Consider the following 72089-nt stretch of genomic DNA (forward strand, 5'->3'; position numbering starts at 1 on the left):
CACATTGATTCTTCAGTCAATCAATGGTCAGTTTCGGTAAAAACAAATTGTCTACGTACGTGCATGAATCGATGGGTAGAATTTTCATGTAGTGTGAGCCTGAGGGTTGCTATTACTACTCCGTGATATTATTCAACTATTGGAAAATTGAAGACGACAATGGGGCCAGCGTTATTTTCGTAATTTCATGACATGAAATGAAATAAGTATATCCATGGATATGAATAGTTGAAGGCTGTGAAGCAGTTAGCCTAGGTTTCTCCGGGGAAACCTAGAAAGCTAGGCTAAACCTAGTGTCACGTACCGCTAGACCAGTCTTATATCAACATCTAATTTCTCTCCCATGGGTCGGACGCCCCACCAGGCGGGGGGGGAGGGAGTAATTAGAAAATGATGTTGCCCTCATCCCACCATCGCCGATACAGTAAAAAATAGCCATTTGCCTTCATCGACTCAATTTAGATTAATTGCAGACACTCGAATAAAAATGACTGTTATCAAAGTACCGTTTTTATTTTATGTCCCTTATTTATATATATTTTTAGAACTTGGTTTTACTATTATGACAGAGCAAGTGTCAAAATCTTTGCGGCGTTGAGGTGGGGCATAGTCCAAAAAAGTTGGGAAACAGAGCATTGAAACAGATTAATATCCCTGAGAGTTTTAATTCTTACAGTCAGTCTGTTAGACATATTCGAGTTAAAGGTGGGTATTGGAATGTGTCCCTCACTTCACTACCATTGTCTTCAATTTTTAGTCCCATGATAAAGGAGTAAATGATTTTCCTTCTCTTATAATAGCCTCACGTTTTCGGCCTTTAGTTACGATCCTCATTAGTAGTTGTAGAATCTGATCTCAGGTGCCAAAGCGATTATGGTTCCGTCGCTTCGTCGTTAGTTCTACATCTACATCTACTTAATACCCCGCAAGCCGCCGCAAGGGCGTGTGGCGGGGGGTGTTAGGACACCACCCGTAATTTAGAAAAGAAAAAAAAATCGCACGCAATAACCACAAAATCATACATCCACAAAAAAAACATGGCATACATTCATGCATGAACACTTACACCCCACACACATGCAAACACTCAAACTACATCTTACATACACATGCACCTGAAATTATACCTAACAGCTTTGCAGTGCTTAACTTTGCTCCGACTTGTGTATTCAATGTTTTCAATATTTCTAAAGTGACTTCGGTTTCTGTTTCTAGTTATCCTTGAGCACACAGCATACGTTCCAAACTTTGAGATTTAAGTGTTTCAGTTGTCTTTCCAGCACGTCATCATCCTGTCTACAATGCTCGGCCTCGTATTTGTGTCCCAGATGACCTTTCTCGAGTTATTTCCCTTTGCACTCCTATTCTGTACTTGTGGTGGAGTCGGATGGTTCAATCTATCCAAAATCTCACAACCTTCGAGCAGCGATATAGTTTGAGATACCTTAGAATCTTAAATCTATTCAGACGCATTACCCTAGTTGCACGCAAATTACATAAGCATAAATAACTGCAGCTCTGATAGTTTATTGGCGAGTGAAATCGTAAGATCGTCCCACACAGCCATTCAAAAAACTGTTTCATTTTAGCTATGAGGCTACTAGTGGCTAAGAAAATACTACAGTTTGCTCATTTATTTTATGAAGTTTAATCTAAAATTATGAGAGAATCAATGAGTCAAGCAAGCACTCTGATTGGTCGATTGAAGTCCATCATCAAGGAAAAACATATGAATATATGGACCACTCATGTTATGGATTTACATCTCATACTTTTCCCCGATTTTTCCAACCAACATGCCGTCCCCTTTCTCCCATCATTTTTTACCCAGTGTTTGGAATCTCATAAGGAATTTTTCTGATCCCTCTCGTCGCGTGCCACTGGTAGCAGAGAAGTAGGGCCGAACCTTTCGGTCATTACCAGGGCCTGCATGCGTGATGCCCAATGGCAAACACGAACTGTTCTCAAAACTAAAAGGAATATCATTCTTATCGGTGATGGCCAATTTTCATTTCCATATCACCGACTTTTCCGAAAATGTTGACCCTTTTCCACGAATTCTTCAGGAAAGAGTGTCATTCCCGATATCCCCGACTAAGTGGCCATCTTGATGGAATATGTAGGTATCATTAACTACCTCAAATTAAACATGTTACGCAAATAAAAAAGACGTAAAACCATAAACACGGATTTACAGTGGTAGAAATAACTATGGCTCCCAGGGCGAACATATGATTAAAAAAATCGACACCAAGATTGCCCGAAATGTGCAAAGATTACGATGATCACGGATTTTTCCATTCATTCCTAAAAAACTGGCCTTCAAGAAGACGCTAGAGTGGACAATCGCTCCTAAGAATTGAGCTGCGTCGAGGCTGAACCTATCTACAAATTAACGCGTAAAAATAACCAAATTCGGACACTTTGGGTACTTGTATAATTCTTGGGCAGTTTTAGTTCATGCGGGCATCTTCGAGGGTTGGCACGTTCGGCTTTAACGTCAATAAAGCGCCGTCGGGATGTATTCGTTACTCGTCCGCGTTCCGGACACCTCATTCCTGCCCGGATGACGTAAGCTCAAATAAAATCCGTGCCGCACATCCCCCCCCCAATACGGTATAAAAACTTACTGTTTGCAGTCATTCATCAACGCAAATTCCCATCCCATAGATTACACAAAACAGCATGTGACTGTAGAGCGTGAAATTGCTCGCTTCAGCGGCCCGGAAAACCTTACTTAAAAGTTTGACTACTGCATAACGGAATAAAATAATTTAGCTGTTTTTCGAGTCCCGGGGCCTCCTCTTCTCTCTCCCCACCGAGTACCATCCGGACGTACCGTCGTAAAACTCCCGTCAGTCTCCGCCCGAAGTGGGAGCTCCGAAGTCGGGTAAGGAGGGAAGCTCTCGGGCGGGAGGAGAGGAAGGAGGGTGGAAAAGATGGCAAATATGCGCACCCCCCACCCTCACTCCGGAGCGAAAATGAATAGCCCCCCCCCCAATCCAGTCCCTATTGCCGCCGTCTCTATCTGTGGATTGGTGTTATGGCCGCCGGGCTGGGAAAGGGCTGTGCATCGGGTGGGTGAGATAGAGTTTGGGGGCGGAAGGGCTTCAAGAGCCTTTGTTGACGAATTTGCCACCGTCGTCGGAGCAAGACCCCTTTTCCCCACCATTACAACCTCCCACACCCCCGTCTCCCCTCCTCCACACCACCACGCACAAACTCCACCCGGACTCCGTCCACCCCCCCCCTTCCTCTACCCTCCTCCCAACCACCCCCCCAACCCCTCCCGGCGCATAAAACCAACCCCCCCACTCCGACGGACCCGGTCCTAAAAGTCTCACTCTACGATTCCGCATCCAGGCACAATTGGGGTCACTGGGCATTGGTGCCGGCGGTCTTTACGGACTGGGGCGCTGTGTTGAGGGAAGTTGGGATGGGAGGAGGAGGTGAGGCTGAGAGTGGGATGAGGGGTGAAGAAGTGGTGCAGGGGGTTGGAGCATTCTCCCGAAATACCCAGCGGTAGCAGCATTTTAGCAGGATGGCGCATTTTGTGCGTGGGTCGGCTTTGGGAGTGGGCGGTGGTGATGTCGGTGGGAGGACTATATTCAGTTATCCCGGAGGCGACGCGGCCCATGGGATGGGGATGTGAGGGGGATGTGAGTGCGAGTGTGGCGGGAGGGAGAGGGGGGAAGGGAGGGAGGGAAGATGTAGACCTGCTTTGTGCGGGACGAGAGGTCTGACTTGCGGTGGGGCACATGTGTGCGCGGATGTGTCGTATACGCCTCTGCTTCGCCCCGGGGGCCGGTTTAAATTTGAATTGGTGTGTGGGTGCACGTGTGTGTGTATGTGTGTGTGTTGCCGAGGGTGGCAAGTCAAGTTTTCCCACACTAGCACCCATGTTGCATACCATAAATTTGCAAAAAGGAAAAAAAAAGGAGGCGGAACCTACGCTTCACTTGAACGAATCGAGACAGTGGTTCCGGACACAAGAGTTTTCAAACCGGGTGCCGCAAAACTCGGGCATGTCAATCGCATTGTGTCGGCGTCGGCTGATTCGACACCCTCGCATTTGAAGCACTAGCAGGCAGTAGGGCAATTCTTCTGCCCACGTCATTTTTTTTTCTACCGTGCTTCTAAATCAGAGTTTTTCGGAAAGAAAATCATTCTTGCACGTATTCATTACCTTATAAATCGTATTTTGAGGGCGCTCTCCTGCTATTTTTCTCAGTGAATATAGCCGTCCGATTGTCACCCATAGCACTTCCCTAGCGTTTCATTAAAATCGTTCTTATTGTTAAAACGTATGCCTCCCCATCAAATAATATCATGCAAGAAGCTTGAAACCTATTGAATGACTCATTCGGTGGATTGAAATTTGCCACTTTAAGATGCATCAACTCAGATAAACAGTTGCAAGGAATGGAGAAGCTGTTTTCAACCAATTTTAATTTTTCAAGGCGACAGAGGAGAAACACTCTCTCAAGAAAGCACCCAAATATTGTAAAAATGACATGGATTTAAAAAAAACACAGAACAATCTTTTTTGCAACAAAAGATAACGTCGTCCCGCAACAATAGCACACGCGTTTATGAAAAGATCTATCAGTTTTTATCACCTTAAAAATGTGTTTATGCGATGTTGCTTTTTACCATTCTTCCAAGCAATTCTCTTGCCCACCAATCGCCTCATTCCTTTAAAATCTTTAAAAATAACCGCTTATAAAAAATGAATACTAAGATTGGACAAAATTGTATACGTACAAAGAAAAGGCTTTCTCCTAATGACTCTACTCCTAATTACAGAATTATAATCTTATCTATTTTTTTGCAAATTCCTTTATCCCTGCATAGGCATTCAGTGGTAAAGGAACTATCATGTCCCAAGTAACATAAAAATATCCATCCATCTACGTACATTCATTGACATTGTTTTTCTAACTATCTATGCAATCTTCTAAATTTTCTCAAGTATTTCCTATACTCTCGTTGCCGCCGTCATTATAATGTCCCAAGGTAAAGATTTTTACGCAAGGTTTTTGGAAATATTTCATAAACTTAATTCCCACAGTCCCATGACTTCGCGGAAAATATTTTTGAATAGAGAATGTTCGTAAATTCTTGACAAAACACATTCGTTGATCAGTTCTACCGTTTGCAACTGTGTCAGCCGTTCCTTTGCAGCGGGATATCGTGGTTAAACATGGGATGAGACTGAACTCGCAGTCCCGCATTCAGTGAGAAGAAAGTAATGCATCGTATTGGTATTAATTAGTAGTTTACCGATCAAGTTGGGTTTTTGATTGGCAGATACTGAATCCAATTTTTCCCACAGCCAAGCTTCTGAGCCCCATCTAACATTTGAATTAGTAAGTAATGTCTTAAAACTACGGGGAAAATACTACGTATACTTTTTTCCTCGATTCATTAAGTTTAAAATATTTGATCTTTTCCGGTCTTCATCTCACTTCCTTAGCATTTCCACATCTATGAGACTATTCAAAGCACACTTCCCAATCAACACCTCCCGCTTCCACTCTTCCCACCTTATTCAAATTTCTTCCAACAAGCTTCTCTCTTCCTCTGCCGGCCTTAGCACTTCCTTGTTTGTTATTTTCTGTCGTTTTTTTAATTCGTAATAAATGAACAAAGAAAAAACTATTTCCCTCACTAATATTTTCTCAATCCAATATTGCAGACCCATTTTCAAGAGTGAAAAGAACATTAATTCATGCGACAAATCTAACCTCTAAAATTTTATTTTTAATGTTATAACAACGATATATGCAATAAGAGTTCGTGGATATTTGGACTACTGCAAAATATTTTCTTTCTGTGACGTGAGCTAAATACCATCAAGTTATGCTTGACGGAATGGGTTTCAATAGCAAGGTTACAACTACACAGGCAAAAACTAACGATATAGTTTTATCATCGAGTTGGAGAAGTGTTGGTTACGCTTGTCTCTGGAGTTGATTTCGTAGATTTTCATTAAAAATTGACGAATTCAAAATGTCCTTGCACTGCTATTTTTTTCTTCTGTGACTCATTGCACCTCACATGAATCAGCATAATCAGCATTTCTTTCAAGCCATCGACCATGTTCATGAATTTTTTTCTGCTCGTGTGACAACGAGGCATTCAGTTTCATGAAACTCGTTGCAATAAACTGAATTGCGTGTGGAAATTCACGAAAAAAAAACACCGTGGAACTCTGTTCGTGGGTTTCCCTTGATTTTTCTTTCCATTATACTCCTTGAGTATTCATTATGTCTCATTGTTTTTGCAATTCATGTCTCATGCGGCGAACCCTCGTTAGCACAAATTGAAAGAGCTTGGTATCCTCTCGCTCGCGATGAAAATATAATTGAGTACACAGCAGAGCTGGCTTTGGAATACCAAATTCTATGCTTAGAATTCGTTGCTTTCTGACGGGAAATTGAAGGTGAGAACAAGTTCATCTTAATTTTTGGTACATATTTAATTCATTGGCACCATGGAAAAAAACGAGGTCAAATATAAAAAGGAGTTTTCAGCACGAATAAAGAAAGAGCTCCTATTATTAGTGGAAAAAAAGGAATTTTGGATAAACTGATATGACCTAATTCCAGCAATTATTGCGCGTCATCTAACTTGGATCACTTCATGTCCTGAAATTATGATTCTTGTCAATTTCCTGGAAAAATAAAAGGCACTTTAACAGTAAATAAATTGTAATAGTTTTGCCTCATAGGTGTTTGCATACATTTTTAGGAATTCTCGGTTTCTGTGTTTCGATTTGATGAGATCAGTTCACCAAATGAGTGCAAAAGCAATACCGTTCTCCATTTTTATCGCATGACAAATTACAATTGTATGGCGGAAGGCACGCTAAAAGATTTGGCCGTCATTTAAGTCTATTCGAGACAAACCTGATTATTTTATCTATGATTCCAATTTCGCTTTCACGACTAGGCATGAAGTGTCTCGAAAAAGGGATTCTTTCCTAACATTCAAGCCCCAGTTTATATTTCTCGGGCCATTTTCGGTACGAAATTAAGTGTTGCCGTGATGAAATTCCAAGGCCCTTTCGCTCAATTCATCATAATTAAACCCAACGGAAAGTACGCAACCCAGTGTTAGACGTTTGAGAACTCCTGTCCTATATTTCCAATTGAGGTTATTTCAACCCCTCCGCACACCACATGCAAGCTAGGTTAGTGTCACAAATCGTGTCCATCCTCACGTGCTTGGCGGCAGTAGCTTACCGGAGCGGACACTTGTATTTTGAACATCAGAAGCTGAAAAACTTGAATGTTAAAGCGTTCTGAAGAACTTAAAACTGCATCACGTTATTTAATTCACGCATTAACGCAGAAATCGCCTCTTCATGTATTTTTAAATATGGACGAGAAGAAGTAAAATTCAAAGATTTATTTTTCCACCATATCTCTGATTAATAACTCATACTAAATACTTTCCATTTAGCCCAAATAGTTTCTAATTATAATGAAATACAAAGGAAGCATGTGATAATTACTTGGATTATTTCATTATGAAAATCACACTTATCGCCAATTCTCGAATAATGTTAACAAGTTGACTCGCCAATAAATGCATAGATTCGCGGAGTTCAACTAATAGAAGATTTATTGAACGATTGTAAACCCTCAATAAAAAAATTGCCTATAAAGTAGAGATTCAACAAATAGAACTTAATCATATATTTCATCGATTTCAGCAAGAAGAAAATAATAGCATTTAATGAACAAACAGATATTTGTTGCTATGGAACAACCGACGAAACATAATTGAGAAATTAAATGCAAGAAGTATATGAAAGGAAGACATGTGCAGAGATACAAAAATATTTACTATTAAGTACAATATTTTCGGACCACATGATGCACCAATCGTAAATCATACTTGATTGCACTTAGAAGTGTGCCGGTAATGCGTACACTATAACAGTACGTTCTCAAAATTCAGAGCCTGAGGTAATGCATACTGCCAAAAGTTCAACATTTGATTCCGCCGTTCTCTTGGTATCGACAGCTGCCAACACGTTGCAACGATTCATTCAATTCAACAAGCCATTCAAATATCCAAAAAGAAGCACTAAACCGCAAGATTGCCACCGGCATACCCCGAGGCGGAGGAGTGCGTCCGCCAGACTCCTAAGCCATGAAATAGAACGTGGGAGAAAATGAATAAAAGGCTCAGATGTCCTATCGAATAAGCTTCCACGGTGAAAGTTAGAAGAACATGATGAGAACTATATCTTTCTTTTCACAGATTCTCAAGTACCTTTGGTCTACCAATGTTTGGAAAACAAAGACTGAAAACTTAGGAATGTGATAAAACCATGATCAGCGGAGCAATAAAAGATTATATTAAGGGAACTAGTGCTTTAATAATTATTAATTGATGATATCAGAAACTTCATAACGCCTTTCATTAGGAATTTTATCATTTCTGCATGGGTCCCTTGTTATATTCTAAAGTTGCGTATTTATTTTGATTAATCGTAAAATTTCCACTGACCACGCATAAATTTGTAACTTGAAGGTTGCCCAACCTGAGGTTTGACTTCAACCCCTACTTCAGGCTTCCATTTTTTGTATTTTTTTCATTTTTAAGTTTCAATTTTGTTTTAAGTAAATATATCAAGGTATGAATCTATATAATATATTTGTTGCATATTTTTATTATTACACGATATTTTTCCGGTGAACTCCATGAGAAGGATTCAAAAGTGCCACCAAATTATGTATGCGTACATAATGAGGAGCGTAATACACCACGTTACTTTTTAGGATGATGAATAATAATCCTTCTATCTGGAACAACGACGGAAAATCAAGAAGGAACGTTGTCGGTACAGATCGGTCGGGAAGGTAGCATTCAAACAATTGATTGAATGTACGACTTACTCCATAGTCTAGCCGGTTCACGGCGATATATTTTATGATCATTAGCGTACCTTGCTGCTCACAATAGAGGGAAATAATTAAAAGTAGATAGGAGATTGGTTATATGGATAAACAGAATGAAATAAATAATATTGGGAAAAGGCGGGATCGACGCATAGACGACGACGCCAAGATTTAGATTCAGATTGATGTATTAAACAAGAGGGCCAAAGAAACCGTCATAACTAGTGCGTGAAAGCCGGGGAACGCACAGGGTGCTACTGCATTCAACGATGCAGACCTCCGGGTATTCAATAATGTCTCCCCGCATTAGACGTAAATTTAGTCCGGTTTCAATTTATTTTTAACATATTTCCGTAAAATCCTAATATAATATTTTCCCCCTACCTGAATATCCGCACACGAAATACTTCCGTCCATTATTTTAACCCCTGAAAATACAAGCAATTTACACATTGAGGGCAAGCTCGACTCGTGCCGCGATAACGATTCCATGGCAATCTGCGTTCCTAAGTTGTAAAGATAAACAACCGCCGACATAAATGACCACTTCCTACCTAGTGAACCGCAACGTTTTTTTTATACCAAATACGTAGATTTAAGTCCAAACAAAAGCCCTCAGCCAACTCAAGGGCGTGCGGAAGGGGATGTTAGGGCAACACCCATTCATGCATAAGTATGAACTCAAACGACTTGTGTATAAATGAGGACATATCCGTTTTTGCTCATATTTGCCCGCACACACACACGTGCACATACACGCATGACTATGTCTATCCACACCATTCGGTAAAGGAAATGTTTGGCTTATGCTTCGAATTTTGCTTTATAAAATGAAAAACATAGGGGTGTTTGGATTCGATTTTGCTATGGCTGTGCATCGTGCGAGGGAAGACCGAGAGACGAAAATCCATCAGTGGCAGTGATTATCTCTCCCATTTCACCCCTGTGGTAGGATCAACCAGCATAATTTGGCCCATTATAATTCCCTTAATGCCCCCTCCTTAGATATACGAAGGTTAAAACGACACGACACGGAAAAAAACAACTTTGGCAGATTTTGGCTGTGGATTCTCCAAAAGCTCGAAGGATATAGTGAGCATCACAGACTACGTAAATAATAAAAGGAAAATCAAAACAGCCTTATCGAAGGCTGGATTCGATTCCTCGACCTTTGGAGTTCTATGCCCCGGACGTTACCCGTGACCGACATTAAGAAAAGCGTATCGGTTCATATGACTGATGCGAGGCTGAGACTGATCCGATACGGACGGTGAAAGTCCCTGAATGAGCACGAAACTGCAATATAAATGCAATTCACAACGCACGTGGCAACAGAGGAAATAGATGGTTGATAAAGACGCCAGTGAAACTACAACATGACTGAAGCAACAGAAGTGTACTAGTGAGATCGAATAGGAAAGAGAATTGACGTACTTACTTTGAAACTTGAACGATGTAGAACATGGAGGGAACCTGTCAAGCAAAAAGGTGACCTATTTTCTGAGTTTCCACGAGCTATAGAATAAGAATATTTTGAGAATACTCATCCACCCATAGAATTAATAAATTCCCATTTAGTATTCTATTTTGACAAAAAATCAATAATTTTTGTCTCAATCGAGTCATAAGCGATATAACACTTCATCACTAACGTTTGTACATCAATGATGGCATAAATGTAAAAATTTTATTTAATATTTTAAACAGCCTATGATAATATTTAATATTGAATGCTGTATGCCCATGTCAATAAAAGGTTAATTGGTACACAAATATACAGTAAATTCTTTCACGTCCCAGATACCAGAGAATCAAAGGAATATTAATTTATAATTAAATTAAAGTTCATCGGACTCGGAATTAAACCGTCTGTTGATCATATATTTGAAGAGATTTGCAGTTTTTACGATTCGTTACACCGTCCGGGAACCAGTTTTACAGTTTACCCGAGGTCACACAATTATATTTATCGTAGATATAAAGTTACGCATAATATTTTATTGATGTGGAATATGCTCTGAAGATAAAATCCTACCAGAATTGTGAGGGAAAACTCAGTGGCACGATCACATTAGCTATGACCAAGTATCGTACGACGGAAGAACAAGTACATGAATCTGACAGTGGCAATATCTCTCTAATTCTATCCCTGTGGATCATCATAATAATTCCACTTTTGCTCCCTCCATTTACCTACTTTTTTTCGATAACAACTGTTCTTGCCTACCAGACTGCCTTAAAGTCCTGAATTCTAGATATAGTTGTGACATAATAATAGAATAAGAAGAACAAATGCTTGTTTAGAAGATCACAGATATGGGGTCCATCCTTGTTGTAAAATCCCTAGACACATGAATGAAAGGATACAACAAGATAACACGGAAAAAGCAGTTTTACTAGACTAATTACATGATATGCATAGTAGAATACATAGCTTACAGCAAAGATGGCTCTCGTGGTAAGTGTGATACACGGGATGTGGATCAGTAAACTTTTCGCTTTTCATTGAGTTTACATGGATCGCGCCACTTTTTTACGTAAGATCCCTACTCGAGGGATGATTAACGGCAGTGTCTTTAACTTCCCAAGAATTAATTAATGTACCTACAGCATAGGGATACATTCTTGAAACGACAGTTAGGTGATGCGATAATCAACTCGCTCATAGTTTATGAGAGGAAATAGAACTGTGGATGTTTTAGCGACTCATCATCATTGTAAATTATGGAACAAATGATCATACGACAACCTTCGTTGAACTAAAAACTACATTGGAAAATATCACAAAGCCAAAACGAAAACTTTACCTTTTCCAAAAATGTAACGTCGAATTTCTGAAATTTTTAGACACTAAACTTTTTGGAAACGCTGAAATAATATGGGAGTCCTATTTAGATGTAGTCGACCAAGAAATTGATACGTTACTAATATTCATGCAAAGTAAAACATGAAAGTAAAGACCGGCTTTGGGATAGTATTGAAGAAGGACCAGCGCTGAAGTGACAGAGGAAATTAAATACCATACTATAAAGCGCCACCAAATCACTTAAGGGGAGACTCGAAACTCCAATTCTTGAGGTACTAGCAAGCTGGTGCGATAAGGCACTGAACCTATTCGACCGGAACATATAAGAGAAAGGGAAGCGTTTCTGTAAACCACCTCAGGGAAGGCGACAAAATATGGAAGTTCAAAAAAAAACATTCCAATCGTATTCGGCAGTTCAGAAAAAGATTCGTTGCAATGTTGCATGTTGGCGCGCAATTCCAGATTCACTTCGCGGTAAGATGTGGTGACAGCTGAGAAGAGAAACAACGGGGATTGGAAAAGAGAGAAAAAAAAACAAACTCAATGAAATAAACAGCTGAGGGAAACGGGGAGAGGATGGAACAGCATTAGCATGGCATAAATCGGAGAAGGGGAGGAAGAGGCCGAAGTTCTAGCGAAAGTAAGGAAGAGGAGCGTGGCAATTAATAGAGTGTGCTGAAATGTTTATGGCAGGATGCGAGGAACGGGAATCCGAAGCCGTAAGTGGGAGAGGATGTGGTTGGAGGAGGGTGGTGAAGGAGTACTACATATCTCGGAATGGGGCGTTGAGATGAGGGTTAAGAAAAGAAAATAAAGGAGGAGAATGAGGTGAGAGGAGGGGAAGGCGGGAGAGAACGCAGAAAAAGTGATTTCCTTGGGTCTTGCAATATCGCTTTCGCCAAAATTTACCAAAACCCGTAACCGGCGAAGAAGCATTTTTTAAGATCATTTTAAGATATCAGAAAGTTTCTAGGGATATGAAATATTGATAATCATGTAGACAAACTGAGAATTCAAGAATGAATGCATAAAAGTACTTCACCAAGAAATTATTATAATTAATTAAAAATCAAAAAAATTATTTTTTAATACTCGCGTTCCTTTATTTGTTGATGATTTAATACAACTGGGAGGGATAGCGTATCCAAAATATTGGAGCAACTAAGCTGGGAATTACTCGCGGAGTGAATGTTAAATTACAGATAAAGCCCTTGCATAAATCGTAAGGAGATCTCTTTAGCAGTGATATTGAAAACGTATTACTACCCCCATCGTACTACGATAGGAGAGCTCATGTTAATTAAATTAGGGAAATGGAGTGTAAAATAGATATATTTAAGATGTAATTTTTCCACGAACAATTGAGGATTATAATAACATTGTTCGACAGCGGCAGTGCCATGTTCGGGTAAAATTGTACTGGTGTGTATTCATCCCCTGCCACACATCCTAGCGGTGACTGGCAGGGGAAAATAAATAAACGAAATAAACGTGTTTAACCAGTGTTGAGCCTGATGATGGTGTGATTCATAGGCATATTACTTGATCCGCCAAGATTATTTTAACCCCTTCATGAGTCTGTGTCCTTCTAAAGTCGGCGTAAAGATGTAATTTTCTATTCTTATGTAATTAATTCTTCGTACAAAGAAGAGAATAAAGCATTTTAAATCAAGTCTTTTTTTATAATTTCAAAAATCAATAGGACACAGCTGAGCCTCAAAAATCTGAATTTAAGGAATGCATTCTTTTCAATTAATGCAAACCTCAAACGAATGCAAGCCCTTAATTGATCAATTCCTGTGTCGTCATAGGGGGATCTATCTTTTGGCCAGCCGGTAACACGTCTGCTACTGAGACACGTCTGGCCACATGTCTGCCACTGAGATCCCGAAAAGCCTTCATATGCCATCAGGCGATTCGGAAACCAAGCCAACAGAGCTGACTCAACACCCATGGCAGAGGTGGAATTCGATTCCGCTACCTTTTGGGTTAGCAGGTGGGTGTGAATTTCACGCACTAACCCAGCAGGTCTCATATGATTGTTTTTGGGAAAGGGTAGTGGTGGACATGCCAACAGAGGGTTTATAATTTTTCGAGTGTTCGATTATTCAACATTACATATGGCTAGTCTAGCGAAGCTAATTAACTCATTAAAACTGAGGAATGGGTATAATAGGAGGCTCGAGAAAAATAGAGGGAGGAGAGAAATAATCAGGCCATCGATAAGTTGTTGTAAGACGCATTTAAAATTAATCTTCAGTTAAATATTACCAAATGCTTGTGATGTGTCGAAAGCCGAAGGTGGAATAGTCAAGTGGAAAAGTGCTACAATCAGTTATAACATTTATTTTTATCATATTTTTACCAATTAAACTTTGCAGCAAATTTAGAAGAATGTATACGTTTTATCAATCCATTTCTCAGCACAGAATTAATTAACTTTGAAATAAATTGAATTATTTTTTAAATATTTACTTAGATACTTTAGGAGATTCGTCTCATACATATTCGTCGCGCACTGTGCTTCGCCATGGTAGTGGTTTTGAGGTTAAAAAAAAGGTTTTTACTCAATTGTTACAAGGGTAGATCAATAGCTATGCATCTTTTAAAAATCAACAAACAGTTTATATAATTTAAATAATTTATCTAATATTATTTACTAAGAAAAAAATTCTCCCCGGCGGGGAATCGAACCCCGGTCTCCCGCGTGACAGGCGGGGATACTGACCACTATACTACCGAGGACTGGTGACGTTGCGACAAATTCCTGGAAACTAATTTTTGTGGCTTTTTCATGCATGGATGTATTTCGCAAATGCAGTATAAATATAATTTTTTGGGTAGCAATAACAGATGATGTTTTACCAACGTTAAATGAGAAAAGTAGCGCCAGTATCTGTAAACACTATCTTAGATGGTCGTTGCCTAAATTTCTGTCCCACGAAGTGGATAAGCCACCGTTACCTCGCGTACTAATGAACCTCTACGAGAAAACTGGCAATGAAGTACGGCCGCATTCAATATACAATTACTATCAATACAATAAATAAAATACAATAAAATCAATATATACCATACTAAAAAATTCTCCACGGCGGGGAGGATTTAGGAGGGGAGTAAAAGGATTTAGAAAGCAGCGGATAGGACTGACATTATACATTACATCAGGGGTAATGTGATGGGGGAATATGTGTTTTAACATGATTTGCTGTAAGAAATCGAGGGTGAATGCTCACAATCTCCGTTACTTGATGTTTTCGTACAACACAATTCCTTGGATAGGATATATCTTCCGTAATCTGCTACTGAATTTGCGAACCAAATCTATGCATGAAAAAGCACAAAAAATTAGGTTCCAGGAATTTGGCAAGGCGTCACCAGTCCTCGGTAGTATAGTGGTCAGTATCCCCGCCTGTCACGCGGGAGACCGGGGTTCGATTCCCCGCCGGGGAGAAATTTTTTCTTAATATATAATATTATATAAATTCTATGCATTTTATATTGATTTTGAAAAGATATAAACTATTAATACATCGCTGTTATGAAGCTTAAAAACTTTTTTAGCCCATTTTGTTGAAAACTCTTACGATAAAGCGATAAACATCACTGAAATGCTTGTGGAGTTGGAGTGGGAATCATTATAAGAAAGGCGATTCAATGGTAGGTTGAACTTACTAAATAAATTCAAATCCGCATGCTTCAGCATCGAGGTCTTGCAAATTATTCGATCTCAAACATACATTTGGTCGCTTGGATTATGTACATAAAATTCGGGAAATAGATGCCAGAACTAGCAGACTCAAGGGCTCCTCCTCCCCACGTACAAAACGGGATAGCAGCTGTAGGGCTCTCGATAGAAAAAATTCCACTTGCCACCCTCAGCGTCTAGGGAATAATTAAGTCTACTGAATAGCATGCACTTTCACTACCCTCTTGTTTTTTATTGTCAAAACCTTTCTTTCCGCAGACCGCATTAGAATGTAATTAAATAATGTAGAGAGCTCTAGACAGTATTGTTTGCTCTATCTGTTCTGTTTTTATAATACCACATCTATCCCTCGTCTCTCTTTGTGGGGGGGAAACTCCCGCTACCTACAGCGTTGGGTCACATCCCCTATCCCTGTGTCCTTTGTATGTTGAATGTCCATGTCGAAGTGGTATTTCGCCTTCTTACGCATCAAATCCTAGCTAGCACATTATTGGATAAATTTTTACTGCATCCTAAGGTTCAATTATTTGTTAGATGATGGTGTACGAGGTCTGTTAAAAAAGTATCGCGAATTTCGAATTTCCGCGGATTACGTATATTTGATTTTCGATTTTTTCATGGCGTTATGTTCGTACTTATGCCTCTCACTTTTGCCGGGATCCCGGTCGGGGCGAATGATTTTTACAATCTGAAATTCTTACATTGAAATGCATATTGGCGGATGACTCCGTCAAAAGTCACCGTTGCGGCATCTTCGGCAGCTGGTCTTTGAAATTTGAATTTTTTTCTCCACTCTAATTTCCCTCATGATATTCTTTGCTCCCCTCCCCGGACTACAACCTTAACGTGGCGGAAGGGCTTGTGCGTTCCGATGACCCCTAGAGCTGTGCTGGCGGGAGTAATAATTATTGCTCCTGGTAGGGTCACCCATGCCAAATAGGTCGAAGGTTAGGAGCCAGACGAAAGGTAGTCCACGCAGCGTCTGTTCCTCAGTGAGGCGGCTGCAATGGCGTCTGACCCCAGTGGGGCGGCCAGTAAGTGATGGTGTCACGTTAAAAACACTATTGAGGAAAGCAACGGGAAACCACCTCAATTATCATTCCCAAGAAATATATGATGGACAATAGAGATATTTTGAGTCCTGGCAACCACGGGGCTCGGCCCAATCGGTCGTGTGTCGTGCCCGGCAGCGGGGGAGGCAAGGTTTCCGCGGTCGTCATCCCACGAAACCCTTGCAAGGGAAAACCAGCAGCAACAGGACAGAAGACGCAGGAGAAGAAGACCAAATTAGTTAGAATAGGAACGTGGAATGTTAGGACAATGATGAGGACAGGGAAATTGGAGAATGTTAAGCGAGAGATGGAAAGGGGAAATATAGATATTTTAGGTCTATGCGAGGTGAGATGGAAAGATAGCGGGGATTACTGGAGTGATAAGTATAGAATAATATACAGCGGTGGGGACGAGAGCCAACGAGGGGTTGCCATAGTATTAAATGAAGAGGTAGGAAGAAGCGTAGTCAACATAGAGAAGGTCACGGATAGAATACTACTAGTAGAGATAAAAGCAGAACCGACGAACTTGGTTATTATTCAGGTATACATGCCATCGAGCAACCATAAGGAAGAAGAGGTCGATAGGATATACGATCAGTTAGAGGACATAATCGCGTGTGTTCCTGCAGGGAAACATTTGATAGTGATGGGGGATTGGAATGCTACGGTAGGCGAAGGAAGAGATGGTGACGAGTTCGGGGACTACGGTTTAGGCACGAGGAATGACCGCGGGGAGAAAGCAGTTGAGTTCTGCAGGAGACAGGTTTTAGTCATCACCAACACTTGGTTTAGACACCACAAAAGAGGCAGGTATACATGGAAAATGCCAGGTGACTCAAGAAGATATCAGCTAGATTATATCCTGGTTAGACACAGGTTTAGGAACAGTGTGATAAATTCCCACAGCTTCCCGGGAGCGGATGCGGACTCAGACCACAATTTAGTTGTTATGAAATGTAGCGTACGTTTCAAAAAGATAAGGCAGGGGCGGCGAGTTAGAAAATGGAATGTAGAAGCATTAAATGGGTTGAAAAGGAAAGAATACAAACAGGCGGTAGAGAAAGTCATGGAAGATGGTAAAAGGCTTAGTACTATCGAAGAAAAATGGGAAATGATCAAGAAAGGGTTGTCTAAAGCCGCAAAAGACACTATTAGAACCGTTAACGCCAAAAGGACAAGGAAACCATGGATCACGGATGAGATGATTACAAAGATGGATGAGCGGTGAAAATGGAAGAATATAAATACAGAATTAGGCAAAATGAAGTACAAATAATTGAACAATAAATTGAGGCGGGCAACAAATAAAGCAAAAGAAGCATGGTGGAAGACGCAGTGCGAGGATATAGAAAGTCTGCAGAGGAAGGGTGAAATCGGTGCGCTGTACGGCAAAGTTAAATCGTTATCGGGAAGTAAGAAAGGAAGAGCTATGCTTACAGTTAGAGATAAGGCGGGTAAGGTAATAGTTGACGCAGGAAAGATCCAAGAGAGATGGAAGGAGTATATAGAAGAACTGTATAGTAAAGAACTCAGACCAACAAAGTTAGACATTGAAAAAGAAAATGACGTAGAGGAAGACAGCTTAGGTCCAGGCATACTAGACAATGAGATGGAAAGGGCATTAAGGGAGATGAAACTAAATAAAGCCGTGGGGGTAGATAACATTCCCGTGGAACTTTTAAAATGCTTAGGAAAATGTGGGAGGAAGAGGCTATATGGCTGATCCGTAGTATTTATGAGGAGGGAATCTGGCCGGAAGACTTTGTGAGATCAGTTATAGTTCCTATTCCGAAAAAGGTAAAGGCCACGTCATGTGAGGACTATAGGACAATTAGTTTGATATCCCACGCAGCTAAAGTTGTTCTCAGGATCATAAACAAAAGGATAGAGAGTAGGGCAAATGGTTACTTAGGGGATGATCAGTTTGGGTTTAGGAAGGGGAGAGGTACGCGTGATGCCATTGCAGTAATGAGATTATTAATCGAGAGGAATATAGAACACAACCAGGAGGTATTTGCCTGTTTCGTAGATTTCGAAAAGGCGTTTGATAGAGTGAATTGGGAAAAACTAATGAGTATATTGCAGAAAATAGGAATAGATTGGAAGGAAAGGAGGCTAATCCGCAACCTATACATGTCTCAGACTGCTCAGGTGCGGGTGGGAAACGGGAATCAGGATGGGCAGTGTTAGGAAGGGGTGTAAGGCAGGATTGCCCATTATCACCGTTGCTGTTCAACCTGTATGCAGAGGAAATGATCAAAGAGGCATGGGAAGAACTCGAGGTAGGAATGAAAGTGGGCGGGGAATTCGTAAAATCAGTTAGGTTTGCTGATGACCAAGCTTTAGTTTGTCAGTCAGCCAAGGGGCTGCAAGCATTGCTCAGTGAATTGGAAATTCAGTGCGACAGGTATGGGATGAGAATCAATATTAATAAAACAAAGGTTATGCGATTTTCTACAAAGAAAAAGGCCAAGCTTAACATTAAAATAGGAGGGCAAAAACTAGAGCAGGTAGAACAGTTTACGTATCTCGGTAGTGTTTTGGACCAACTCGGTCAAAGTAGTACGGACGTAAGGAGAAGAATTGCGCTAGGCAAAGAGGCTTTCACAAGGAGGAGGGAGTTGATGACAGGGACTTTGAGTAAGGATGTTAAGAAAAGACTCGTAAAAACTTTGATATGGAGCGTAGCTATATACGGTGCGGAAACGTGGTCATTGAAGCAGGAGGATAGACGTAGACTGGAGGCTTTTTAAATGTGGGTGTGGAGAAGAATGGAGAAGGTGAAATGGACAGAGAAGAAAACAAATGAGGAAGTACTTGACATGGTGGGCGAAGAGAGGGGTTTGTTGGGAGCAATCCTATGGAGGCAGGAAAAGTGGATGAAGGGGGTGTTGACCGGCAGTGGGATGTTGAAGACTGTGATAGAGGGTAGAATGTTGGGCAAAAGAGGAAAGGGAAGGAACAGGATAGTGATGTTGGACGGGATGAAGGGAGGAAGAAAGTACTCAGAGATGAAGAGGGACCTGATATAGAGTAGGATGATGGATTTTGTGTTTTGTTAGGGGTAATAAAATATTTGTTTGGTAGTTGTGTCCATCCAAAAACCTACCTTAACCGGTAGATTACCCAAAAAAAAAATTCTTTGCTCATTTGTAAGAGTACGGCTGGGGTAATTTCTTCCGATAGTGTATGTATTTACATCCGCGTAAAATGAAAGGGTTTTTGCATGAATGTTTTCGCCTCTGAGGGTATATATTTGCATGTGTTGATTTTGCATGTGGTTTTGTTCCCATTCATGGGTGGTGATTAAAGTGATTGACTTAAATTAGATACATCATTGAACGTCCTTATCGCTTACAACCACAAGAAAATCACAGATATCTCTTATTCAGAAGTAACAGAGCCAGAAGTTCTCGATATGATAGGTGGGGGAGGGGAATATTTTAATGTTGACCAAAAAAGGATGACTTTGCCAAGAGCAATGGCTTACCTATCAACCTCAAGCAGCAAAGCAGGAAAATAACCTTATTAACTTCAATGATTATAGCGGAAATTTTACTTGTAAGAGATGAATAATATCTTGAGAAGCGGCATAGGCACACCTATATACTGTCATTTACGCCTCCACAAAGGCATGAGGTCGGAGGTGTTGAGGCTTACGGGGAGTCAGCCATGTCCAGAAACATGATCTTTCGGTGGCACAAGATGTTCGTGGAGGGCAGAGAAGAGGTCGACGACGAACCACGGCCTGGACGCCCATCAACGACACTCACCGACGAAAATGTGCGAAAAGTTCGCGATTTACTGAACTCTGATGGTCGTCCTAGTGTTCGGATGATAGCAGAGCAGTGTAATGTGCCAAAAACAATAGTGCACGAGATTATTAGGGAGCAATTACAGATGCGAAAAATTTGTGCAAAGTTGGTGCCGAAAGTGCTCAGTGATGATCAAAGACTCAATCGTTTGGAAATCGCAACACAACATGCGGATCACTGCAAAAATGATCCACATTTTTTAGAGAACGTTGTTTCGGGTGACGAGACGTGGATCTTCGAGTACGACCCGGAGTCGAAGAGACAAAGTGCGGGGTGGCACACCCCATCATCACCCCGTCAAAAGAAAGCTCGCATGAGCAAATCTCGGATCAAGGCGATGCTTATTGTCTTTTTTGACAAAAGGGGAGTCGTCCACTACGAATTTGTACCTGAACGACAAACTTTAAATGCTGCATTTTACGTCCAAGTGCTCGACAGGCTTCGAAAACGAGTCGCCCGCGTCCGGCCAGCGATCAAAAACATCTGGCGGCTGCATCACGACAATGCGCCGTCTCACACCGCGGTTGTCGTGTTGGACTTCTTGGCCAAGCACGGCGTGGCAACGCTGCCGCACCCACCCTACAGCCCGGACTTCTTTCTGTTCCCGAAGATAAAGAGGAGTTTGAAAGGAACGCGATACGGGACTTTGGACGCCGTCAAAGAGGCCGTGACGACGTGTCCTCGAGAGGTTCCCTATGATGCCTTCGCGGGAGCGTTCCAGGAATGAGAACGCCGCTGGAACAAGTGTATCGACTCACAAGGGTCCTATTTTGAGGAATATTAGCTTAAGATATGTAAAAGTGTAATAAATTTTTTTTCCTGAGCTCAGTACACTTATTTTCCGGACGAACCCTGTAGATGGTACAAAGGGGAAATCAGATCGGCATTAAGAAGGCAAAGAGGGCTACAGTGAGATTTTAATAAGAGATTATTTATTTATTAAGTATAAGTCCGAAAACAGCACATTTTGGCCTTAACATCGAACTATTAACAACGATAACAATGGTCACATTCACAAACACCCAAGCCCTAGGTGGAGGAAAACTCACCCAGGCGGGAATCGAACCCGCGACCCTTGCAATAGCAGACGAGGACGTTACCCCGCCGCCACCGGGGTCGGCAAGGTGACGATATAGTTTATATGAATGCATCCAAACAGAAACTAAAATAATGTCGTAGTAAGACGAAAAGTACCATGAGCACAGCTCCACACTCTTTTAAATCTAAAATGCTCAGCGAATATCTTGAGGAAAATCCAGTCATACTGGTCCTATGTTAGGGAAATTCAGGGTAAACGTCCAACTGTACATTCTTTGAAAACGGAGGAATAATTACAAACAGTGTGAAAAAGGCAAATATTTTAAACAAGTTTCTAAAGAGCGTCTACAATAAAGACATAAACGTAACAAACGATCCTCCACACCCACCCGGGGAACACATGAGGGATATAACACTGACCAAGAAGAAAATAGAACATCTGCTCCGTAGTATCAAAACAAACCAATCACCAGGTCCGGAAGAAATACCTACAAGAATATTAAATAAATTAGCTGAAGACATTCAATAGAAGATATTAATTATTACTAAAATCGATAGAAGAAGGCTCAGTACCTTGCGATTGGATGGTAGCCCTTATAACTCCCATCTATGAAGGCGGCGATAGGGATAAACTAACCAATTACCAACTAACTTCCTTAGCATCGATCTCTTGTAAATTACTAGAACAATCATTGTCAGTAACATTATGAGATTTCTAGATAATTGGAAAATACTAAGCCACAACCAGCACGGATTTAGGAAGAGCAGATCTTGCGAAACACAAATAGGTCTTTTCATTCACGGTATACTTAGATCGAGGGAAAACAACACTCAAGTCGATGCAGTATTCCTAGATTTCAAAAAAAGCCTTCGATAAAGTCCCACGCAACAAATTGCTACACAAACTTAAATGCTATGTTATCAATCAGAAAATAATAAATTGGAGTAAGGACTCCTTGCCGAATCGCAAACAAACAGAAGTCATCGATGGCTTGTGCTCAACGGATAGAGAAGTAACTTCAGGCGTCCCCCAGGGAAGTTTAATAGGGCCACTTCTATTCTTAATATACATTAAAGAGCTAAACGTACACGTTAGTAGCAATCTGTGGTTATTTGCTGACAACACGGTGGTATACAGGGAAATAAGGAGACAACTAGTTCGAGAGCTATTCTCTAGAGACTTAGAAACAATCTCGGATTGGTGCAAGGAATGGGGATTAATGCTTAATATAGACAAATACGTAGTTTTGAAACTTTAGAACAAATAAAATGGCGAACAGGACATAAAATATGATATACAGGTAGAAGTTTCAGTGCTAACTACGGCCAATCAAGATAAATATTTGGGGGTAGTTCTAAAACCACGCCTTTCATGGGGAGCACATATCAGGACAACATGCGGATCCACTTAAAAAAACGCGGCTTCATTAAAAGGGTGGAGGGGTAATGTAATGATAAAGTCAAGGAGAGGTGTTATTTTACTCTAGTTAGACCTCATTTTGAATATTCCACTAGTATTTGGGATCCTTGGGAGAAAATTTGGTAAAAAGAATTAGATAAGGTCCAGAAAAAATCCGCCAGATTCGTTAAAAGTTGTTACAATGAGAACGCAAGTGTGAAAGATCTCTTAGGGGATTTGGACTGGGAGCCACTTAAAATACGAAGAGAACAAGTAAGACATACTTTTAGATAGGTCCAGGACAAACGTGTTAAACAATGGCACTGAAGGAATTATTATGGCCCCACACTACTTATGGAATCAGACCACAAAGATAAAATATGGGTGATAGATTCAAGTACAGATGTATACAAATACTCATTCTTTCACCGAACAATCAGTAATCATAATAGTAAGAAACCGAAGTCATTTTAGAAACATTAAAAACATGTAATTTACAAGTCGTAAACTAATTAAATATTGCAAATACATCAGGTATATTTGTAGGTGTACGTGTATGTTAGTTGGTAGTTTGAGTGTTAGCATGTGTGTAAGTTGTAAAGGTTTTTGCATGAATGCATGCCATGTTTTGTTTGTGGATGGTACAAATTTGTGGTTTTTGCATGCGGTTTTTTTCTTAATTACGGTTGGTGCCCTAATACCCCTGCCACACGCCCTTGTGGCGGCTTGCAGGGTATTAAGTAGATGTAGATGTGGAATCATTGAATAAAGATGAAAATTGGCATTTATAATTATTCATTTTGCGGGAAAAATCACAAGTGTTCCAATGAATTGCCTTGTGCTACTAGGTGTTAATTAATATCTCCATTGAAATTGGAATTGCTCTGACAAAAGTGTTTCTTAAAATGTTTGATTTCCGCGGATCGGCAAGCCTGGCAAGTCTTTCCTCGATAATGGCAAAGCTTCAACAAAATTTCCCATGTGGGTCATTAGAATTTAAGTTGAAAAGTTAAATATTTAATCGCAAATATTTAAATTGAAATATTGCACCCCGTTATGAAAAGGAGCGTAGGTCGAAGGCTTTTGAAATCATCAAGTGCTGTGCTTAGCGGCTCCTGCGTAGAAGCCCGCCTCGAGGAGTGGAGGCTAATGAACATACGCACCAACACTCTGAAAACGAGCAATCCCGTAGCAGAAATGTTTAACTTTTTAAACTTTTAATTGCCTCTAAGTCTTCTAAACAATTGCCTTTCGTTTAGGCGAGGGGTAAATATGGACGTTGGAACCGCTTCGTTTACTTAACGTTGTAGATTATTTCCTGAAAACTGTAATATCTGCGCCTTTTCTCTCTGGAAGGATCGCAAATCACAAAAGGAGGATGACTCTCAAATATTTTTTTTCATGCTACATGTCAGGGCGAATCCATACCGGTCCGAACCGGTTCCCTTAATGAGCACTGGAGGGGAAGAAAAGCCTCCGGTCCTTTGCTTTGTTTTGCTAAAACCGCAGCAAACACGATGGCCAGTTTCGTGCTGGCAGGTTAAACTGCATGCTTCACGACCATCGTACCGTCACTGGTGTTGGGCAGGTGCACAGAAACATTTTGGTACGAGGGTCTCATGAGCTCTTGTCGCGTACCTTCAGCGCAAGGTGTAATGAGAATATCGCATACTGTGAATGGCTTTGCGATGTATTTTTACCTAGGTCGATTCTATCTTGAACGGAGTCCAAAGTTGGAATTACTTCTGAAAAGTGTGAATGTTATTTTTTTCAATCATGAACCGAGTAGCAGTAGTATTTAGGGGAGGCGACCGACAGCTGAGGTCATTTGCGCCATAGGGGCTGGACAGGAAAGGATGAAGGGTGGAGAGAAACCCGGCGTCGGCATTAGCCTACTCTTTACGAATGGCACCAAAGGGTCTATGGCTTAACGTCCCTTCCGACGGACGGCGTACTTACTCAAAGTGCCCTCCGCAAAGCACCTCAAGTAGGGATCGACATACCTCTGAAAATATTCAACACCGCTGGGATTTGAACCCGGGCCCTCTGGGTGGGAAACCAGTACGATAGCCCCCGCACCATCTCGATCCTCTCATGATAGGTAACCTACCTCAAATTTACGTAGTAAATGCAACCTGTATTTAAGCCTACGGTCAACTGGTGGCTTCCATCCTAATTCTTCCAACAGTCTCGTGACACTGCTCTATCTTGTTCATAACAACTTTTCAAAAACCTAGCTGCTCTACGTTGCACTTGATCTAGTTCTACATCTACATAATACCCCGCAAGCCGCCGCAAGGGCATGTGGCGTGGGGTGTTAGGTCACCACCCGTAAAAAGGAGCAAAATAACATTCAAAAGTTACAAAATTAAGCATACTTCATGAGGATCCCTTACACTCGCGGCATACTCAAGGGGCCTAATTAAAATGAAAATGCAAAGTTCCTTGTCCTTGTCATTACAATTCCTAATTATTCTTTTTATGAATCCTAACTTTTTATCTAACTTTTCGGGTGCCATAAATGTGAATAAAAATTCCGTTATTGAATAGTAACACGTCAATATTCTGGGCGAAGTGTTCACGTGTCTTACACTGGGTCACGTTCTTGACTTGACGCGCATTGCAACGCTGGCGAAACTGGAGAATCCTGACTGCGGGGAGGACCTCCCGAGGGCTTCACCCAAAAAAGACGGCGGGTAAGCACCAGCTCTTACGCATCACTGTCCATTATCATATGTTTTAAATGAAGGACCGAGAACCATTATGAGCCCACTGCTGAAAACTGAGGTAACTTTATAAAAATCAGTGCGAAGAAAACGATTCTATCATAATTATTCGTCAAAAGTGGACTATTTAAGGCAAAGATAAAATAAAGGTAACATTATAAATAAATATGTCACATTCAATAAGGATTAAGTTGAGAGTAATATCAAATAAAAATCATTGAAAACTCTTAAAAAAAGCACGAGACGATTAGCAGTGTTTCACTTTAATGCCAGCCAAAGAACTCGCCGGCGTGACGTCAATACGTCCACTGAGGTTTTCACCCTATGACGATATCGCCTTTGGCTCTGTTTTACTTATAAATTCTACGTCGGGCAACGGAACACAGTATGTTTGTTTTTCCCGGAAACAGAACTAAATCGTGGCATATTCTCTGCCTGCTCTTCAATGCGAATAACAGAGATGAAAAAGGTAATATCCGAAACAAAACGGAACAACGACAACGTTTATCGGCAGACGCATTAATGTTAATCCGTGGATAGATGCATTTAACGTGTTTCGACCTTTTGAGAACATAAAAAATTGGGAGGCAGTCACGAAAAGTGGCCAAATATTCAAAGATAGGATCTTGCCAAATGGTCCTTAAACTTCCATGATCAAGTCAATCCAATAATTTATGACGAATTCCGCCTACTTCCATCCAGTACAACCTTGTATGCATAATATAGCAATAGCAATCCATTTACGACTTTCTTAGCGAACAGTTTCAAGCAACTTCGGGATTCATTAATTTCATTGGCCCCAAAAGTGGGTCGTTAAATACTACTTCCGATTTATGTTTATTTTTAGGCCGTCCTTGATTTGAGGCTGTTTAGTTTAAAAGATATTGACATTATAAGAAACTACGGGAGGTACCGTAATGGTAACTTTTAACGGATTCATCAAGTGAAATTGTCGCATGAAAATAATAGTTGTATGAAACAGTTGCAATTTGTAAGCCCTGCATGTTGGGGAAGAAAGGATCAGTGGAGGTACCTTCACTTGTGAATCACACGCGCCTTTTCCTTCTCGTTTGGCGAAAAACGCCCCGAATACTACAAAATGGCCAACTGCTACAGTAAAACCCGAGGTTCTAATGCTCAATTCATTTGTACAACTGAATATCCACACCTTTGGTTATGCCATGAAACATTAAAATGGGAGCAAACCATTGGAATTGAGTGTAACGGGGAAAAATGAAAGGGTTTTCGGGATTTCTGTATGACAATCGCAATTTCCACTTACTTTCTTGGGTATTACCTTCTGAATGACTATATTCGCGGCGCCAATCCTATTATTATTACACCATATCAAGTACAACTCTGCAATTAATGAAGGAAATAGATTAAGTAGCGAAAAAGAAAGTTCATGTTAGAGTATTTTGCAGGCGGGAAGATATAGCACATTGTGTATTGCATTTGGTGCCCTTTTACCGAATTTTGTCATTGCTTCGATCAGCAAACATAATACCCATTTGTGGATTGTATATTCATAAATAATTATATATATAAATTTGTTGCTTTTACAAGCGGTTTTTTCTTCATTGCGGGTGGTGCCCTAACACCCCCCACCACACGCCCTTGCGGCGACTTGCGGGGTACTAACTAGATGTTGAATACCAGGTATAAACAAATGATTGAACTTAGAGGAATGTATCGCCTGTTCTAAATTTATTCATCGCGTCAGTACGGATAAAACTTGGACCCAGGAATAAAAAACGAGGTCTCAAAGTCATTGTAGTGACACTTCATTTAATATCAGCAAACTTTTAACCCATCGATCCCCGCATGCGCTACACCCTGCCCATGTCACAAATGACATTTTTTTCGGCCGGATCCCCTATACAGAGTGAGCACTGCAAAATGGGGTCTGGAATTAACAAGATAGCAGCGTCCTTCGACCTTTGAAATCGCAAATCGCATTTCGGGGAGAGGATCGAGAACGTTACGTGGTCATGCGGGTAGAAACGATGCTCGTAGATCCTAGTCAACGAAAAAATTCTAGACATCTTCCAAGGGACGCACCACGAATATAAATTTGAAAACAAGATCAAGCGGCTGTGTATTCTCGTGCCGCCGAAATATCTAACCTCAATCTTGTGGAGGACCGATATTCTCGCAAGGCGGCCGTTCGTGGCCCTCTTTTAATAACTTCATTTCGGGTCGGATTCAGGCCTCGCAAAACCGCACTATAGAGAGACCCCCCAACCCCCCCCCCTTGACTGACTTGCTTAGCAGCACCCGGAAACCGACTGTAGACCCCACGTCGTTCGGGAACTCCCGAATGTTAATTCCGTAGTCTATTCTCGGACTGATTCTCAGTGAGCCGCCGAGCCATTGTTTGGGAAGCGGCAAACCGAGAGAAAGAACGCATTTCCTAGTTAGGAGAGCCGTCCGTAGCCGGCTGTATTGAAAAAAAAAACATAAAAATCAAAACAGGACATCGGCTTCGTCAATGCGTTCAATCCCTCAACGACACTTCGAAACGAATGGAGATTAACAAAACGAGACGGAAATAAAAACAAGGGGGACTGCCAAAAAAACGCAAGAGCCCTCCGGGGATCGCTGTACGAGTGGGTGGGCCGAAATCGCGGGAGGGAAGCGCGGGAGAGCCTCGAAGGGTTGGCAGCACTGATGGAGGGCAGTGGAGAGTAGAGCCCAGGTACCGTTACCCGCCTTCCGCCTTCGTGTATGGTGGAATGGGGAGAGGTTAGGATGGGTCGGGGTGGAGGGGAGGGCGGGAGGGGAAGGTGCAGGGGAGGGGGAGCGGGTAAAGGGGTGGGTGGGGGAGTCTCGCGAGAGGCGGGGCCTCGAAGGACGTTCGAAGCTCCAGCAATGGTGCGTGGGAGATTGTGAGGGGTGGTTGAGGGAGAGAGGAGGGATGGTTCGCCACGAGGGAAGGGGGAAGGCTGCATGACTTGTCCAGACATCTCCCCCCGTTGTACCCATGACGCGTTTGAATTACTTACCCCGACACCATATTATTTTTCCCGAGTGCGGTTGGCGCTCCTGGTTTGTTTCCCTAAATGCGCGATCGAGGAATTCTCCCGTTATTGCTGAATATGCAGCTCAAAAGACCGCTACCGATTCGAGTTTGCCTCGAAGAGAAAGTTAAAAAAAAAAAAATTAAATAAAACGTTCGTGCAAGGATGTGATTTTCGGGAACGGAATAATTACCTGCGAATTCGGGTGCTCGTATTTTCACTGATCATTTAGCGCACTTTGTGAGTTCATGCGCAGTTGTTTGCCTAATGGTTACCACAGCGGATGGAGAAATTCTTACCGACGAGTCCGTAGGACTACGCGACTTCCTATCGCAGTTTGAAGAGACCTCAATCACGCAGCATCTACACCCATGCAATTTCACAATTAAAAATAGTGTACCAGTTCAAAATAAATTAGTTTGTAGGACCGAAAAAAGTCTTGCCCCATCAAAGTGGTGATAGCTACATTCTCATTTTCTTCGGCAGCCATAACAAAAATAGATATCTAAACTTTTATATGTATCCCGCAAATTCAACTAAAATAAATGGGTTTATAAAGTTGATTGAATTATCCCATGTCCTCTCGCCCTTATTGCGTTTCTGAATTCGACATCAATGTAAGATCAGTTATCAGTAATAAATATCTATATATCATTTCAGCGATTCGATTATCTGCGTTACAATCTTTTCTGCACAGTTAAAAATGAAAGCGGGATGAAGTTACCACAGAAATACTTACGTCTTATTTGTAGAGAGCTATGAGAGGCATTAGCATAGGCATCGTATATGTTAATTTTAAGATTGTCATGCCCCGAATAGTGGACTGCTTAATGAAAGATTCTACAGCGAGAGATTTGTATCGGAAGTTTCAATATTCTCCACAGGTTTGAAACCCGACGTTTGTAAATGCGGGTTAATTGTTGCACCTTTCGCTTGGCACAATGATAGGACTATTTTAAGCTTAAAATAAAAACAAGATGTAAAATTTAAATAAACAAAATAAAATCAACAAAATCTTATATAATTAATGTGTACCTTCCGAGTTAAATACCGTATACGGATTTCATGGAATTTCCTCATTAGTAAACCTCACCACTCTAACCAAAATTCAACAGATATTGCGAAATTGTATTCTTCTGAGGGGTAATTTGCACATACACAAAGTCATACGCACATTTTTAATCTAATTCTTAAATCCCAATCATTCAATGCAGCTGCCTAATAAATAGAGTTATGCAATTCCCAACGAGCCACCGAATTTGAAAATATTATATCCTTAATACTGCGCCTTTAATGATCTCCACATATGGCAATATATATAAATTTATATCGTATGAGGATGCATATTGCTAGATAGTATTACGCTAGCCAACAAAAAATATTGATCTTTAAAGACCATAAAAATCTAAAATTAGATATCTTGACCTGATCTTATTTCATGTAAATCTATCTTAAACGAGTTATTAGAAATTAATCCACCTTTGACTTTCCTCTTCCTTTGTCATTTCGGTTAGCCTCTAGTAAACAGTTATTCATTTCGTAGGGATGCAAATGGATTCCAAGTAACCTGATAATAAACAAACATCTGTGATATTGAGTACCACTCAAAATATGTAATATCGTTGAGGATATTGATCAGTGAATGGTCCTAAATCCTAGCCTGCAAACGTCCAACAAGCCTTCATCATTGAAACACTGACCTAAATCCCTCCTACGCTCGCCGAGCGTCTGGAGCTGAACACTTGGAAAGATGCCATGTCACTTAACACAAATTGAAAATTACCATCAAATTTAGATTCGGACTAACAAAATGCGGCTTGTACTAAGGAAAGGAGTAAGGCAGCGTGTTTTTGTCACATCACTTTAAAAGCTTTGCTCTCTCTTGATAGGGCAAAAGTATCGCGCAACTTATTGTTTTTGCGAGAAATGTATTCAACTGTTATAGATACCACAATAACGGCCCTCTTTTAGCGTGGTAAGGTTGAATGTCACTTACCATTGCTCTGTCAGAATCTAAATTTAAATCCTAGTAATTTGGGGAGCTAAAAGTGAAGGTTCGGACTACTTTCCTCTTTCTCCGCACAAAACGGTCTGCTTCCATTGCCACTCCGAGAATATTTTATTCTTTTCTAATAATGATTAGATATTGAAACATTAAAATTCAAAGTGCATGAAAAATATACCATTAATGAAAGATACTTTAAGATCTATGATCATTATTAGTAACGCATTCAATACGCACGACATGATGTAGGGTTGTGGAAAATAACTACGTGGTTCTATGGTGCCAATTAGGAGCATGACATTAATTACATAATTTTTTTCATTTCCACCACTAATTATGCAAAAGCGTAATTATGTCAATTTACTTATAAAGCTATCGTATTAGCACTAAGCATCACACGGACAAACGATAAAACATACTCTTACAGAGATAATTATTCTCAATTAATATAACTCCATTGAGCTGGTAAGTGAACGTTCTGCAGCATATGACCTGATCAAAAGGTGGGTAAAAATTACAAAAAAATTACAAGCCCTGGACAGTGATTGTTGTTCAAGTGATTAATATCACCACATTTTAAAAATCCCAATTGAATATGAAGAGTCTCAAATTCAAGACTGGAGAGACAGTAGGCCGGATAGGTTTAAGATGTATATTTTTCCAAAAGCAATTCCAGACAGAAACAGCTACTACTGACATTAACTAGGGATGAAATAGAATCATCATTACGCATGTATACATGTATGTATGCAAGTTTGTGAATATGTGAATGTACATAGTTTAATGTACGAATGTGCAGGTTTGCATATTCATACCTACGACCTAATTTAGAAACTAATCATGAATAAATGAACAGCCGTTCGTGATATTTCCTGAAAACCCTGATTTTTTTCCAAAACAGTTATTTTTCGTAAAATATCCTATTCGATGCAAATCTATCTTCTCCAAATTCTTTATCTGAGTTACCGACTCTTATCACGGGCCGGAAATGCTGTTCGGTAGTTGCAAGTACGTAAAATAATAAGATTGCTCAAATGTATTTGCGTTAACCTCAAATTTTGATAGAAACATCTCTTCAATTCTTCCAACAATGGTCTCTGGACTGGATGGATATTATCCAAAATGTGTATTGAATTTAACCTTATAATCTCATCCTGCAAAAAACCACATCATATGCTGAACTCGACAGAGGAATTAGGGCAATATTTGTCTCTCTCACAATATACCAAGGAGATATGCGTGACAAGGGTTGAAAATGAAGTGAGGATAAATGTGTGTATTCCGAATAATAATAAATACTTGTATTATCTTTGAGTACATGCGTATTGCTAAAACATACACATTATATTAGAAATTTTACCGGCCTATCTTTTGCATTAGTGATAATGATTTTCAGTGTATTCTTCGTTGATGACATGTAATTATGTGCTGGATTAGTTATCAATTGCTTATTAGCAGATCGATTTATTTAAATATCAAGAGTAGTCCATCAAAACGTAGAAATTTAGGAGAAATCAAATATTATAATTCACCATTAACCAGGTAGACCTTGATTTCATAGCTTATAAAGAATTTTTCATTGAAGTTTAAGGGTTTTTCTGGATACCGAGATAAATTTAACGAAATACGACTTGCCGGTGTAGACTCTACAGTAGTGGTTAATCATTAGAAAATTGACTGTATGAATTAGAGCGAATACAGTAATTTCAGTATTTTTTTGTCGACGGTGTGATTGTGAAGGCGCAAAGAAAGGGACCCAATATTAGGATAATGGGGCCGCGTTTAATGATTTAAAGGGATTAAAGTCTAAAATTATTGTACAATATCTCTCATAGCTATCAAAAACATGTCAAAACAAGGCCCTGAACAGAAAAATAAACTTATATTCAAAATTGATGACATTCTACATCTACTTAATACCCCGCAAGCCGCCGCTAGGGCGTGTGGCGGGTGGTGTTAGGGAACCACCCGTAATTAAGAAAAGAAAACAACCGCTTGCAAAAGCCATAAATGTATACAGTCTATAAACAAAATATCGTATTCATTCATGCAAAAACCCTTGCACCCCACACACACGCAAACACAAAAACTAACAACTAACATACACATGCAACTACGAATGTCCTCGATATCTTTGAAATACTATATTTAGTTTTGTTCCGACATGTGTAAATTGAATTTTTTTAATATTTCTAAAGTGACTTCGGTTTGTCACTAACATAATTCCTCATTGTTCGGGGAAAGATTGAGTATTTGTATCTATCTGTACGGGAATCTATCTCCCTTATTGAAATTGTGAAATAGTAAGAGGCTTCAAGAATGGTTTCAATACTTCTGAAAGAAGGGACTGGAGGGATACGAATATTTTACGAAGGCCTTCTAGGGATTGAAATAAATATTATCAAAGATTTAATCGAAGGCTGTACCCAAAGAATAATATTTTGATGAAGACCAAATTGGCCTTGAGAAAAATAATAACACGGTAGAAGGAATTCTAGTTCCTGAAAGTTCTCTCAGAGAGGAAAAGGCGAGAAGATTAACGAACTCGTGTTGCCTTCTCGATTTGGTAGAGGGGCTCGATCAAGCTGGGCGCAAGTTTAATCCAAACTGTCTTTGGCAAATACGGTTTAGGCACAATAACTGAAGAAGGATGAACAGACGGTAGAGAGCTCAGTTGCCTCATGTCTACTTAAGTTTAAATAGTGGAGAAATAATCACGATAATTGTGTGATTTTTCGACCATGATGCGACGCCAAGCAATAACAATAAATCTAAAGGCAACGACCAAGGACCATATTTGCACACTGGTTCCTGTTAAATCACCGAAATTAACCAATGCTGGGGTTAATCAAAAAATCAAATCATAAAAATCTCTTACGGAGATTGGATGGGTGACCTCCATATCTTGTCCGTGTTACTCTTGTCCCCTGTCTGCATAAGACAGGCGGTTCAAGAATTGATTGGTACAATGGACCAAGAGGCTTAAGTTCCAGTGGCACCAGTCAAAGAACCTTCTCCCCAAACAGTAACTACATACGTCTACAAATTCAAGAACTCCCGTATAGACACCGAGAACTACATGGGATTATTGGTAGAGAAGTTACGTGAACTGTAGAACATGATGGCATATATGGAAAATGAATAAAAAACTAAACTGTAGGTAAATGTAAAAATCTCTGCAAATGAAAAGCTTTTATTGCCCACGAAGCGGACTTCAAATCAATGAAAGAAAAAAGTACAGATAAATTAAAATGAATTCAGAGGTAAAAGAAAGTATTCCAGCATAATTAGTCCAAACACAAATCCGACCTTATTCACCGAAATACATATTTAAAGCATACCTTTTTATAAGCAATCACATATATAGAGATTGAAAAAAGATTTTGGAGCAACGGAAGCCGGTTGCAACAGAATAAAGATGATTATTCAGTGGCAATAAGATTGAAATTCAGTGAAAATATTTGCTGAGAGCAGAGCACCTTACCAACGACTTAGATTGGAGAAAAAGAGAAAAATGTCTTGGACATGTACTGAAGTATAACACCTGAAGCAAAATCATTGAAGAAAAAAAGGTGTGGCAAGAACTATTGGAACGAGGGTTATAATATATCTCACATACAACAATTTTCTGAATTCATTTCGTAGAAAATTATCAATATCCTGTCAATTGAGAACCCCCGGCGATTATTGCGACGACAATTATAACTACTCCTCGAAATATTAGGGCCAATATGCGGTTGGCCTGAATCGTTTGAGCAACGCGAAATTTCGCTTGTACAATAACTAGAACGAAATATTGACATGGCACTTATATCCTGAGCGAAGTGCATCCGCTTCGCTCGATTAATGAAATCCATTCAGTTCCTACGACAGGTGGCCTTCCATTCCCATTCCTCGGCGTGAACAAAAACAAGTCGGCGTCGGAGCATCAGCGTTTTGACAACAGCAGAGCCGGAAGTGGGAGTAACAGGCCAAGGGCGGTGGAGAGTTAAGAATATTACTATGGGAAAAGCCTTAGATTAGAAGCACGAATGGAAATTTAAAAAAATGAGGTGTGAGAAGAGTTCGATAATTTGTCTTTGTTTGTGCAGTTATTCAAACAGTGTGTCAACCGCCAGCAAAACCCATAGTCATTCATTTCTTTCCAACTGGCCTGCTGTGATAATCTAGGTGTACCTATAAATAGCACAATCGAATCAAACATTGCGAACAGTTAGAATACATTGTCACCTTTTTAGTCCGACGCAAGTTTTCCATCGATATGCAGCTATTTATGACTTTATTTATTGAGAAAACCATAAAATGACGTTGAATCTATTGAGAAATTTCTGTAAATGTAGAGTTAAAGAAAATAAATTCAACCGGAAATTACGAAAAAAATATATTTTTGAAGATTTTGGATGAAGAAGCAAAGGATATTTTCAAAGGGCACGCACTCCTGTGGCAACGAATTCCTTAACTAACCTTTACTACGTATAGAAGCAGTCCCAAGGGCAGGCGCTGGTGTTAAAGGTATCGTTAGTGACCACAGCAAAAATGTTGCTTCAACCATTTCCCCTAGCATTCCTCCAAAATTGGACTCTTCTTTTTACCTTGACACTAACCTAAGGGAATTGCCGCTTCAAAGCACAAAAGAGAGCTAGCAAATTGGAAAAAAGCTAGTTTGAGTGAAAATGAGCCCGTAGTCTTCCATTCTTACGTTTGCCCCAAATTTTAACGGGAAGGTAGGGAATAAGAACAGGCACTGAGAAAATGATTTATTACAATGGCCAAGCTTCCTTTTCAGACACAATGCTCGCATTGATTTAGCGGAAGAACATGTTTCCTTCCAAATACAGTTGAGACTCCAGATATGGTATGACGTCGTGCGCCACCTGTCAATCCATTCATTTGATTGCTGCTTGAGTGGAAATTACAGGATGAAAATGTGCGGTTTCCATTCACGGAAAAAAATTTAGCGTTTAGGAAATCAATCATTGTCATTCATCCCCCAAAATCTCGCCAGAAGACCGTGTATATTATATCACACACCAGCGCGTCTTCGGAAGAAGGTCTCGGAAATATTACATTATCTACACGTACCGCAAAGGTGTGCAAGGTCGTGTGACGAATGCTGTTAGGCCACCGGCCGATTATTACCAAATATGCCCTAATATGTAAATATAAGTGCATATTTTGGCTTGCATTTTGTTCGTTTTCAAAAAAACATGTATGAATGTGTGTGTGTGTGTGTGTGTGTGTATATATATATATATATATATATATATATATATATATATATATATATATATATATATATATATATATATAACACAATTATGAAAGTCTCACGGCCGTGAATTCAGCTCCGTCTTCCTCAGAGGTAAAAGTAGTACAAACACACAGGTATATAAATAAATATATATATATATATATATATTTGTTTGTGTGTATATATATATATATATATATATAACACGGCTATAATTAGATGTGTGTTTAAGTTTAGTCCCAGACGTGGCGATGGAATTTACCATAAAACTTGAGTAACAAACAGAGGCACTCACAATTTATTTTTTCTTTTTATATTTCGTTGGCAGAACCACCTTTTTTTAAAGGAAGCAAGGTATTCCCTTAATAAAATATTGTCACCTACTAGCTTATACTAAACAAAACGCATATTGCATTTCACTTAAAAAAACGAAAGGAAACGACCCTATGTCAGGCATAATTTAATGGAATTACTACACACTGAAATATCCGGAAAATGCGTTGAAACACCAGATAAAATCATACATTAAGGCCTAAATTTTGAGGTATTACTTCTTTATATTATTTCATTCAGTGGAAAATTACATTTTCTCGGCCATCCATTCATTACAAAGCCACACTACAACGTGAAAATTTCCCTCAGTTGAAAAGAAATTTCCTTAAATCATCTGTAAAATATTTGGGTTATTAGTTTTGGAGTAGAAATACATAAATGAGATATACTAAATTGCGATAGAACATCACCACTCGGAGAACGCTAATTCTTAGGAGTCTTTTTGTCAGGATAACTCTGAGAATATACAAGTTTAACCGGAGCAGGAAATTTGGATAATAATTAAACCTCGAATAAAAAATCTTACATGTCGTTTGGCAGGTAAACGTACCGGACAACTAATCGAGGGGCATCATTTAAAATTAATTTATGACATCAATAGCATGTGGTAACAATCTGAAGGCCATTGCAGGAATTTACTACCAAAGAATTACATACAGTTCATGGAAGACATTGTGAATAATTATTAGGAGGATGAAGTAAGTGTTTTTCCGATTAATATCTAGGAAGAAATGGAGGTCATTCAGACATCCAGAGGGTTAGCGGGACCAGAACTCTTAGATAGGCACTCCTAAGATTTCGAGATTATTTGTCTCTGAAGGAATAATTAAAAACCGAACAACCTAACGGTAAATTAGACCCTTCCGATTAAATTAGAGAAATATTCTTCCACACTAATAGATTAAAATAATTGTTTTCCTACACAACTCGCGAGAGTAAAAACGTTAATACAAACTCAACATTTATTATTGAAATAATTTTCTGTCACATTCAATTTCGTTCATGAACGCTTCAAAAAATAAATAAATGATTCCCTACATTTTTATGATTAATGGCTGTTGTCCTTACGGTCACTGCTTCATGCTCACGTAACAGTTTCAAGGGTATGATCAAGATGTATTAAAGGCTATAAATTATATACGGACTAGGAACTGTGATATAATGGTTATAACTGAATGATAATGTGGTCAAAACTAGTGACTCGGTTTTATTTTGTTTTCCTTATTCAATATGCTTAAATTAAATTTCTGTCCTCATATTAAAACACGGAAAAGAATATTTCTCCACGGTAACGTTCGACGTGGAGAATTTTATAGGGTGAATCTAAATACCGATACCCAGTGTATCATCACTGAAAAAAATAATAGGAATGGTATAATAGATTTATTTTCGAGGTTTCAAATCTCGTATTAGAATAAGACAAGATTACTTAACAACGGAAATATACATGGTAGGCTAATGCATTTTTTCTAAGGATGAAGAATTTTCCCTCGAATATTTAGGCGTTGAAATCACCAGAGCCGGCATGAGATGAATTTAACATAAAGGAAACTGATGGAACGATTATCTAGCTCTTTAAAAGCTGACAACTCCGAAGTATACGGAAATTTCAGGGAATCGTTAATAAAATTTAAAATTAATTTTTAATTTATGTGACACGCTTCATCATGCACAATTTTTGCGTTGATTACTTATTCAAAGATGCCTTCGCCTGAACGATATAGAGTAACTTAGAGTTTAAATCCTTAATGACTGAGAAGCAAATACCCATGTTACAAAGCTCCTATAAATGAATTAGAAAACGCAATTCATAAATATGTCAATTGTAACAGAACTAAGAATGAAAGTGGTTTCAAAGGTGACATCAACTGGATGCATCGCCATTTTGAGTTGGAAATGTACTAATCCTGCGAAAAAAAGATTGAAAGTCTGCAGATGGCGTGAACCTAATAAGTGGGCCGGAAAAATGACAAATTGAATCAGGAGGTACCATCAAATTCCCAAATATTTTACGAAGGACTTTTTTTCCTGCAATAAGATCAAATCATAGTAAGCGAAATGATGAATCAGGTTATTACTTGATTAGGATTAGGTTGTAAACAGAGCGGACAGTTTGAAGATAACTGCTATAATATTAGGAAAGTAATCAGGGCCTTGGCAGCCGGTGGAAAGCAACCCCGAGTTTAAAGAATGTTCCTTTTACAGTATATTACATCAGTTCAACTGACGACTTTGGAGACGAATCATTTTACCACGAACGAAGTGTCTGCATGTATTTTAAAAAATTGAAGTAAATATTTGCACAATAACAAGAGAGTGTAGAATCATTAACATGTATTTTATTGAATGATGACGCATTACTTACGAGCAAATTATTTTTCATCATTCTATGTGTGGAAGAAAACTGTTACTAAGTTCAAAATTCCCATGTAAATGGGGTATTTTCAGCAAACGAGAGATACTTTGGCAACATCAATAATGAGCATTTTAAAAATCTAAATATATGAGGTATTTTGATATTAAATAATTCCTTCCGCGTCAGCCTGTCAGATTGTGAATCCATCGGCTAGCCGGAAGGTCACGGGCTAAAATCCACATTTTTCTCAGATGTTGAGATTCATTTCTCTCTCTCTGCAATTGACCGCTATGAGCATTTTGGTGCTGCTTACAACCTTCGGTGCATCAATTAAAAGTAACCACATGGATTGGATCGAACATCATATGCCCCCTAGACACTGAATTTGTCTTGGTATTTAACCGGAACATATCTTTATTACAGAATTACCAAGTCAATCCGCTCAAGGAAGTACAAGAATGTAGAAAAAAGCGCAAGAGACCTTTGGAGGGTTTGAGATTAGTTTTCAAGAGGAAGAGCGAGGGAGGGTGGATGCAGGAAGGAGTAAATGCGAGTGACTGGAGCGACCGAGAGATGCGATGGTGCTGGGTGCGTGTGGGACAGCTGGGCTGCTCAAAGTGTGTCGCTGCCCACACGACGACTGAGAAGAAGGAGCCCTCCGTCCCTCCCATTCCCCATCCTCTACCCTCACCCCACCCTCCTCCACCCGCGAACCGTCCCCTCCCGCTCAGCCAATGGCGTTAGTCCTACTCCGGTCGTTGGACCTACCTGGTACCTGCCCGCCTCTGAAACTAGGTTAATGTTCCTCTCACCCTCCCCTTCGCGAGACTGTTCCTCCTCCGCCCCCATCCTTCCCTCCCTCCCGCCCATTCCATCAACCCCTCGATTCCCCTCTCAAACCCTCTCCCCACCACTGCCTGGCGCGGCGTGTGCACCCCCCTCCAACCCTTGATGTGCAATCCCTACTCCCCCACCCCATGCCCCCACGAGCGGTTCACTGACTCCCCTCGAAGTAGGTGTACGTATTGAGGGAGGGCGAGAGCGAGGGTGGGAAGGGGAGAGGGGGATGGTACCGGGATTGGAGTAGGTAAAGAGGGATGAAGGGGGAATGGGCGGGAGGGGGGGAGGTAGGGTCTTCTTGAAGGGGTTCCCTCCTTCGCCTTGTGTGTGTGTGTGCGCGCGAAGAGGATGGGTTCGTGTTGGGTTGGGTTGAATGGTGAGGAGGGCAAGGGGAAGGGGTCGAGGTAAGGTGCCGGTGAGGAGGAGGGTGTGAGGAACGCGGTCCTAGCTAGGAAGGTGTAGTTGGGGGGAGGGTCGAGTTTTAGAGAAGGGGTGGTGAGGAGGTTTGGAGAAGAGGAGGGGAGGGGGTCAAGAGAGAGAGAGGAGTGGGGGGATGGGCGTCCCAGGCTCCTATGCTATTCAGTTCCTTTACGGGCGTGGATGGTGGAGGGACGTTTGGTGTACGCTGTAGGCACGAGAGAGAAGGACGCACACACGCACGCTCCATACCACTCGCGGACCCAAAATAAGCCCGGCCCCTCTCTCCCGAATACTTCAGAGGCGGGCGGTGTTACACGTGTGCTGTGCGGGGTCGCCGTCGGAAAAGTTGGGGCCCTTGATACAACACGGATACGTTTGGAGCGGCATAATTACCTCTCTCTCTCTGTGTCTATCCCTCATAAAGTGATATCGTAACCCTTGGAAGTGCATCATTGTTTGCAAATAAAAAGGATTAACAGTTACCAATAACGCCCGTGAGGAGTGTTGCTTTATACCCCAGTGAACGGCAATACAACAGTGTGGACAATGTCCCCTCGCAACTCTGACACCCTTTGTTCCTGACGACGGTCGAGGACAAACATGTTCCGGAATAAAAGATGAGCGGCCCTTCGTCGCCACGATAAAGTTTTAATTACGTCTCCCGGTAATCGAACAGATTACATACGTGGAAGGCCCGAGCAAAGGGATATAAATTTCCCCACAGGCCCCATCTCTTTCTTCTTCTCTTCCATCCCCCCCAATCAGTTTTCTTTTCCGTTTCCCTCCTCCTGTCTTCGATCGACACCGCACGCTAAAGTTTTCCCATCCAGCCTATATCCTCCTGTTACCGAAATCTTCTGGGGGCGGGGCAGCGATTTGTTTTCCCGTGCGTTCAAATCTCCCGCGTGAGAGAAGTATCCCTTTTGGTACCTATCAAAAAGGACGGCAGTATCGGCGAGCAGTGGTCAAGCAAGAGGATAACTACACATTCCGAAGAGGCGTGAAGTGTTTCCCAGACCGAAACAACTCTGAGGCAAAGGAATTTTGTGAAGAACCACCCCGTTTGTTTGGGATCCGCAGAGCCCAGACCATTGGATTACAAGAGGCAAGTGCTTGATGGCTCTGTAGTATTTAATTCTCCCTTGGTGAGTGGTCGTTTCTACATCATGTGGCGTTTACCGTATCGGATGATCTAGTGAAATGGTGCTGCTTTCTTTTTTGGTGCATGTTTGGTGAATACAGCTTCGGTACGATGGCTCCTCTCACTCGGATAAACGAATCGGAGAACTTAATCATTAATACGAAAGAAAAAAACCTCTGTAGTGGGGTACTTTTTTACCGTCGGAGAGGGTAGTAATTACATTTTGAAATTGAAATTTTTCTCCCAGGACGTTAACGTGTTCACTCTGTCAGTAGAAATAATCGACCTTTCCGCGCATGAATTCATTCATTCAGAGAAATCAATATGATATCCGTAGACCTAGGAAGAGTATCTTCCATGGTAAACAACCCGCGCTTCATCTATTTCGTTAAACAATGGTGACATTTATTTTGGATGAGGTATAATGGAAATAAGTTCATTTTTCAATTTCGACGGGGCTACTACGTAAGAAGGAGCTTTGTATACCTCTCTGCCATATATTTTTTATCTGTTTTCGCACACTTAGGCCGGACCTGTCAATTGTTTTAGTCTTAACGCAAAGTGCCGAACAAGGGTACGATTTGAGGAGTAATACTCGTATTTTACTAATGCGATCGTCCTTGAACTTAGTACGTGTACGCGTAAAACGAACGACCTCGTTCGCTTGGGTTCGAAAAACCGGTCAACTGAACCGAGAGGGAGTATGAACGCGGTCAATGCGAAGTGTGCGTGTCCCATAGAGATACACGTTTCCACTGTACTCAGTTCCTCTGCGCGAAAGAACAATTGGAGCCGATTCCGGGTTCTTCAAAAATCATATCCATTTTCCCATTGAAGCGGATATTAGTCTGTTTTGGTGCCAGATTAAAGGGTTAGAATGGGTGGAGATGGATTTGCCCTGATAACACCTCGCGAGAGACGTGGCCATATAGGTTTTATAAAAAAAACAATAATTATTATTACTCGCAGAGATCTTTTCTCGGTAGGAAATCGGCTACTAAATAGTGTTTTCTAATTTTGACGAGTATCATTAGTCATGGAAATATCTTCCCGATTTTAAATACCAAGGCGCGTTTTTTTACTCATTTCCTATTACTATGTCCTACACATATTGGATCTATGCAATATTTTACTGAACCTTGTAGGGGCACGAGTGCATATTTTCATCTTTTAAACAATGATGTGTAAAAGATTGACCTCGGGAAACTGCCTGGATTATACTAATTTATAGCTTTCACATTATTGTAAACGAGCAGTTTCAGTTACCCTATTTTTCATACATCTATACTAACGTTCTCATATCGTTTACTGAGTTCACGGTGTCAAAATTTCCAATTCAGTAACAAAAAATTATAACTCAAATTGACTGTAATTCCAATGCCACTGTTTTACTACGTGATTAGTTTAATTAAATAAGTGTGTGGAGTACCAAAAAGTTTTGAAACAGATATCTTGAGGCCTATAGTGCCTGAATGGTAACCCAGTGTATAGGGAAATGCTGTTACAGGCGGAGGGTTTCCGATTCAAAACCTGGGTGGTGTCCCCAATACCTATACCTTAAGCTGTACTTGTAGGGCACAAGGATTTTTTCGATATGGTAGATAACAGAGTTAAAGAGTCACTTCTACAACCATAAGTTTGGATTTCACCCACCGTCGAACTTATTCAGAGTATTTTCTAACCTAACCCTCAAGATGTTGCTGGTTAGAGAGATGACTATTCCGTGCGATTCGATTATTTATAAGAGCGTAGATTCTGCGAAAGTAATCGTTCTGTGGTGTTACCTTGCTTTCTTTGCTAGTGTGAATTGAGATTCTACAGTATTACAATAAGAATTATTTTATAAGACAACAGATCGTTCCAAGTCACATAGAGATGTTTTCTTAGAATGGCCCTTAGATTTCGGTCTGGTTATATCACTACTTTGCAATTTACTTTAAAATGCAGCATGGCAGTGAAAATTAAATCATAAAACGCAGTAAAATATGATGAATCCCTGTGTAATTACAGTTTTCTTCTGTCGGTGAGTTAGATTGGCGGCTATAAATAACTAGTCACGGTAAATAAATCCTCAAGATTATGCTTCTAAATCGATCACTCGGATAAAAATGCACATGGAGTTGATTAGTTTAAATTATTGAAAATATATTAAACCCTTATACTACTCTTGACATTTACTACTAGAGGCAAGCGCCTTAGTTATTTTCCATTAGCGTGAAAGGTCTACGAGCTGTTATGTGTTGTTTTCTAATTAAATATACCACATTTGCCTAAGGACATCGTCTCTTCTTTTTAATGTGGATATTTTTCTTATGATTTTAGTGAACTTCTGAAGTTGTGATTCATTAGATATTTAAGCGGCCACACATTGGTAAAGGATAAACATATTTCCGTGCACCCCTTACCTCCAATCGTTATAGAAGGTTACGTATCTGGAATCGTGGAATATAATACCAGGCATATAAGTTAAACATACGACGCGGTAATTGAGGAACAGCAAAACAGGTCAGATCTTAAATATTGGAAAATAAAAGCTGTAGAATATTAATAAATAAATAGTTCACAGCGAGATCTATGTCCCTCCAACCAACTGCACAAGACCATACCATACAACGTCTCCAGATTTAATAAGGCTCTGAAAGATTTCTTGTTTGTTGGACAGATATTTTTTCTTGACTTTCTGAAATCATTCCAGTAGCGCAGCAGGAAAAACGATTATCCACGATATTTTTTAAAAATCTTGAGGCGCGGCATCCTTATTTTTGTTGTTACCAAAATCTTTGTCAATTTGTTTTAACAATTTCTTACATTTATTAGAATTCACCAAATGATAAAAAGGCTTTGACTTCATCGTTCCTCGCTTACTTCGACACCTTCGATCAATACAAATGTTTTTACCAAAAGGCCGATACGTTTTGCCTATAAATCCCTTCGTAATAAAACATATTTCAACGTGGGCTTAGCTTAAATGCCAAACGACTTCACAAATTCGAGCGTTGAAGTCTCTGGATATTTCATCGACTTACGTATGGGGAGTTGAGGCACTGGTTCGTGATTTCATGAGTGAAGTATGATTACTTCAAGACACTTAATTCTTTACTCTTATACCAACAAAGCCACGCCCATCCATATCTTTCACCTTTACTGATTGTAGTTATTATATTTATTGTGATGGATCCATAGAAACGAACGAAGCGAGTGATGTATTAATTGAAATAGGATAATGTAATATACGAAAATATATCCATTTTGTTTTTCGCACAGTAGAAATTACAAACAGTGGGTTATAAGAATGTACTATGCATACCGAAAAAATTGGTTTTCTGTATTTCTTCCAGCATGATATACAATAAGCTACGTAGTAAACGTTGCGAGGACAATCTGTTAAAGATCTATCACTCGTCACATTAGTCTAGAAAAGCAATTGTATCTACTAACACCACTCTACTACGAATTCATTGATTGATATAATTAAGACTTTCAAATGCTAGTATGTGTTAATCCTCCATATCATATTTAAATAAACTGAAATCGACGAAATTAAAATATTTATCCAACTTATTACTGAAATCACTTCATTGGTGTTTTGTTTGCTTCACATTTATGTGGACTATCGAAGTATTTATCGATAACTTTTCTGATTTATCATTTGATCAAAGAGGATAAAAGTTGGCATATTTAGAAAATTGATCGATAAATCACATACATTGGTCACATACTTTGCCTCCCCTAATCTTTCTTTATTCCTTCCTACTTCATTTCTCCCATTCCGCCCCTTTCTCCCCGTGGGAAGGGGGGATATTTCGGATGAGAGCGTGTCGGCTTGGGAGGGAGATGGAGAGAGCCTCCCCTTCGCCCCCTTCCTCTCCTCCCCCAAACAACGCTCCCCGCCTTCTCCCCCCTCCACTTTCCTCTTACCCCACCCCCTCCAGCACCACTTCCACCCTGCCGCCGTCTCTTTTCCGCCCATATTGGGGTCAGTGGGGTGCCCTAGCCACGACTCCGGCATGGATTTATACACACACACATACACACCAGCTCGCTCGCCTACCACCTCTTGCTCCTCCGTCCTTCGGTATTGGGTGGGCACCTGGTTGAATCCACATCCGTACCAGAAGGGTGACAGGAGGGGGTGCGGTGGGTGGGGGTTGTATGGGGTGGAGGCGGAGGGGGGGATGAGGGCTATAAGGCATTCTTAGCGGTCATGTTCCAGCCGTTAGCGCAGAGGGAAGGGGTAGAAAAACCTACTATCTCGGCAAGGTTAAGGACAAACTCCGACGAGTTTATTCAAGTGATTTTAGTAAGGACTTTAAAAGGAGCCACGGATATCCGTGTGATTTGCACCCGTCGCCTAAATTTTCCCCGAGGTGGATTGCAAGTGAAAACGAAATTGGAACATGGAAATGGGACACGAATTTAACACTGATTTCAAGAGATTTCCTTCCGCCCTCGCAAAATAAAAGAGAGCCCATCTTCTGTTTGGTAGCAATCGCGGCGATTTCAATTTTTCTAGACACGTTCTATAACATACAGTCTAAAATGATATAATATGATCTACTCAGTGCTCGCACTCTTTCCATTATGTATCTATATATTAATGAATTTGTCAAAAGAGAGGGGGAAATTGAACGTAGGGTTGCGATGAAGCTAAGAAAGCATGAATTGTTATTAACTTTTGGGGCATCGGTATATTTCCTTTTCTTAATGCTCTCTTTGCCTTAACACGCGTACGAAATTAGTTAACTTTGGCGACAAGCATAATTTGCCTTTAATTTTTATACAAATTAGGAACGTATACAATTAAAGTAATAAAGAAACTAAAATTATACAAAAATAAATAATATGGACAAAATGATATTTGAAAGATATGCAACCTTTTTTGATCAATTATTACGATTTTCTCAATTTAAAAAATAATGATCTCCACCTTTGTAATTTTTAAGGTCACAACACTATCGCCTATATTCTCTGAAGTCAGTCCGTTATTCGGTCGTTGAAATTTCCCTAGTCTTCTAAGGGAATTGAGTTATGAAAAATTGGACATCTTAAGATCGAATTTTCATGCCAAGATATAAGAACTAGCCATAAAATATTTGCCTACAGTGATCGAAGCTAAAGGGTATTGGGAAAAGAGCCTAACTATAGGTTTGATTTTAGTCTCAACTTTTGGAGAGTAAAAAATTCAAAAAGTGTTACATTGCTACACAGATTCATTTTTCTTGCTTATATAAACCTCCACCTTTAAGCAGTCGCCGCAAGTTTCTTTTTTTTGTGCCTCGTGTTGGACGGGTAATCAAGATGACCCCATTGATATGCGAATGAGGACAGAGATACTCAAAGGCACCCACGTGTTAAAGCGTGCAAATCAAAGTGTGAATACTTTGTATGGCTGCTCATTAGTATGCCAGTTGTAGAAATCATGGGGTTATTAGAATTTTAGGATTTCAGCTCTGATTTTTTAAGCTGAATTAGGATAATTAATCATTATAATTGCTTCTGTTTACCAAATACATTGCTCTCCGCAAGCAGACGTTTCAGAAAACTACTTTTTCCGGTGTATGATATTCCATTCGTGTCATGTTTATAAATATTTCTGAGAATTAAATTGAAATATAGCACCACCTTTTATGCGAATGTAACCGCTGTTAAAATTTAAAAAAATTCCAGACCCCAAATTTTGATTTTATCGCGATAGTTATTTTGATTCCATTAAAACAAAATGCTTAGCCTTTATAAGTTTTAACAAATGGTTTTTAAATCCTCTGTACTGTGGATACTGAGAATTGGCTAGAGCGCTATGTGATAACACAACGTAGTATTTTACGACTGATTATTCGTTGTAATTGTAGGTCCAATCCATTGACTTTCTCCATTTCTCATTACATTTCTGATTACAGTCGAACTTCACATAAATTAACATTAACTCCGCTAGCACTTCAGCATAAAAACTTCCTTGTGTGGAATGGCTTTGAGGTGAAAGTAGGTGAGGATCTGTTCTGCGTATCTTCCCGATTCATTATTAGTAAGGATGCAATTCGGGTATGATTAGCCAACCCTTTGAGCAGGGCTTCACGGATCACGTGCCGCATACCTTGAATGTAACGAAGGGTGTCGTACAAAGGGCAATTTCCATATTTTTACGGCGTATGGTTCAACTAGTAGGCGTCGAAATCAAGTCGCAAAAAAATTAGTGCGCATAATTTACGTCGAGTTTCATGCTGTCCAATGTAATGGTACGTCAAATATTTTTTTGCTCTCTCCAAGAAAAGCAATATCTCTGCAAAGTGTTCGCGTAGGTTGAGATATTTTTACACATAAATGACGGAAGGCAGGAAATGATATATCACCGCAGCACACACAATATATTCTCAGGAGGAGGAAATAAAACTCGAAACTTTTTAACGAGTCTTACTAATAATAATCCATCTAAGTTAAGTTTATTATAATCACAATGGCCCACCTAAGGTTTATATTACCTTATCACTGCCTTGCACTTTTATTCACCATAAAATATTACTAATTGTAACAGCTAATTTCCATTTCAGCTTTTTCCAAAGCTGAATATGCTGTAAAATCGTCAATGGGTTAATCAAATGTTTTAGCGATGGTTTGGACCTATTTTTGATACTCTCTTGTAAATAGTCTCTGAAATATTTATAGGAGTGTAATATTTGTTTGTGTAAGCGTCTCAACAATAAGCGAGCTTCAATCTAAATTTAGAGTTTCAAGAGAGAAGAAATGGAATTTAGAGAATAAATGTGCGGTGAGACTCGTGGCTGGGCGCTATGGACTTAATAGACGAGAGGATCGCGAAGAAGGAAAATCTATTGATCGTTAAACGTTTGACAAATAATGTATCGTCTAAATTAAATGCATAACGGGAGAACAAGTTGAGCCAAATTAAATTCTAGTACACTCACGCGTGGACGTCTCGATAGCGCTGGTGGTTGGAAGGCGCGGAGTAAGGCACAAGTCCCATTGCGAAATGCCAATCCCTCAAAACCTCGTGTCTTTCTCTGACCGAGCGATTTGCGTACAGGAAGAGGCATGACGGGGTTTTGGTTGGAGGGGGTGGGAGGGAAGGCAATCGACCACTCCCGCCCCTCTCGCAAGAGCACTATGGAGGCATTTCGGCCCCGCGGCCACGGGCTCCACCCGCCTCCACCGGCCTCCCTCACTCCGGGCCCCGCTCGCACGAAATACCGTTCCTCCTCAAAATAGAAGGCCCCCAAACGGAGACGCCTACGGCGGAGTCCCATTCTCCTCGGCGGCGGGACCCCCGGTCCTGTCCACCGCAACCGCGACGCCCACTCCTCGTCTCTTAGTCCAGGCATCCCGAGGAATGAGGAAAATTTTGAGGTCCGCGAAGATTCTACCACCTGGTGAAAAATACGGCCGCGGGACCGCTGGAACCGCGCACTTACCCCGTTTGCGAGCGGCCCACCTGCCAAAATGTCTGCACTCACATTTAGCGTGGTGCCAAGAAGTTTCCCCGCCCCTGCGCCGATCGGGTAGCTCGGGTGAGGCTGGCTGACATGAAGCCAGTGAGGTCAGTCGCAAGGCCGATTCGAACCGATGTTCGGCCCAGTCACTTCCTATTTTGGTTACGCGTGCTTGAAAAACGTTTGTGGTTGAAAAACATATTTTTTCAACCACAAACTTAATTAATTTTTATTCAGGTAGCTTTTCTTGGTGTGCATTTTTTTGATTGATCTAGCAAATCCCAGTTAGCATCTAATATAACCAACTTTTTCTGATTGCATGAGAATGTTGCCGCATCTGCAACTCCTGTCCGAAACCTTTTTCAGATGAATTCACATAACTCAAATAAAAGTAAATTTGAACGGTTACGTATGTTTTGAAATTCGCACAGAAATAAAATAAAGAGTCTTGGTAGCGTCACTGAAAAATAGAGGATGGGACCATTCTACTAAAGAATGGCATAATAGGGATCTACAATAAATATTAAATTAATAAAACTTTATTATACTCAGTGATTATACGAGATGATAAAAAAGGGGATTACCTTCTTTAAGGGGTCCAATTTTTATACCACCAATACACAGGTTACCAGCCAGAGGTAAAATTACAGCCTGAACTCATTAAAATTAAAAAGAATTATAGCAACAGAAAATCTGTATCTACTTAATATCCCTTAAGCCGCCGCAAGAGCGTTTGGCGGGGGGTGTTAGGGCACTATCCGTAATAAAGGAAAAAATCCGCATGCAAAAGCCACAAATGTATACCGTTCACAAACAAAACATGGTATACAATCATGCAAAAGTCCTTACACCCCATGCACAAGCACCTACAAATATACCTGATCACTTTGAAATGTTAAATTTGGTTCCGAATGGTACATTAAATGTTTTTAATATTTCTAAAGTGACTTCAGTGTCTTACTATTATAATTCCTGATTGTTCGGGGAAAGAATGGGTATTTGTAAACATCTGCACTGGAATCTATCTCCCATATTTTATCTTTGTGGTCTTATCTACCTATAGTATAGTGTGGGGCCATTATAATTTCTTTAGTGTCATCGTTACACTCGTTTTTTCTGAATCTTTCTGAAAGTCTTAGTCTCACTTGTTCTCCTCGTATTTCAAGTGGCTTCCAACCTCAATCCCCCAAGGGACCTGTCACACCTGTGTTCTTAGTATAACAATTTTTAACGCATCTGGCGGATTTTCTATCTAATTCTTTTTGCCAAATATTCTCCCAAGGATCCTAAATACTTGTGGCATATTCAAAATGAGGTCTAACTAGAGCAAAATAACACCTCTCTTTGACTTTCTCATTACATTTCCACCCCCCACCCGTTTAATGAGGCCGAGTTTCTTTAAAGCAGATCCGTATATTGTTCTGTTATGCGCTCCCCATGAAAGGCGTGGTGTTAGAACTACCCCCAAATATTTTACTTGATTGGCCGTAGTTAGCACTGAACCCTCCATTTCATTCACTTCTTTTGTTCCAAAATTTCAAAACTACGCATTTGTCTATATTGAGCATTAATTCCCATTTCTTGCCCCAATCCGAGATTGTGTCTAGTCTCTAGAGAATCGCTCGCGATCAAGTTGGCTCCGTATTACCGTAAGTATATCGCCGTGTCGTCAGCAAATAATCTGCGATTCCTTCTAACGTGTGAGCTTAAGTCATTAATGTATATTAAGAGTAGAAGTGGTCCTATTACACTTCCCTGGGGGACGCCCAAAGTTACTATTCTTGAGACAGGATTTGAACCTATGATCCTCAGGTTAGTCGATTAGTGCTTGACCAACGTAGCTGGCTTGATAGATAGCGCTAATGAGAAACGCGCGTCTTGATGCATTTAGTAATATCCCTTCACTGAATATGGAAATATTGGTCAAAATATTCTTCTACGATCATTGAAATCAATTTTTTCTTGAAGGGCTTGGAATACTAAGGAGTACGAAGGTAGGAATAATCTTCATAAATAATTATTTTTTTTGTTAAATAAAGCCTCTTCCCAATTGTGAGGTGCGTCACTTTTGGGTTCATCTACATAACACCCCGCAAGCCGCCGCAAGGGCGTGTGGCGGGGGGGATGTTAGGTTACCGCCCATATAAGAGAAATAACCACGTGCAAAATGAACACATCCGTGCAAACCTATACCCACAGTGGCGTATGCATCCATGCAAAAAACCCTTTCAACTTACACGCATAAAAATTTAGGTACTATCAACTAACTAACGTTAATGGGTTTTGTGCAAAATAAGTAGTTCCAATTATCTATACTTGCGGATTGAATTATTTTTACCGTTGAAAGGACTTAAGATTGAAAGAATCACTTCACGATACATATTCTGATTATATTTCCCCTACCACAGTTGAGCATAATCAAATGGTAAGGATCTAAGGTGTCTATCAGTGGAAGAACTACAGCGTGTGCTTCTAAAATTTATGCACCATTTTTGGTGTAATTTTCCAAGAATTCAGGTGAAAGATTCCACTTTTGATTGATAGTGGACATAGGGCTCTGGTTATTTTGCTCATTGCCTAGTTTCGGTTCTCGAGAGGGGGAAAAGAGTGATTAAGCAAGGAACGCTTCCTCGGCACGCCATAGCCTGGAAGCCCGATGACCTTAACCCCGCTTATCCTACACCTTCTTTCCAGCTAATGAGTTTACTAATGTTCCCCCACCGAGTTCCGCAAGGGCCGCCCACTCCACCTTGTTAAGCACACCTCCTCCCCTCTCCCAACCGCACACCAACTCCCGTCAACCCGGCGGGAATTTTCTCGTTACCACTCTTTCCTCTCGCCATCGGAGGCGAGCGAGGTAGCCGGGTCTCACAGGGTCTTGCTCCGGAATTCTGAAAACGGTTGTCCCGGTTTTTGCGACTGCCACCATTGTTCGCTTGTTTCGTTCCCTCATTTGTAGCTCAAGTGTCGCGGTTGAATTACTGTGTATTGTAAGGAGAGCAAGTAGCACATAGAAACCCGGAAAACATTCATTTGCATACTCATTGAAGGTGAAACTGAAGCCTTATGAATTCGCTGTAGGTGTATCGAGAACACTTCACGGTTCGATGTTGTGGCACGAGAACTAGAAATTAAATTCCAGGTGTTATGAATACACCGCTTTCGTTGCCTAATATTCAACATGAAAACCTTAATGTTATATTACAATAAATAACTGGATCAAGCTGGAATATAGATATTATAGTGGAGGATAATACGCTTACAAAAGAGATCACTGGCTTCGGTTTGATTAGACATAAGTAATTTCCCGTGAACATCAAAGACAGCTGAAGCAAAATGTAATAGATCCATAAAAGGTCTAGTTAAAACAATAGATACATTCTGATTTCTCTAATTACAGCGCACTTAAAGACTCTGAGAGCATTTGAGGAAATAATTTGTCCGGAAAGTCCCTGAGAAATTTCAAGGTAATTCCAGGGGTTTCGGAAGACCTTTCATCTAAATCTACATAATGCCCCGCAAGTCGCCGCAGTGGCGTGCGGCGGGGGGTGTTAGGTCACCACCTGTAAAAGGGAACAAAACCAAATACGAAGTCGACACCCCTCCAATCGTTGTCGAGATAAAGCTGAATGAAATACACTTCAGTGCCTACATTATTATTTTACGGGAAGTTTACCCAGTACTCCATTTTTGAAATATAAATCGGTATAAGCTGTCATAACATTGAAGTACTTGTATGCAGTGTCGTAATGGACTACGAACAGAGTCTAGCGAAATAATCAGAAATAGAAAACTGCCGAGAAACAAGCGGAAGCTTGCCATTGGAGATAAAAACGTTCACAAAATGATTTATTTAATAGCAAAGCATAATGTGCAAGGTTATCTCTAGATTGTTACACTTTTCATTTTCACTTGATTTGGGTTGCACATCGAAGATATTAGAGAAAATTCTATGTCGTATCACACTTTTGCCCCTCAAATCAACGATTACATGCTAGTGAATTTGTATTTAGGTATTTAGTCAAGATCACACTTTACAGTAGAGTCCAATAAATACCTGCAGGGATTTTAAGGCCAATTTTCCCTCCTTTGACCTTGTTTAGAGTACGTGATTTTCCAAGAAGATTACCCATATTAGAAAACAACGTAAGCTGCCGTAAAGACAGTTTATTTCACAACTGCACACTAAATATAGTTGTTTTTAAGACGAAGCGAATTCACAATTTGCTGATAGCTTCACCTTTTCCTGGTAAATAAAAGGCCCAAAAATAAAACTGATTCAGCCTCATTTTTCTCTGAAGTTAAGAAAATACGGAGACTGTCCCCTTAAAAGTTTCGGCTCGATCCGATCCTCGGTTTTCCGTATCAAACATTGCGAGAAGCAAATCTGCGACTCACCTCTCGACAAAGAACCCCCTTTGCGGAGGCGTGAAAAGCCGCAATCCTACGTGAGATTGCGAGCGTGAGTTCGTGATTTAGGTCACGGGGTTCTTTTGAGTGGCATCTTGCAAACCGTAAACGGGCACGATAAGTAATTGGTCCCTCATACCCCGCGACACCGATACTGTTTTACGTTCCTAAGTTTTCCTAGATTTAAAAAAAAAGTAGGCAATTATGACCTAATCACGGACATAATTTCCTTTTTGAAATCGTATGAATTTAATTTCTAAAGAAAATGCACAGCCTGAAAGTTCTAGTTATTTCATCCCTGAAAAGCCTATAGTTGATGATTCTGAGACTTTTTTCCGTGGCCATTATATGTTAAAGTGGGCACAATGATAATACATATGTACAGAATAAATTATATTAGTACTAGGTAGGAGTAATTTTTGAACATGATAATTCTGAATACGTACAGATAGATAACCGTGAATTAATTACTCACTTCCATTATACAGGGTTTATTATACACCTTCATTTGAGTTTGTATGCTCAAATCTGGCGCGGAGTAATCCAATCACCTACATAGCATATAAAGCTCGAAAACTTGTAAAAATGAAAAAAATAAGAGGTAGATCCATACATTCTTAAGATTAGATATCAAATAAGACCTGCCATTTCTTTTTACTCACATGGCATACCAAGGTGCATGGCATAAGCAGCTAACATTGAGTGCAGCCTTTTATAAAATGAAATGCAATTCAACTGTCAACGAATAAGTGCACTTATTTCCTCTTGGCTCGTGAATTTTGATCAATACCTCATTGATCCTTTCAACCTGTATTCATCTTGATTCTAATTTAACTGCGACCTGTACCTTCGTCTTGTATTCATTACGGCTTCAGTTTTGCACAGAAGCTCGTTGGAGCCGGCTTCCCTTCATTAAGGCTATAGCAAGTGCAGGCGACAGAATGCCAACAAGTAGAAGATCTAGGCGATAAAGGATTCTTTGACGAGACAGTGAAGCTAAATGGTTTGCGTAATACCACGTGTAAATGGGAGGAGAGTCGTGCACAAAAGAGCCAAGTGACCGGACATATGAAGTCATTAACTCAGCCTTGAATATATGAATTACTATAATCACTTAAACCTTTACAAAATATTGATTTCTCCGACTTGTTACTATTAAACAGGGCATGCATCTGAGACATTTTCATAATCATAACTTTGAAGTTTGAGCTGCGCAGCTTCATTAACTATGGTTGAAAATACGAAGCTGTACATTTTACACGTGGCCAAGCCTCCGAAATAATCTCCTGCGATTTGATAGAGATGAATAAGTAAAATTTCGAAATCTATGTAACCAAGAGAAAATAAATGTTATATTCAATGGTCTATCCCGTAAACATTCAGATAAGATTATATTTGTACTATTGGACATCATTTAAACTTGAAGATACGCAATAGTACGAATGGCTATCCTGTTATAGCCTAGGGTTTCCAGTCATTACAGTGAGTAAACTCCAGGGAGAGCATCCTTCCGATGGAGTAAGAAGAAAATGAGTGATATCATGAGAATAGATAAACCCAATTGTCAAGGATTGAATGCTTTTATTCAGGAATAGTATTTGTCAAAGGATTAAGGCCGAAGAAATGTTATACTGAAATGGTAGTATCGAGATGAGGTTCCCAGAAATTTCTTTAAAAAATTGCATAAAAAGAATGCCACTGAAAAATTAACTTAGGAATATTATTGATAGTTAACTGTCAGGTTTTCTTTTCATTATTAAAAAAAGTTAATTCATAAGAGTTAATCAATTGATTGACGATGATATGGTCTCCTTATTACCGATTGAGATGATTTATTTCATGCTTAAGTATCTATGTTAGCAGAGTTACTAATGACGTGAATGCCTGACGACACATGGACTTCGGTCTACCATCTAGCCTGAACCGAATATTATGTTCCCCTGAAAAACATCAAGAAATATATATTCAAAGTCCTGAAGTACCTGAGCACCACGAATAAAGAACGTTTCAATTTCCTATTTGGGGAAATATCGGATCGGATTAAGAAGAAATTTAAATTGTTTCATTCGAAACAGTTCTCAAGACAACATCTACTAAGGGAATCATTTGAACTCGGAAGCAGACGCTAACCCGCATTTAAGGTGAACGCATATGATGAAAGTTGCTAAGCGTACGACGTTACTCCTGTCTCTCTTCAAGAGCGAAGTAAACCTCAACCCACCATTGTATTCGATTCGTAGGGCCCCCTGCGGCATTGAAATAATATCTCAAGTGTGGTAGGCTCTAAACCCACATGGAATATGGAAGCTGCGTTCGTCGTAAGATTAGGTCAAGATGTGAGACATAACCATTGGCGTCGAGGGGTACGTAAAGCGGAATTACTACTACTACCACCCGACTACTGCCATTCCTCGTCTAATGTCTGCAACCTCAGTCCTTCGAAGTACTAAGATTATGAAAACCGTTCCTCCGTTACATAGTTCTCACGACAATGCACGTCAAAGAAGGAGGAATGTGACGAAACGTGGAGGGATATGAGGGAAGGAGGCAGCTTGGGCGTTGATTACGTAGACAACGGTACCGGTTGAGGCAGGTCGGACACTGGCGTGGAGATTGACGTAAAACCGGCGAAGAGGAAGAACAAAGGGTATTTTTACCTAACTATGTAAAAAACAGTATTTTAAAAAGGAAATCTGAAGCTTTCACGCGAAATCAAGAAAAAGCTGCATGGATAAGAGGCTATGAAAATTACAGCAATCTCATGCATATAAAATAAAAAGACCAATATGTGACCGAATGAAAATGAACATCAGATTTTACTTGGTTTGATTACAGCACTAATGAATCAGAATAATTTCAAAACATCGATTTTCAACGATATCAGAATTTAAATTCCCGCAAGCCATGCGTTGATTCATGAAGTGTGATTAATTTTCCACGAAAAACCATGTTCCTTTATTAATTCAACTAAATATGTTCCGCCTACGCAAACTAAATGACATCCATATTAGGGTCCAGTAGTATGAGTAATGCTTATGTCAACTCAATATTGGTAATTGCAATGGCCATTTAAAAAACTGGCATAATTTAGAGTGGCCAAAATTTCCGCTCCAATGTGCCATATAGTATAGAACCGGTAAAATGCCTGTGACCTGTAAGGATATCGGTCTCAAATAACATGTATATCAATAAGTTGTTTTTTTCCACAAAGGATGAGTTTACACTGAAATATATTAAAAAATTAATATGCCAAAAGGCTAACCATTGGTAATTACCAGTTGTGGAGGAATTAGATACTTTGAAAATCGTAGCAGAGGATGAATAGTTGTATGTCACCGAGTTCTATTGCAGTGAGTTTAATCTAGATGGAGCTTTTACGGTATTAAAACAGGATTACAATTTGACAGGCAAATGCGTATATGTATCTGCATTAAGCCCAGTACACAATAAGCACCGCCTCAGAAATTTGCAGGTTATTTTTTTCGCATGTTTTGATTTGCTTAATATTTTGATTCCCCTGCGTACTTGCCTTGCACTTAAGGTCAGTTTGCCCATACGATGTTTATATTATTGATCAATTGGGGCAGTGCAGTGTGTCCACATCTATCCGAATAGGGCGTCCAGGGTTAAGAATTTGCCCGTTTTCTAGAATTTTTCCCCAAAATGTTGTTTGTTGACCCGTCTTATTTATGGAGGTATGCTAGGTACACAAATTCGATAGCGGGTGATGCCCTGAGGGGAAATCCTCGGCCCGATTCCAGGTCGGATGATTTTCTGGAGGCCGTAGTAGGAGGTCCTTCCCGTCACCAGTGAATGCACACGCGGCGCAAGTAATTGCGGTATCGCCTTCGTCTATTTGATGATAGAACTTATAGTTTTTTTGTGATGATCCAGCGATAATGGAACGAGATCCTTCTTGCTAAATGGTTAAAAAATTAACAGAAAACGGATTTCCAAAATTTATCCGTCAAAATTTGGAAAAGGAAATACGAAGCAAAAATAATATCAGAGGTGGGAGAGTATGAGTTTTCAAAATTAGCAAGAAGTACAAAACTACAGTTTACGGTTAACTTACTTACTTCTGGACAGATGTGCAATGATAAATTCCGCATACATACCTACTAATGCTAAATTTTAATTAGTTGACTTTACAAGTTAATATTTTTACCCGCTTGTTTATTCTACTGAAAGCAAAGATTTGGAAAAATATTTTAAAAGATAGAAATGCAATCAGTGTTGATTTCTTGATTTAAATTTTGCAAATTAGCCGATTAACTTTGTCAAGAAATTCGCTTCTCATCGAGAGTAAGATACAGACAGTTGTGGCAGCATAATTTGCTGATTTTTAATGACAAACGCTATGCAAATCAGCAAGCTATACTGCCGCACCTTGTATCTTTTTCTCCATATTGGTTTATTATAGTGAAATATTTCTACATGAATCCCCACATTACTTTTGTGCTCGCTAAACATTTATCACGCCATTAGGATTAACGCAGCACATGAACTCGCTGGATATCCGATAATGCTTGCGCTTTCCGTCAGATTGTGTATTCGAGTTCCAATTAGTTGGGCGCTGGATTATCATGATGAAAAAGCCTTAAGTACGAGCGAAGTTAACATTATTTTCCAGCTAACGGTGGCGCTAGATGAAACAAATTACTAGTGTGCCGTAGGATTCGCCTCTGTGACAATTATTCCACCGAGTAATACTAATGAGACAGCTTTCAAATTAGGTTCGGCTTATCTGATGTAGACACGAGTTGGTAGTTGCGTCTTGAGAGACCACCAAAACCTGCGGAATTCCCGATCCAACCTAATTTAACCCCCTATTTTATTAAAATAAATACCAGAATTCACCTCAATGCCAATATATCAATTGCCTGATCGATTAAAACAGTAATTTATGAATCAGTCGCATGAGATGTGCTGTGACTGTATTATAAGAAGTGTGTTAAAAAAGTAACGGGACCTTTTTTCATTTCTCACAGCGAACCATGCGTACTTGCCACAGGGTCAAACGATCAATTAGGAGTCCTACTAAACAGGTTCAACGTCGTTTGCGTGAGGCAATTCGAAAAAAAAACGCCCGTATTCTTGGCGAAACAGTTCATGGCTTTTACCCCACGATAATTCACCTGCTCACATTTCTCGCTGCTTGTTCGTGAATTTTTGACCGAAAATACTAATGTAACGATGTCCCAACCTTCATATTCACCAGACATAGCCCCATGTGATTTCTTTCTGTTCCCGAAAACAGAAACTTAGAAGGCCATAGTTTTAACAAGCATGGATGGGATTGAAGAAAAATCGCTGAAAAAGCTAAAAGCTACACCAAAGATCGAGTTCCAGAAATTTTTCGAGGATTGGAAAAAGCGCTGACATAAGTGTATAATATCTAATGAGGACTACTTCGAAAGGGATAACATTGATATATAGACGAATAAATAAAATTCTTCCCAAAAACTAAAATTCCTATTATTTATTGAGCACATCTCATAGTACTTAAATCAGTTACATTCAACTGCTGTACCTCCCAATGTAAAGTTTTTGGATACAAGTATTATCCTGATCAACTCGGAAGTCATAGCCCATATTGCCAATTTTTAAAATGAGCTGATCATGTATCACTGCAGTTTTTATCATAAAAATTGATAATTTTTTTATCGTACCTGATATGTAGGTACATGAATGTTTTTGAATTTACATCGGAGGAGCAATTTCATGTGACCGAGCAATCATGTTCTTAGTTAGGTAGTTGTGACTAATTCTGCAAGATTTCTCGGACGCAACAATTCACGAGGATTCACTTGGCCAAAAATTTGTTAACGTTAGAATGAAACGTTGCTTTCGGTCGTCCACACGCGGGATGTTTTCTGGCGACAACAGTTTCCAAGGACCTAAAACCAGAATACGCATGAATGAATATAGAATGGGCGTGAAACTATCTTCCTCACAGAGCATACCACACCGAGGAGTACCGAACGTAAATAATTACTCGGCGCTAAATCGTCGCCATGGCTTTCCTCCACAACTCCTAACATATTCCGATCGCCACAGAAAGTAGTAAAAATGCGGGGGAAATGGATCCTACAGAGGAACAAACTTCGGCAAAGAGGCGTCGAACCGTTTCGTTTGGAGGCTGTTATCATCAACTTGATCATCATTATCCCCCACAACTCCACACAAATCGATGTTCCCCTCCTACTTTCCCACATTTCATTATTTTTTCGGGACCGCGGAATTAGAAAGGTCATCGAGAAGGGGGGGGAGGGAGGGAGGGAGGGGGGGGGGTGAGTGAGTGCAGTGACCTCTGGTACTTTGATGAGGAAAAGGGAAGCGTATGTATGAGAGCGGCCGAGCCCGAGGACGCTGCCGATGTCCAAATGCGTGCAAGCGGAGAGGTGTGGGGAGGTGAGGTGCTCGAGGCAAAAGCACTCGCGACGCACGTGGGCAAAGGTCGAGGGTGAGAGGGGAGGAGGGGAAGAAGGGGAAAACATGGTAGTGCCGTACAAACTGGAAATCGCGAAGGTATCGATGGGTCAACATGGGTCAACATCGATTGCATGATGAATTTTACATTGGGACAAGGTTTTCAATAGATTCCTCCACCGGCGTCCCTTCCTTTTTCCATGAATAACTACTTCGTATCTTTCTCATAATTTGAAATGGCACAAACAACTGAAATTTGCGAAGGATCATGTGGATAGGCAAAGGAATACTGAATTATATGGGGAAGACTGATTTAATCAAGCTTAAGCGTGTTACCTGTGGTTAGTTACCTATACATTTAACCTATAGTTAGGCATTTTAAAATGTTAGCTCTATTAATGTTATAAAACCTTTCCTAAATTATTCGTCACGTATCAACACATACACCTTACGTAAAACTGGTCGAAAAACACTGTCCTTTGCACCGAGTCCCAAATTCACAAATTTGTCCCCGTGAGGACTATATTGATAGACCATTTCGACGATTCCGATAATGCTCTCTTCATTGAAACTATTTAAAATAAATTGTCAATATAATAATTATAAAATAGCCCAGATCCAAAATCTCCACCGTAATTTCGCGTTTTTAGCGCAAGTTATCACGCCAAGGCGTCGCATTGCTCAGTGGTTTGATATCGCAGTGCAATACCGCGTCGACTCTGGAAACTTAAGGTCGGATCGCCGCGACATCGGTCGGCCCAAGGGGAAGAGAGTCGGTGACGAGAACACGGAGTGATGTGATTTTGTGAGACGCAGTGGTGGAAGGTCACTCGAGAGCCCGGGACAAAACAAGAGGGGAAGGCGAATCCTTCCGCGGATGGTGTCCTTCCCATTCACGCCAAACACGCCACGAATCGAAAACACTCGCATGGTTTCGAGCACTCTCGATTCCCAGCGGAGAACTTCGGAAAAGTCTTCAAAACATTGGCCGCTGCCGAAAAATGGAAGCATATAAATATTTTTTTAGCAAACGTCAGGTGGGGAAATCAAAATAGTGGAGCCTTGACGTGCCCTCCAAGGACGGATAGAGATATGTCAGCCAAAGACACGGCAGAGGTCACGGTACGCGCTTAGAGCATTTACAACGTCTTTTAGGATAAAACCCACGTGGCATTTCAATATTTACCCATTCAAATGGCAATTTCAAATGTTATAACGTTTTATGCGTAATGCACTTCGAAGATTCTTTGGATAGAGTAAGACAAGAAAATGGTTGCAGTTTTCAGAAACAGAATTAACCGGTGTCAAAGGAATTAGGGAAGAAGGGATACGCTATTTATTCTCGATAAACATTGTCATACTAGAATATCGTATGCCATTAAAACTTACATTCACAGTTCTTTTTCTCATGCCTAATGCATTCCAGTATTTTTTATATGACGTTTCTAAGCTAACATAGTACAAAGTAAACTTATATATAGAACCATCAATGGTTTGATTAATTAAAATATATTCAAGATGGTTTCACTATACATACGAGTACATAAAATAGATAAGGACAAGAAAGTTGTGACTTTTTCTAAGACTTAGGTTACATTTTCATTGCAACTCGAGGAAATATACGTAGAAGTGATTTCTACAGGTATGTATGTAAGATAATAAGACAAATGCAAACAAGTTACCACCACTTATAAAAAACACATACGTTCCTAAAATAGTAGAGAATACTCTCCGAACCTGAATACATTCATGGCTATGTTACATCACTATAATATAGCAACTACACTGCCAGTTTGTGTAAACGAAATTTGAAAGGTGTAATAACCTATTGCATAAACTATTTTTGTCATCACGGTGAAATCTTTCAGATGCACCCTCTTTGCTATGCATCAAATAAATCTACGTGATTGGGTACGAACATTCTTCATCCTTGTGCTTTCCTGTGCCACTTATTAGGTTCACCTAAGTTTAGTATTTTCTACACAAATTATAGGCTATTTAGTGAAAAATATTAAGAGATCTGTTCAATTCATAATTCAGTGTTCTTGCAAGATAATTATTTATGAAAGAAGCCTGTATCAAAATTTGAGACTGGGGTTAATGCTCTACTCGTATGATTCCCGTTTGAGAAGGTAGGAATTTTCTAACATTTTATTGCAACGACTCGAATAAAAGACGACTTATCTTTCGTAACGTTCTGCTTTCCCTGATTTTAGTAATACCGATTTCAATACTCAAAAATATGTCCTTTTAGGTTTTGAACAATGTATGCCCTCTCGAGGAAGTTTCACGTAGTTGAATAAATAATTTTTAATGATATTATAAAACTACAAAAATTATTGAAAAAATAAGAGATTTGTTTAAAAATAATCGATTCAAAATGATCATATTAATATTTTCGGCTCTGAGGAGAACTAGGTTGAGTGGTTGGTGTGAACAATATTCGAATTTTAAATCCGACCCACACTCAAGTAGTGGTAAATGTGGAAATTCAAGACGCTATTTTATGTTATTCACACTTATCCATCCACTAGCAAAAAATATGCCAATAAACCAAAATGTTAAATTTCGGAACACTTTATAAATGGAAATAAGTACCATGTGCCCATATATTTTGTAATGCACACTGATCTCTATTTAATAAGTCTAGTTACGACTTAATCTTAAACTGTAAAAACTAATTCATGCAGGACATCCAGGTCAACACTTTTTAACTCTCTCGGACGAGGAGGTGCGCACGATTCGCCCCTTTGTGGAAATTAAAACACGTATCACGGCAGTGCTCGTGACTTCGTTCATTTTTTTGAGGGTGGGAGGCGGTGGCTCCACGATTTGGTGACTCATGTTTTGTATCTACGCCTAAAAACATATCTTTCGACATCCTTTCCGAATTAAAAAACGGACGTACTCATCGGCGGACAGCTTCCTCCTGGAGACCTCTGGAGGGAAGTGTTGGAATGCGGCAAGGCAGGATAATCGTCGAATTCGACATTTCCGACGGCACTACTCAGTACTTGAGGCGAGCCAGTGCACGAGAATCCCGAGCAAGAGGTCGTCTCTCGGAAAATTCATAAGGCAGCCACCTCCTCGTGCCTTTCCTCCCCTCCCACCCGTCCCAATCACGACGGGCCATTTTGGCGCAAAACACCGCGAGCGAAAACGACGATAACCAGTTTTTCGAAGGCATTCGCCATGAGGCCCGTGAAGTAAACCAACCGGGGGGGTGCCCGTGTGCCATTTCTCCTGCTCCCTCCCCCCCCACTCGTCCCCCCCTCGCACACAACATCCGGACCTAGATATTATGCCCAAGTGGGCTATTGGTGCGAGTCGCACGGTGCGTGGGCATCCGGGGCGCTCTTCGGGGAAGGATGCGTCCAGCAGCCAGGAGGGGAAGGCGGGGAGGGATGAAGAGGGAGGGGGAGCAGAGCGTGGAGGGGTCCAGAGTGTGTGTGTGTGGGGAGGGGGGGAGGGGATATGTGTAATGAAATCAAAAGAGGCGGACGCGTTCGTTCCAATGGGAACGGGGTGAATCAGGGAGGGTCCTAGCGGGGACGACCAAGTATGTTTTTGGTGGTTTTCGTTTTTTTCGGTCATACCCACGTACAGATCTCTTTCTTGCCATTGTTGTGGCCCACGCGGTGCCCGGATGCGGTTCCGGATTCGCACGTCTCACGGTCGGAATTTTTGCAGCTGTTGCTCCGGACGGATACTGACACGAGAGTTGACTTGTGGACGATCGATTCTAATCGAATCGGATACCAAATCGACTCAGCTCCGAATGCTAATCGCATAGACACGTTAGAAATCATCGTGGGTGCGATATATGTAGAATTAAATCTTCCAAGATATTATGTGCATTCATGATTCGATTCAAGTGTATAATCGTCGCTTTATTCCCCTCCGTACTAGCCACGTGCTCAGCCTACAATCGTTTCTCAGAAAAAAACGAGAAAAAAGTCAACAAAATTTTACTTAAAAAGAGCTAAGGTAAAAAAAAAACTTGAACTTCAAGCTTCTGACCAATGTTAATCTTTTTTGCACCCGCGGTAAATATATTTGCATACGTTCACCATATGCAAAGACGTGATCCTGACCAATCTGTGTATTGTGCATGTTTTCTGAATCTGAATAAGGTAATGCAGAGCCAGTAATTTTTGTCCATAAATTAGTTGCATCATTTCCCGATCAATTAATTTATGGCAAAGTATAAACAGAAGCAGAATCCTCACCAGAGTTGTGCTAAGCAAAGTATACATGTATAGGAGCGTCAAACCTGCCTCTAGGTCATCACTGTTTATATATATTTTGATTAGAACCAGAAAAAATTCTCTGAGAAACCTTTGGCTATAATATAGCGAATGACTCATATGGCGATATATAGCAAATTTTCGGTTTCTGTTTCAAATAAGCTATTGTATTGTTTGGAGAGGCAAGTTGGGACATAGGGGTGAGGTAACGCCTACGAGGCCTCATCATTAGAAAGTAGGATTTTAGAGTAGCTCTTGTTGGTATTTCTTTGATTGAAAAATATCACGAGGGCGGTAGGTGAGTAGTAGATTCAACATTCCGCCAGAGCTCATAATCAGTGGTCCTATGACTTAATTTGTAACAGCTCTTCACTCAAGAGCTCCCATCTGCCAATTTTTTCTTATCTTTGAATTTGTTCACATACACACGAGCCTTATAGTTATGTTGCTCCACACTAACATTATATGTTAATAGTTTACCCTGCTTCCGAAAAATTCGCGGAACGATCGCCTGTTGGTGGGTCGTATTTCATCTTTTATTTCCTTCGAGTGAAAATTCACCGTTAAGCTTTAGTTTGAGCCGTCATTGTTTGGATTTAGTAACACGTATTACTGTGAGCAATTTCGATCGGTTATTAATATTTTTCTCTGAGAAGTGTAGGATTTGATTGATTCAAGACAGTATCTAGTTTTTAACCTTTGCGAGATAAAACCTTAGGTTTTTACCTTGGGCGAGAAATTAGTTGACTTTACACTAACCGCGGCTCTAACCTATTGGAAATTGATTCCTAACTCGTCATTGAAAGCATTATAAATAATAAATTATCTCCAAAGTATGCCCACATTTTCCTACTTTTTCTTCTAGATGTATTTATTTCAATTGATAATTTACTGTTGAAAACTCCAAAAATCAATTGAAGGGAACTTAATTCTCCTTAGTGTTCAGCTGCCTTCAAAGTGATTTGATCCTCCAGCAATCAATGGTTTTGAGAATAACTCAAATAAAATTTAACGGGCACATGATGGTCATCATTATAAATATTGTATCCTTCTTTGCACCGCAGATATGGGAAATGTGAGGGCGTGTCGAAAGATCAATCAATCTGTCGTCGGTCAGATCGTTCCACGCCGCAATTGTCAACATGAATCTTTACGATTTAACATAAAAGTCCAAACCCCGGATATCATTCAAATTTCTTATCTTTTATTTATGCGGCGAGCACAGCAATCAATTGACCAATGCAATTCCGTTTCGTGTTTTGAGATTTCATAAGATATGGTACTCACGAGCGCATGTAAAATCGGAAACATAAATGCAAAACGTTGAGTTTGCCACTAGAGCGTTGAATTCCTACGTGTATGTTAGCGTAGTACTCGCCTATTGTGAAGTGGGATTGACCTGGGATGGGGGGGGGGGAATCTACCGGAAATTTTGAAGAATGTGGTAGATAGACGTTAGTGGAAATAAGAGACAAATTGATTTTATGTACATCATCCAAATCATGTATATGTTGCTACATCAATACATAAAACCTATACTTTTCTCAGTATTTCTGACACATCGGTCTTTGGGGCTGTTTGTTCAGCGAAAGCTATATCACAAGAAGGAATTCAAGGGGAAATCATCAAAATATTTTTCTGAGGTAATCTTTCGTTTTACCTCGATCTAAAGCTCAGATGAACTACTTACAATGCATCAAGTGTAATAATAGTTTTTACATGACATTATGTTGGGTAGTAAAAAAAAGTACGCCGGATCATGCGCGAAAGACTAAAATATGAACATCCCTATCTTCATTTTTTTAACTGTTTTTCCTCGAACACCAGCTGTTGCGTCGTAGGCCGTGGTAGAAATCGTAATTCTCACACCGCTCTTTCAAAAGTGTGCCAACGATTAACAACGCATTAGCGGGTGACGATGCCACATTCCCGATCGTTCGCGGCAAAATAATAGCTTTTGCCTCCTAGAAAACGCGGTGCGTTCAAGTCCCCATTTCATGAAAACCATTTCACGCGTAAGGTTATCTCGTTTTAAAATTTCAATATCAAGATGATATTATGCAGCAGGTTAAAATATAAGGGCGTGCGTTTTGGCTTCGTGTCAAGTTTCCGAGTGTTATTATTCCTTAACTCTCTCAACATCCGTTCCCCGAGAGGCCTACCTAACGCATTACATTATCGACAAAAATAGTAAAATATTTCATCAATACTTATATTCTTTTTCTTTTGACTTTTTCGGTTTTGTATCCAGGTAACAATATTTGTAGTTCCAGCGTCGTGTTTGGCATTATTCATAAGTCATTGACCACCGAAAAATGGCATTTGACCTTAATATTAACAGATGCTGATCTTTGATATGTTTGCGATAAGCACGACCATGCATGTTCCAAAAAATTTTTATGCAGACTCTTCCTTCCCTGATGCTAGACAAGTTTAATCGACTTGGAAATGGAATAAAAATTGTTGACTTCTATTAAATTAAAGAAAACTTTTTTTTCTGCGAACACCAAGACTGAGGTACGATAAGTAGGCGATGGAAGGTGGCAAGTCCTAGGAACTACAAAAGAAACGAAATCGCCAAGTGACAGTATGCCTTAGGGGAGCTGCTATAAACAACTATTCAAATTGGCTACCTATGACGATGATAAGCGAACATGCAAGCCGAAATAAATATGGATAAATTGGAAACAAAGTGTCTGAAGTCGTTGAAAAACACTGCAATAAAAAATTAATGCGACCTGGTTTATGGATCCTAGAGGATTGTGTTACCCTTGAAGGAAGTAGCCCAGTTTAAAATCTTAAGAAAACGAAAATATGTCTTTAAGCACCACAGACAAATTGTTATTTTATATTTCTTCAATATTGATAATTTAGATCACTTATAACGGGGGGAAAAGATAGAACCGATTAAATTATGTGATCGTGGCCAAAACTAGGTCCAACAAACGCGTTATGAATACTAACATTTCCTTTGTTTACTCACTTAACACTGGAGGCAAATACCTTTCTTTTGTCTGTCCTTTATTTTTGCCTACCCTTCATGAAATAAACAATGCATTATTGTTTGCATATTTAAAATTAATTGCTGCCCCAATATAATACGTTTTCCCACTCTCTTCCTCTCATTGAATTCGTGATCATAGCAAAAAAAAGAGGTCCAACCTATAAAAGTTGGTCTTCTGAGGCAAATGTTTGTGATTAAAATATGCAAGTATGTTAAGGTTTGGTTTTCATTGCCGATTTTACTTAAGAGCTACTGCTTCCTAAGGTCATTAATCATAAATCCCAATGGGACTGCAATGTATGCAGCAAAAGGTGATGGCTTTGGCCTTTCCACAATTGATACTTTTATGAGCTGCACTGGGTCGTTAGGTAAAATCGATTTCAATTGGTAATTCCTAAAAAGGTCCCATGAATATGCAAGACTATTCTCATAACATGCAAGCATTCAAATATGCCGTTAGAACTAGTCCTATCATCCTCGGCCGTGTAAGGCCGGAATGCTATAGAGTCAGTGTCAGGCGTTCCTTGTAACCTGGAAAGTAGCAAGACAGCCTGGCAATCTGGAGATTGCGGTTTCGAATTTCATCCCAATTGAATACATTTTGCTTTTCGGAGGATTTTACTTGGCGCGACGTAAACGGTCTTCAAGGGACTAAATCCGAATTATTTAATATTAATTAAAAATTCAAAAGTACATATATGCCGATGGTAGTTACATGGAATATTGTTTCCTCTATCTCCCTTTCGCAGGCTGTCGTAAAAATTCAAGTTAATCAATTGGGCAGGAATGAGAAAACCTATCAGTATGACCTATCGAATGACTTCTAAAATTTTAATAAATGTCGTCAGGGCCTCTTAGTTATAGGAAACTGGGGATAGCGCCTCAATATTTCCATAAAAAAAGGAATTCCACTTTGGATTTTTATTTTTATTTCGCGGCAGTATTGGTACCCCTACTGAGGAGGGTCGAGTACCTTCACTCGCCGCAAGACCTTTGATGCAGACGTTCGGCGATGTCGTCGACGCCCTCCCCATCAAGTTCTTAAGGGGCAGAGATGACAGAGCGGAGAGAGAAGCGGATGGGAGAGTGGGGGGTTAGGGTGTTGGAAGGGAGGTGGGAGAAAGACTTTAGAGAAAGAGGAATGAGACAACAAGCTTTTGCCGCCCCCGATACGAAGTGGGCCGCCTACTCCCCTCCCCCAACACTACTCTCCCCGACCACTCATCCCTCCTTCCTCCCCCCTCACCCACCCCAACGCCTCAATCCCACTTTTCTCACTCTTTCCCGCCCCGCTTCCTCTTTCTCTCTCTCTCTCTGCCCCCCCCTCCACCTCCGTCCCCTACGCCGTGCTCCGATCTGATCGCGCCGCCGTCCTTCCGCCCTGCCACTCTCGCGCCTCCGTCCCATTCCATCTCCCTCACCCCCCACGACATCCCATCCCCTCTGCCCCCCCCCGAGGTAACAAAAAAGAGTTAACAGTGGATGAGGGCCGCTCCTCACAATGGAACGGGACGCCCGGGTGAGCGAAGGGCCGTAGATTCCGATTTATCTCGCGGGGCGACAAAAATGATTGGATGGTGCGGTCGACGGCAGGTGCATTCCGCTACAGATTTATTTGATGTTTTTTTCCACCTGGGAGTCGCTTTGAAAAAAAATAAAACGATGGATTTCGGGGCGTGCGTGAATATTTGGTCCTAATTCATGAGGAAGAAGCGGATAAGGGTTCTGGAAACAACTGTTTGAATTAGAAGATAGAGTGCCTCTTATAACACTCAGTTTGCACCACGTATTATTAAATCCCACCAACTCTTATGGCATTTAGTGAAATCTTGATAGTGAGTTCACTGAATCCGAAAATCGGTTTGTACCAACTCCACAGACTATCCTGTACCCTGCCGATTCCCTCCTTTCGCCGAAATTTCAATCACCTGACTCTAGCGGTCAGCCCTTGGCTTTTCCCTATTATTATTACCCTCCATAGTTTCAGTAAACTATTGCATACGGTGAACTATCCTATAGGATATGTTCACTTGGTTTCCTTCTTCTACTTGTAAGTGTCCGCGGTGACCTTCTCTAATCGATCACTTTTCGAAGTACTCCTTCATTTGTTATTCTCTCTCTTAATTTTATTTTCCATCATTCTACTTCAGTACTACATTTCCATCTAATTAAATCTTCTATTTTGTACCACTCCTATCGTCCAATTCTCAAATCTATGGAAAAGTGACTCGAACTTTATGAATCGAACTCTTGGGGAACTATTATATTAACAGTATTAAAAAATGTGAAGTAAAATTAAAGAGTTACTCAATAGCAGGGCATTAAAAAAAAAGAAACTGGATTATCACGTGTTTTGCTACAACCTCTCAAAGATTCCCTATACTTTGAACCAAATCAAAGTCGATGTTTATGGATATTTAAGGAAAATGTATTAACATACGCCAAAAATAATAATCTCTCTTTTATTGGCGGTATTTCTGGTATCCTCATTTAGTAGGTAGTTTTATTAAACATCTGCAAAATGTAATTAAATAATATATTCAACTTACATATGCACGGTTAAGATTACAACCGAATACAGGCGATATCAAAGGGATAATAAAATTATGTAACGAATGTAAAATGAATTAGTTATTACACAGGTAGCTGGACTGTAATACAGATTTTCCATCATGATAGTGTAAATGTTACCAAAAGAAGATAGTAAATAAATGGAAAACTATAATGTCATAAGCCTGACGACACATGCGTTATAGATGTTGATAATTATGGGCTTTGGAAGACAAAACGAAAAATAGAACCAGTTCATATATCACATATTTGAATTTGGAAAAGTAGGATGACGACAAAAACTGTATTGACCCCAAGGAAAAAATTGGTAAGAAAATGGAAAAGATTTATAAGAGAGCATTGCTGAATCCATGGATTTGGCTAATGCATTTGATATTATCGACTCTTTACTATACTTAGGAAAGTGATAGCTATGACGCAGCGTAAGAACAATTGGACTTCTACAGAGCTCAAGCGGGTTTGAATTAATATCATCTTGGCATTGAGAAAGTAATATTAATGATGATTTAAATGACACTCTTTTGTCTTGATTTTGATTATGTTTAACACCTAAATAAGGAAAGGAAATCGAAAGAAATGCACCATAAGCATGGAAGTTACTGAGAAAAACTTAAGTGTCTTTCCAATGGCATCTTCCTCATATTTATAGAAAGTCGCTGAGAAAAAATGCTAGTTGACTTGAAGAAGTCAGCGGAAATAAATTTATAGAAGGAAACGTACATATACAATGGTGATCTCAGGCAGAAGAGGCACACATAATAAAGTGGGCAATCAAAATATAGATGAAATATTTTCTATTTTAGAAGAAATACCTGGAACAATGAAGAGAAAAAGAAGACTATAATTAACATAAGTAAATAATAAATCTCCAGAAAACAGAAAAAAATATACCTCCATATTTGGAAATACTCCCATCAACACGAAACTACATTTGCAGTGTACCTCTGCGGATGCAACACTTGGAGCGTGCAAGAGCAGAAAAAGAAAATAATTGAAGCCATTAAACGTGATACATGGGGATGAAGGAAATGGGGTTCGGACGGATAGACGATTGAAAGGGAAACAAATATACGAAGAGAGTACATATAAAGATAGGAATTGATTTTTGGGCACCGATTAGGAGGCATCATATTATGGGAGGCAATTTAGGTCTGATAACAGCTTATTGAAGAATTTTGTCAATGTTGAAATGAATGTAAAAGCCCAGGCTTAGGGGTAGGCGAAACACGAGATAAACAAGAGATACACGAAACATATAATTGCAAAAGGGAAACTAGGGTGCGGGAGAAATATGAAGGCGTGGAGAAACCAGCCATTAGAAGAATTGGAGTGTAGAGCTACCTCAAAACATTCTTAGGATTGATAACTATTGACGAAGATAATAATGATAGGTATGTATTTTGAGAAAATTTCCGGGAAATCGTACCGAGTAGACCGTCATGTAGGGAGTTTACCAGAGCGTAAAAATTCAAGTCTGTCCTCAAAACCGGTTGCTCTTTTTTTACGATGCCTTTATAGAAAATGCCACGTAAGGCCATTCCTTCATCTTCGACGACTGATATAATGCATTCATTTACAAGATAACGGCGTGGTGAATTTTAAAAACTTCATTCCTTCTCATTCATGTCATTTTTATATCATCTCTTGCTTTGCAATGGAAATGTATTCTGGGAACGTAGAAGTATGTATATCTTCAAGTATTTTGGAATGCCTATGTGTGAAAAATATTACAATGCCGAGGTGAATTTTTGTACGATAAAAGTAAGTACGATCATTACGTAGGGTTACGAAAATTTTAACAGTGATTGATTTGTGTGATGTACATTCGGTATCATCAAAGATAATCTACATCTTAAAGGTAGGCTTTCGACAATGCGTAAAAACACGTGTTAGCTATAGCATGGACTTCTTTTTTACCAAAAATATCTACATGGTTTCCTCAGATCTTAATTCTTACTACCTAATTTCATGTCGCCCAAATAAATACGCATTCTGGCCCTTTCTCGTTCCAGTGTGCTTAAAGTATCACTTTCATTAGCTCTATAACACCCAGCTAATTTCAAATGCGCCCTCCACGCACAATTTCCTGTCGGTTTTAAATATAACCTAGCAAATTCCACTCCAGTTTAATGGAAAGAAAATACGCAAAGAGATTCAGGATTTTTATAAAAAATGCGAAAATCAAAACCAAAGGAGAGCGGCCAATTTCATAAGACCCAACGGTTCGAGAGATGTTTATGGCTATATACTTAACTCTAAGTATTACTCCTTACTTGATTCTTCAGTCCTTCGCATTTGATGCCAGCAATTTTGCTGTCCATCAGTCCTAGGTATTCTTTCCTTTCTCTTCCCCTATTAGCCAACATCATACCTTCAGTTAGGACCTCTAACATCCTAAAATATCTCAATATTTCCTCCCCCAAATTTTTATGTCCTCGAATTTCACCTCGCAACTCCCCATCTTCGCCCACTACACTTCAGCCTTCGCCATTAGTATTTCTCTCCGTCCAACTTATTGCTAGTTGATTTATAAACGTTAAAAAAAATCAGATACCGCTGAAAAGAGACGACAATTGGCATCCTGCAAACCACTTAAATACAGTGTACATCCTTTGGGTGGTAGAAATTTCACTAAATGGCCCTAACGGCGCGGAGAGAGATCCTAAATTGAAATGAGACAAAAATACGGTGCCAAGTTCCAATTTGCACGATTTCGCGACTAAAATTCTCGCCCGTCCCTTTCGCTCCATCCCCTTTCTCCATCAAATCCAACTTCTCACCCCCATTCCTCTCTTACTCCGCGACACGCCCCTTAATGGGATCCGCGATGCATTCGTTTCTCCACCCCCCCCCCCCCAATGGTCCATCCTCACATTCCACCCCGTCCGTACCCGTCGCGCGTGCGACTTACTACCCTCCGCACCCCCCACCGTTCCTCCTCCTGCACTTTTATTTTTACACCCCACATGTCATTAAGGGGACCGGTTCGGTCCAGTTTCGATCGGCTCCGGCCGTCGTATCTTACACGTCGGTTGGGGGAAAAAAGGAGAGAGACGGACGTCGTCGTGTTGGATGTGCGGTGCGCTTCCCCCGGTGCAGCCTTCGGCCGCGTCAAGGTTATTGGGGTAAAAGAGAGAGAGAGGAGGGGAGAGGG

General features: G+C 40.1%; 2 non-coding genes across 2 annotated transcripts; one reads left to right on the forward strand and one right to left on the reverse strand.

Moving 5' to 3' along the window:
* Positions 1–14394: 14394 nt before the first annotated feature.
* On the reverse strand, positions 14395–14466 carry TRNAD-GUC (transfer RNA aspartic acid (anticodon GUC)). Its single transcript has one exon. It is a non-coding gene; the product is annotated as a tRNA-Asp (tRNA).
* Positions 14467–15102: 636 nt separating this feature from the next.
* TRNAD-GUC (transfer RNA aspartic acid (anticodon GUC)) lies at positions 15103–15174 on the forward strand. The gene has a single exon. It is a non-coding gene; the product is annotated as a tRNA-Asp (tRNA).
* Positions 15175–72089: the final 56915 nt, after the last annotated feature.

Source organism: Hetaerina americana, unplaced genomic scaffold (genome assembly GCF_022747635.1).
Source record: "Hetaerina americana unplaced genomic scaffold, ioHetAmer1.1.p SCAF_15, whole genome shotgun sequence".
In the NCBI taxonomy this organism is placed as follows: domain Eukaryota; kingdom Metazoa; phylum Arthropoda; class Insecta; order Odonata; family Calopterygidae; genus Hetaerina; species Hetaerina americana.